This window comes from Ostrinia furnacalis, unplaced genomic scaffold (genome assembly GCF_004193835.3).
Source record: "Ostrinia furnacalis isolate ACB-3 unplaced genomic scaffold, ASM419383v2 OfSCF7603, whole genome shotgun sequence".
Classification (NCBI taxonomy): domain Eukaryota; kingdom Metazoa; phylum Arthropoda; class Insecta; order Lepidoptera; family Crambidae; genus Ostrinia; species Ostrinia furnacalis.
The window spans coordinates 191,993-264,081 of NW_021137842.1; the positions used below are offsets into that span (position 1 = coordinate 191,993).

Below are 72,089 nucleotides of genomic sequence, written 5' to 3' on the forward strand. Positions count from 1 at the left end.
CATCATGTTGCAAGAGGGCACAGCTAGACCATCTGACAGCCCTTGGTCAGCTCCACTACATTTGGCTCCCAAAAAAGACGGCTGGCGTCCCTGCGGTGATTACCGTCGATTGAACGCGCGTACGATCCCTGATGGATATCCGGTAAGGCACATTCACGACTTTACACACAATCTTTCAGGTTGCAAAATCTTTTCAACCATAGATCTCGTCAAAGCCTACAACCAGATACCAATCAATAAGGACGACATTCCCAAAACGGCGATCACAACACCTTTCGGCCTCTACGAATTCCCTTATATGACCTTCGGCTTGCGCAACGCAGGTCAAACTTTTCAGCGTTCCGTAGATGAGCTGACACGCGGCATGGACTTCGTCTACCCATATTTGGACGATTTTTTAATTTCATCCCCTGACCCCTTGTCCCACCAAAACCACCTCAGACAACTTTTTAAAAAAATGTCCGAATACGGTATTTTAATAAATACGTCAAAGTGCGTTTTTGGCGCCTCAGAGGTGACGTTTTTAGGGTACAGAATATCGGCAGACGGCATTAAACCACTCGACACGAAGGTTCAGCCCATTAAAGATTTCCCCAAGCCAGTTACTGTTAAACAGCTTAGGAGGTTCCTCGGCATGATTAATTTTTACAGGAGGTTTATTCTCCGTGCAGCAGAAATCCAGGCACCTCTTAATGCTCTTTTAACTGGCTCAGTAAAAGGCAACCATCCTATCGAGCTGACAGGAGACGCGCTAAAAGCTTTTCACGATTGCAAAGACAGTCTCAGCAACGCAACACTTTTAGCTTACCCCACCTGTCATGCTAAGTTAGCCGTTACCGCAGATGCGTCAGATGTGGCAGTAGGCGCTGTTCTTCAGCAGCGAATTGAAGGCGTCTGGCAGCCATTAGCATTTTATTCATGCAAGTTGAGTCCCGCGCAACGTAAATACTCCCCATACGACCGCGAACTCCTTGCCATTTACCAGGCAATTAAACATTTTCGCCATATGCTGGAAGCGAGAGAATTTACGATCTACACTGATCACAAGCCACTCAGCTTTGCCTTTCATACAAGAAAGTCAAGCTGCTCACCGCGACAATATCGTCACTTAGATTTTATCTCGCAATTTTCTACGGATATCCAGCACATTTCCGGCAAAGACAACGTTGTCGCGGACACACTTTCGCGTATTGAGGAGATTGAAAGTCCTGTAGATCATGATTCTCTCGCCAAGGCTCAAGACGCGGACAACGAGCTCAAAACTATAATTACGGACGGCACATCACTCCGTTTGGAGAAAATGAAAATACCAGGAAGTCGATACGAACTGTTCTGTGACGTCAGTACATCGACTCCCAGGCCATTCATACCAAAAATTATGCGTCGTCAAGTGTTCGATTGTCTACACTCGTTTAGCCACCCCGGTTGTAACGCCACCGCCAAGCTCGTAGCTCAAAGATACGTTTGGCCCGGTATACGTAAAGACTGTAGGGAGTGGGCACGAGCTTGTCTGAACTGCCAACGTGCTAAAGTGAACCGACATGTTTCCACACCTGTAGGTACATTTGAACTGCCACGTGGTAGGTTCAAACATGTGCACATAGATTTGATCGGTCCATTTTCTATATCTAACGGTTACCGATATTGCCTCACAGCAGTCGATCGTTTTTCGCGATGGCCTGAGGCGATACCAATAACCGACATTTCGGCTGAAACAGTCGCGAAAGCGTTCATTGAAGTCTGGATCGCACGCTTCGGTTGCCCTACCATCATTGTGACAGATCGTGGCAGACAATTTGAATCCGCACTATTTACTTATCTGTCCCAAAAAGTTGGATTTCAGCACCGCAGAACTACGGCGTATCATCCAGCCTGCAACGGTCTTGTTGAACGTTTTCATCGCCAGTTGAAAGCATCCATAGTTTGTCATGCTCAAAGTAACTGGACAGAGTCGTTACCGTTAGTACTTTTAGGTATACGTAGCACACTTAAGGAAGATCTTCAAAGTTCACCAGCTGAACTATTATATGGTGAGCCCCTAAGACTTCCCGGAGACAAAGACTGTAGGGAGTGGGCACGAGCTTGTCTGAACTGCCAACGTGCTAAAGTGAACCGACATGTTTCCACACCTGTAGGTACATTTGAACTGCCACGTGGTAGGTTCAAACATGTGCACATAGATTTGATCGGTCCATTTTCTATATCTAACGGTTACCGATATTGCCTCACAGCAGTCGATCGTTTTTCGCGATGGCCTGAGGCGATACCAATAACCGACATTTCGGCTGAAACAGTCGCGAAAGCGTTCATTGAAGTCTGGATCGCACGCTTCGGTTGCCCTACCATCATTGTGACAGATCGTGGCAGACAATTTGAATCCGCACTATTTACTTATCTGTCCCAAAAAGTTGGATTTCAGCACCGCAGAACTACGGCGTATCATCCAGCCTGCAACGGTCTTGTTGAACGTTTTCATCGCCAGTTGAAAGCATCCATAGTTTGTCATGCTCAAAGTAACTGGACAGAGTCGTTACCGTTAGTACTTTTAGGTATACGTAGCACACTTAAGGAAGATCTTCAAAGTTCACCAGCTGAACTATTATATGGTGAGCCCCTAAGACTTCCCGGAGACTTTTTTAATACCTACACAGATGGAACGACTGATATGACCGACTTTATCGCAAGACTCAAATCGTTTGCTCAGAAACTCAAACCTTGTCCAGCCTCACGTCACAGTCCTGATAAAATATTCGTATTTAAGGATTTAATCACCTGTAGCCATGTATTTTTGCGCGACGATACTGTTAGAGGAACTTTACAGCCCGCATACACAGGACCATATAAAGTTTTGGACAGAGGTCATAAAACATTTAAATTAGATGTCAAAGGTAAAACGGTGACAGTAACCATAGAAAGACTCAAACCAGCCTATATACCGTCACCCGAAAATAATTTAAATGAGCCGACATCTCTTGCTCAAGATATCATTGCCCATAACACCAATACTAACAATCCGCCAGTAACTAGAACCACACGTTCTGGCCGAAAAGTTAGGTTCCCTGATTATTATCGCCCATAGTGACGGTCTCTGGGGGGGTATGATGTAGGCTACTCATTATATTTATGTAAATGTCAACAACAATAAATAATTAACTTAAACTAAAACCTTAAATAATAAAATTAAATATAAGTAATTACTATTTACATACAAAACATATTTACACTTATTTACACATTAACACATTTACATTTATTATTTACATTTAAATACACATACATAAATAACATTTCATATCCTACAAATATTTACACACGCGTAGTAGCCAACAAGTCGAATTATAGCTTCGCGCATCTATCGCGCGAAGTAGCTATCGCGGCGCGGCACAGTGTACTCGCCGCCTGCGAGTGCCGCTCTAACAATCCGCCAGTAACTAGAACCACACGTTCTGGCCGAAAAGTTAGGTTCCCTGATTATTATCGCCCATAGTGACGGTCTCTGGGGGGGTATGATGTAGGCTACTCATTATATTTATGTAAATGTCAACAACAATAAATAATTAACTTAAACTAAAACCTTAAATAATAAAATTAAATATAAGTAATTACTATTTACATACAAAACATATTTACACTTATTTACACATTAACACATTTACATTTATTATTTACATTTAAATACACATACATAAATAACATTTCATATCCTACAAATATTTACACACGCGTAGTAGCCAACAAGTCGAATTATAGCTTCGCGCATCTATCGCGCGAAGTAGCTATCGCGGCGCGGCACAGTGTACTCGCCGCCTGCGAGTGCCGCTCACTACGTCACCGCGCCCGCCTGTTGTTCGAGCCGAGCGTTCGGCGATCGTGGCCGAGCGTGCGCCGCCGCACCTCAAACTAGTCCGAACCTATGCACGACGCGGAGCGCACGCCGCTCGCTCGCTCACTATACCTACCGGCTGACGCGACTATCACTCGTAACTTTGCGTTATTATTTCTTCTTCGCACTCCTTCTATACAAATAAATTAGCGGTACACTCGGCCGCTAAAGGATCACTTAAAAAATAGGGATTTATGATGAAAACGGGCATAAGACCGAGTTGCACCATCTAACTTTAACGGTAACTATGACAGATGTTGTGTTTGACAGATATTTGACTTTAGTCAAAGTTAAAGTAAGATGGTGCAACCCAGCCTAAGCAGAGTCCAGTATTTATTTTAACGGTTAACATTAGCAATGCTCGTAGCACCTTAGGCCGCTACATCATTTGGTTTGTTGTAGTACGTAGCACATTAAGCCGCTACATCATCTGTTTTGTCGTAGCACGAATGCTACAGAATCACATTTCGTAGCATTAGCGCCCTGCTACGAAATTATAATTCGTAGCAAGTTGCGCGGTTTAAATAATTTACGTTCTACGACCGCAGTCGCATGAAACATTGCACCTTTTTTAAAGTCATAGATATTTATAACTAATTCATATTTTATTATTTATTTGCATACTAAACCTGGGTTGCACCATCTTACTTTAACTTTAACAAACGTCAAAAATCAGTTAAATTTTATACAAAATGCGCCGGTTATCGTTATAGTTACGGTTAAAGTCAGGTGGTGCAACTCAGCCTAAGTGTACATAAAGGTTCTATCACTAATACATGTATGTAGTATAACTTGTGATATCCGCTCGTAATAAGACCGCTACCCAAAGAAGGCTGGTCTTCGTCAAGGGCACTTGTTCGACACAAGCGCCAGAATGAGCTATCGGGGATGACGCCATCAACGGCGACACGACGGAAATAAGAAGTAGATAACTTCACAGATTGAGCCAAGAGTCGATTTGTACTCTGTGGCTACGTTTAAATAGAATATCGTCACTTTATAAGGAACCATAGTGCTCTAAATATCGTTTTATCAGATGTAACTATTTTAAAGATAACATGAGCTTCGCTTATGGCAATTTAAGAAACTTGGCGTTTAATTTTTATTATGTACGACCGTATTTCATGAAAAACTCTTGTGAATGATTCCTTAATTAAGGATTTGATTAAAGAAACTGCTGCACTAACTGCTACTTACACTGTCTGACTACTACTTACACACTGTTACAGTCTACATCACATCAGATTTTTTGTTGCAAAATAGCATCTACTACAACGACATAAAACACCTGCTTAGTTTGGCGTGCCGTCGTCTGTACTTCACCTATAAGTGGTGTAGCGTTCTGTCCCCGACTGTATCGCAAGTATTATTGGCAGTCAAGTCGGTTTTATTGGCTCTCAACGTTTCCCACATCTGCGGCTATGAAGCCTTCCCGGAATACAGTGCTGGTCCAATCAATCACAGGAACAATCTTTTGCACCTGCGCCATCGTATTGGCCGCAAGAGATGGATGGACGTAACTTGGTTACGATTGCTGAAAGTATTGTCAATCATCCCACTTTTTTTGTAATATGTCTAAGGTTATATTCCTTCTGTAGGCACAAGTATAATGGACTGGTTAAACATGGTTAAACTGAAATAATCACTGGGTCTGCGGGTATCTATGGGCGACGGTAATCACTTACCATCAGGTGATCCGTCTGCTCGTTTGCCTCCTGTCACATAAATAAAAACACCAAAATTTTAGCTCTATATTGTGTTGCACCAGTGAAAATTATCCCAAAGCTAATTAATGTGTATGTTCCATACCTTTACTGTAAAAGATTGTTTTCTCAATTACATTTTAATATTGTTTAAACAATATCAAAGAGCAACCACATCAAAAATTATGGATATTTGATCGAAAACAGTTTGACAGTTGAAATCCGGATTTGGACACGGATTGAATATGGGAAAGGGGCGTAAAACATCGAAATGAACTTAACTTTTCCCAGCGAGGGTAGGTACGCCTATTTGCATGCCACTTTGACCTCTTTGCTTAATGAAGCGTTTTGAAGGCTTTGACGTGAGAGGTGTCGTTAGAAACAGCTTTGCTTTCAAATTGTTTTAAAAGTATTCGTCGTTAGGATTTTGTTTCTTTTTTATTTTGCTTAATTCTTTTTGTTGGTTTGATTTCAGCCAGAATCCTGCTTAAAAAAGAAAGAATTAAAAAAGAGATAATATCTTTTCTTAAAAAAATGGGCCAAAATAAACATTATCGACCATTTTTTCGATGATTACACGATTTACGCTGGAGCTTGCGTGTCGTATCAACAGAGGAATATGCACGCCTTTGAAGCAGTGAAGTGAAAGAGATCTATCGATGGACAGGATGTCGATAAAATGATTTAATTACAATTGAAATATCACTCATAACGGTTGACACCAACTCATACAGTTTGGTATCTCTGTCATTCTTGATACAGTCTTTACAGCTTTCACGGAAACTTCTTGGTAAAGTTTATCGTGTGGGTTATTCTCGTCATCTAAGCTGTCCAGGTAATACAGCTATGCCAACTTTGGAACAAGGTAGTAAACTTTCTTGTCCCATTTATTCTCTAAAGCTTATTTTATAACTCTCTCGAAAGTTGTCAGGAAATGAACTTCGAAGAGCAAAGTCAATGATCTTGTTGAGCTATTTCAGATAGTCTTAATCTAAAAGTATGTTACCCGCAAGAGTTGTGGGTTATACTTTAAAAGATTGAGTAATAACATTTTATCGACCTTCGCTTTAAATTTTCTCGATAGTCGTACATCAAGTTCAGAAGCATCACTATGAAAGCACCCACTTTGCATTTATATTTTCACCTCGCCCGGCTTCGGCTGCCAAACGCCTCTTTTATAGCCACTAAATCACTATCATTTTAGTGCTAACGTTTCCTCTCAGCATATAGCAGGGACAAATTGGCAGGGAATTTCGTTTTAACCCATACATAGATTTGGCAGACGATAAGACTGCAGTTAAGATTGATGGATGTGATTCCAGGATGTGTGGAACTGTGGAGTTACTCGAGTTTATGGGTTGTAAGGTCGTCACGTTTGCTTTATCGCTGCATGAATTTGCATGCTTTTGTTCCTTGCCAAAACCGGTTTTCTGAGGTTTGCTTTTATGGTGGAAATTTTTGATGGGCGAAGGAGTTTATTTTCACGCTATCTTTTGCTTCAAAATACTCTTAAGTATGTGATGATGTTTATTGTTACTAATTTAGATTTATTAGAGTATTTTTTTAAGTTATATTGTAATTGTGGTTGAAAAAGAAAAACATTTCTTTAGATAAGTACAATTTTAGACTCGTAGACTTTTTTAGCCAACGCATAAATCTAAACCCTATTAAAACCCTTCCGATCATTTAGGTCGCTTTACTGACAAGGGTCTCGTAACATTTTATTTAATGTATTTCAAGTTATCTTACCTTTGTCACGGACGAACGTGAGTCAACTGAACAATTATTTTAGGACGGACGGAATTAAACTAAATCTGACCCGGTGGTTGAAAGGCTTAGGCTTATAAAAGGTCTACAAATACTTATAATAATGCGGATGATGATATTCTGGAAGTCGTTAAAGAGAATCGTGTGGGTTTAAATTATATTGTGACACGAATAAGCCAAGACCCGCAATTGTTTTAGGCAGACCTCGCTTGAGGCATTGTGGTCATTGTAATTTAAGACCTACATTGTGTTTCAGTATCTGTAGACTGTTGTTGAAGTTTTTTCATTGTAATATTGTAACCGCCTCTGTGGTCTAGTGGTAAGACCACCTGCTTCAGACGCAGAGGTCCCGGGTTCGATTCCCAGTGGGGGCAGATTTTTCTGTTCGGTTTGGTTGGTGGTAGGGCTTGTTCTAAGTCCGCCTGGCTAGCTACCACCATCTTACCTAAGTCTGTCGCCATAACAACAATGTTAACAGCATTGTTGTGTTCCGGCAGTTAGAGGTAAGATAGCCAGTTCCTCCGTGGTTGAGGATTCCGGGTGAAGCTCGCTTCCACCTTCGGCCTGATCATCACTTACCATCAGGTGAGATACAGGTCAAGAGCTTCCTCGTTGTGGATAAAAAAAAAAATATTGTAAGTATTTTGCTGTGTTAAACCCTCAATAGTAGAGTCATAATCTCCATGGCACATAGCACTGGCAAATGTGAAGGTACAGACACACTTGCTCATTATATCACATTGAGTGATTGCTACTTAGAAGCATGTGTGTCGAAACATTGCTAATAATAAGTATTCTCATTTCGAGTAAGTACGCTTGATTTAGCATGATAATAGGTAAGCAAGACATGTATTTTATGAGCCTGTGTAACTTAAGCGAAGAAACAAAACACCTATTGTAACTTTAATTTATATTTGAATAACGCGTCTTTTCATATCGCTTCCAATATTTTGGTAGTTTTTAGGAGAGACAAGACACAAACAGATAATCCGGCTGATGTAAAGTGGCTTATACACCTGAGGGTAGATGCGCCGAACTTTGGGCGGCGCCCAACTTTCGAAGAATGTTGTAGACGGAAAATAAGTTTATTCCACGTGGATGGAATCTCATTTTATTTTACAAGAGCAGACAATGTAAGCTTATACTTACAGTAAAATTTTATTGTTGCAGTCTTGGATAAGGTTGGTTTATTATTTTTATTAACGAACTCATTAGTGACATAACCTTGCTTTAGTTTTCCTGTAGATATTACAAAAGTTACGTTCGGCGGTCGGTAAAACATTGTATACTTAAACCACGGTCTTAAACCGTTGTCTTGTCACTTCGGCGTTAAGACAACGGTTGATAGAGCTAGAATCATAGAGACGCACGGGGTAAAGTGGTGAATGAAGCAATGTTCGTCTTGCGAGACAATCTTAAAGGTAGAACAATGCTCCTTCAATTTCATCCAATCCGCTATTTTATACCTCTATCTCTACTAAGTACTCTAGAAATTTACAGCTGGCACTGTCCACTCCTAACCCAGCTAAAGTTCCACTCGTGCTTTACCACCAGTAAATAACTTCCGAGCTATTAATCTTCTAAACACAAATATACGGGCGTACGACTTATGTCCCAAACCATACGGGTATAAAGCTGGAAATTTTGCAGTCTCTTGGCCAAGTGCCAAGTGTCATGTTGGTACACTATAGGTGCATAAGAACGACACTTAATTTTGCATTTCCCTAAATAAGGAGTAACAGAAGTGGAAGCGTTGGCAAGAAAATGCAACGAAGACTGCACAAACTAAAGTGGTGTTAAAGTACTTTTTACGAGTGTTATTTGTAATGTAACTGTACTGTTTTCATCGTAGTAAGTATATTTCTTTCTTTTCATTTTTCGACTTCGTTCGTTATTTCTCCGCTACGTGAAGCGAATATCTTTTGCCAATATTCTGTGTTATTTTAAAAGTAACTTAGTTTTACCTATTTCAGTACCTAAGATTTACATTTTAGGCAGAAATCTGGCAGCCTGATTGATTTCCAAGAATTAATCAATCATACTCAGGAGGAGAGCTAGTCAGATTTTAGCGTTCCTGGAATAAGTATCGAAATACAATTTTAGCAAGTTTCGTAGTCATACTTTTCTAGATATATCTTCTAAATTATGATTGGAGACTGAACAAAAATAATGTACTCGTAGGTACCTACTTGAACTTTTAATTTCTCTGGTTAAACCAGCGATTTAAAAAAAATAAATTGCTGGTCAAGAGTAGACTTTTGGTTAAGATATCCCTATGTACCGTTAATTCGCATGAAAAATGTGCTATTACTCTCCCTATGACCGACTTTGGAATTTCTGATATTCTAACTCCGCAGAACCAACAAAATATATTTCCCATTTCCACATTTGTTTAAATGAAATGAAAGCTCGAAGGCAAAACAAGCGCGCGTGTCCGGTCCCGCCGAAGCTCGAAACCAATCTGCACCGCACCGAATTAGTTGCTGTCCGAACGAAAAACAGCCAAGACCAGGCTGGAAGAGATTAAATTTGAGTTCTGTTTGCATGTAGTATTTGCTCAGGCTAGGATGAGCCTAGCTTTGGATTTATGATGTTTGCAGAGGCTAGGACGGTAACTTGTGGCGTGCGATTGATGTAGGTATACAAAGTTCAGCAGCCCGAACAAGGAAGACATGTTTCATTGTTAGTAATACAGTACTTAACTGGAAAAAGGTATAAATAACGACCTAACTTTCAGAGTAAGGTCCTAATATTACAACGTGTATCAATAAGTAAACTTTACCCGTTACAGGTCTTGTACCTACCGTACGTGAGTCGTTTCAATGTTTTAAAATAAACCCGGCTAATCTCTATTTAAAGAATGTGTAATACATGATAAGCACACAATTGGAAATCAAGCATACTCGTAGCTACAAGCCCTTCTATTTAGGGAGGACTAGAATCAAGTTTTATTTACGTTAATCCTTTTACTCAATCAGTTGTAAGAAGGTCAAGTGGTCCTTTAGAGACAGGAATATTAAATAAGCCGAACTAATATTGCCTCTGAAAAGGTTTCAACAGCGATCTGACAATGGCCCCTAAATATTATACAAACCTCTCTCTGAGAGAGTTTTCTAAACTCTCGCAATTAGTTCTCGTTGATCGAGTTCGTTGTTATCTACCCCCGTTCTGATTCACAACAATAACATGGTAATTCAGAACAGATTTACGGATCTGGATTGGGAATCAGATTATTTTTTTTATAGATTATAATTTTTACGAACAATACTCGCGATTTGCATTTAGAACGTAGGTGTATTGAATGAGAAAATAAGGCCTTACTTTTTGTCGGATATGATGAGACACTTTATTTATCGAACGACCGTTTATAAAACTACAATATTTTATGTTCAATGAAGTTTTAGCTGTGGCTCTAGCTAGACGGTGTGATTACACAATCGCTTGAATACATCATTATTATAATAGTTGTATTTTTCTGGCAGTCTGATACTAGGTACAATAAAATTTGTTACCTCACTGAAAATTTGGCATGTCTTTTGCAGTATCCATTCTAACAATAATAGAATATTGTTTGAAATAGTACTTATTGTCAGCTGCACAGCCGCATAATATGTGGCTTTATTACGAAGCAATTTTTGAGCGAACAAATGGAGTGGTTGCGACTGTTGTGAGTACAGGCCACATTCAGTTTTATTATAATTGGTTTGCTGAATGATACTGAGTATTATGGCCGCGAAATATTAATAATATTGTGTCGTATAATTCATTCATACATATCGTATAGTCGCGACATAGTCAATAGCAGCCTTGAGAGACGCTTAGGCTTAGTCACTTAACTTTGGTAGAATTACAGCGAATTTAAATCAAAATGTCTTGAAAAATATTCCATTCGCAAAGGTCTGATTCAAAGGAAAATTGTAAGACCGTACTTCGCAGTGAAAGAAGTTTAAATAAAAATCGAAAGCAACGTCCAAACTCACTAATAACGTGTAAGTGCCATCTCAAATATTAATAAGCCATTTATTTATTCATAAGGGTAAGCTATTTATTAGATAGTCAATTTCTACGAAGTAAGAACTTGGACCGCTGTCCATGTTTTTTTATTACGTTTCCTGTTATTCGCGATTTACTGGTCCAATATAAAGTACAACTAAGAATCAAGAGTATCCTTATTTCACAGAAATAAATGCGATTTTTGCAGTTCAACTGTTACATTGCTGTCTATAATGCTCTACTACAACTACACTCGCGAAAGTACGGAATCACCCTATTTTGTTCTGAGCAATCGTAAGAATTAAATCGTAAGTTGTTGTCGGTACATTCGTAAGTTGATGACAGCGAATTTACTGTGCCCATTTACACTGTGGTAGAGACTGTTTTTCTCAGCTTTGTCGCATATTTTCCACGTTTCCTGGTGTATTGTGGAAGAAACGGTAATCCCAAAAGGATTGTGTACATTTCTTTGACCGGTGACCAATATTTGCGTACAATAGTTACTGAAATAAACTAGAAAAAATATTTACACCATGTATGCATATCGTCACACATTCTGCCCGCAGAATATAATAGTAAATTCAGTTTTGAAAGTTCTTAACAATATATCGCAGTATTGAAGTTAGTACGTCTGCGAAACTGACTCCAGTTTGTAAACTGACAGCGAGACGTCAACTCGTACTTTCTTTTGTGCTGCAAGAGATATAATTTAACTTTGTTTGGGTGCACAAGCTCCATATCAATGACTTCTGTAACCGTATATTTTGCTGATATTATACGTTTTTGAAGACACAATCATCTCATGCAATGCTTAAAGAAAGGAAATGATATAAAATTCCATCAATATCAACGAAACAATAAATATCAAACAAATCCGTATACGAATAAAGCATTATTTATGCCTCACCTCATTGCAGGTTCACCTCAACCTCATAAAGTATTTATGGGTTCCGGCAGACCCGTCTCGCTTTGCAATTGCACCTGATTACTCTCTAATATGGGTAATAAAATAAAGATCAGATTAGCGTGGCGAGCCAGTAATGAGCGGCGGGATTAGCATAGTGCCCCGTAATGAGGTTAGTGCCGTGTCTGCCAGTAATGGCACAAGCGTACGGGGAGCGGGGATAGGCTCGACAGGACTAATTATTGAGATGGAACATTACGCTCTCTGTACCGTTACAATCTTCACCATTAGGGTCTATGACAATAAATAGTAGTACGAGTGTAATTTTAATATTGTGGTTTCAAGATCAAATTGGCATTGACAGTAATATGCAACGGCGTACGGGGAATGAGGATAGGCTTCACAGGGATTTTTACTTGTCGCTCACTTTTTTCTATTACATTGGAACCTCAAATTCAAGGCCTGTTAATACTTTAAGCCCACAAATTGACGTTACCATGTCTGCCAGCTGACATTAAAGTAGATCATGTGTTACTGATTATTTTATCTCAGTCAGCCAGATGAAATAAAGAACAAATTAGCGTGCCTCTGACAGTTATGAGGCGGGATTAGCATAGTGCTCCGTAATGGCGTTAGTGCCGTGTCTGCCAGTAATGGCACGAGCGGACTACGGGTAAGTGATAGGCTCGGACGTCTGTGGCAGGCTATTGACCTGTTGAGATGAAAATCTCAGACATTCAGGAATTATAATTTATAATAGTAGACATATAATCATCATCAAAAGGTCTACCTTTTATTTTGTTTTGTATTTTTTAAATAAATTGATTGATTTTTTATTGTAACTGCAGCGCCCTCTGTTGCGCGCCTTTTTGCCAGGGGGTCTAGACAAAGTGCAAATTATAATCGCAAACCAGTCGAAAAGTGGTCGAAAAGCCCCTTTTTTGTATGGAGTTTTGACGGATTCGATTTTCGATTCGATCAAAAAGTGCGTTTTGTCTAGGGGGGCAGGAAGTGTTACGAATCGACACGAATTTTATCGATGAACCGTCACTTTTGACCGTCACTTTCAAAAGGGCGCATAACTGGCGTAGAATAGTAAACCCCATGTTGGTACCCGCTGAAAACCAGCTTCGTGACTTGACGACTTGTGTCATATCACGATTTTCGCTGAGCGGGCGCCTTTTCAGCATGGCTCAGTAATTTAACCTCTGTACATGTATGCATATAAATGTTAATGCTGAATAAAGGTATTCTATTCTATTCTATTCAATCGATAGTTTTAAATAAACAACTTGAAAAACCTTTCGTTTGCCTGGTGAATGCTCTTCTAACTTAGCTACTGGATGAGCCCGTCGAAATTTTCAAGTGTAATACGCTGTATGGCCGCGTTTTATTTCATCAATCCCACTTAGGAAGTTAAATCTTTAAAATTACATTAGAATCTTTAAGTAGTTGCGCTTCTTTTTCCATGAAATACAGAATCCAAGGGTAATGGCAAGTTTAAATGAATTACAAGTTGATTACTTACTAAAGAAAATGTCAGATACAGATGACCTTCCCTTCCACGAGTGCTGACTGTTGCTACAAACTGGACATTGCAACTAAGACCGTAACGACTCTTGGGACTCCAAATGATCTCGAAACCCGCAACGAATTTAATCAAACTGAGCTCAAAATAAAACAAGCTTAAAAGCTTTAAATTGTTAGAATACACATTATAATTGGGTGTTGTGAGAGGCCTTAAGCCTGCAAAGAATGCCTGCAATCTTTTCGATTATTATTCTACAAAATAACTTTATAACAGAGCTAAGTTAGATGGAAGGGTACCTTGAAATTTTAATTAAAGTAATAATTAATTTGTAGGAGGGAATTTGCCATTTTCTAATTAAGTAAATAGTTTCACTAGCGTGGTAGGTACCTACGTAAAATTCAATTTGAATTCTTATAAGGTTCGGTCCTACCTTACTTATTGTATTTTAACACATTGGAGACTTGAATCAATTTAATTGTCTGAAAAAAAAAATCCATAGCATTCGGAGTGCACGTTTGAAACCGTCAGTCTTATGAGTTAAAGTTCAAAACTCAGACAAGGCAGATGCTTATGGTGGCTCAATACACAAGTCTGACACAAGATTTGTAAGAATCAAATTGTATATTTCTGAAAAGTCAAGTAAGTCCTCATGAAAATTAAAATACCTCATATTTCTTTAAATTGTTTTTATCTCTGTGATTGTTTAAATTAGGGCATTAACTACTGTTAAAGTAAATCTGTAACTAGAGACAAGACCATCAAGTTCATACTTTTTGTTTAGTTGCGGTTAGCACTAACTACGCAGTTGAAACTTTGGTCTAGACCAACTTTGTCGTAGGATTAAGTGTTTCGCAAACCAGTTAATTGAGTTGCTTGTTTAAGTGATTAGCTAGTTTAAAGCTAAAATAGATTGCTTTCATATATTGTCATCTAATTGTACTTTAGTGTAATTAGAATGGAAATAAATGTTTACTGTAGGTATACAACGATACACAACGCTAACTAGTGTTTTTTTATAATCTCGTCATATGGATATGCTTGCCATGCCATTGCCTGTGAAACATTATAGTATAAGTACCTGATTGTTTATACATCAGAATAACATATTATAATTATAACGATTATAACGATATTGAGTTACCTATTAGACAAAATTGTAAAGTTACGTGCAGTAAGTAGTAAGTAATTTATAAAAAATCAGGAAAAACCGCGGGCAAAAGCTAGTTTCTAAAATGAAATGAAAAAAATATGGTCAAATCATTATTTCAACAATTTCTGCCGCCTAGCTCCACGTAATGAATGGTTCGAATCCTTCCGCTTGCGACTCCATACCCGACGCGATACAATAAACCGTTCCGTATTTTCCGGGCAAGTTCGTACTGTAAATATGCCAACTGCCGTGTCCTGGTGTATGTGACAGGACTGATGGCTGTTACGTCCAATGTCGTACGCTTCATTTATTTTAATTGTTGTACTCGTATAGGGAATGGTGAATTATTTTATGTATTAATTCGAACGACAGCTATTATGCGCTTAGTCTATTAAGTTTTACAAGATTTTATGTATTTGTCACAGCTTTGCCTGCAACCTGCAACATATAAGTGGATTGATTTGTATCATCATTGCAGTTAGATTGACAATGTGTCATTGAGCCATAAATTCAAAGCGTTTAAAATGAGCCTCTGGATTTCTTGAAAATAGAGGCTTCAAAATCTAGTTACATAAATCAATGTTTCAAATTTAACCTGATTTAATTATAACCTCGTCTGTAATTAAAATGTTTCCAAAGGAATATAACGAGTTTGGATATTTCATACAGCCAATTTGGGAACGTGATTACATTAATGACATCGATGCTCTCACAGGACGAGGGTCGCGTAATTTTACGCAATACATCATGCAATATCCGGGCCATTTTATTTACACCGTAATATTATTAATTATGGTATTAAACGGTTTATTTTATCCATGTAATTTCCGTAGTACCTACTTAATTAACTGCAAGTCGAGCACAAGAATAATTGATCACAGAATTTTCTTTTATCCATGTTATGCAGAAGATATTTATTTTATTTTATTGAAGAGTATACTTTGAACAATAAAAGTTACTGCATCATTAAATTCAAAGTAGATTTAGTTACCAGCAAGCAAGCAAGCAAGCAAGGCAGCAAGGTTCTGGAGTGGAGGCAGCGTACCGGAAAACACAAACACAAGGTGGACCGACGACATCATAAAGATAGCAGGAAAGCGCTGGACGCAAGCCGCTACCAACCGGGCAACATGGAAAGCATAGGGGGAGGCCTATGTTCAGTAGTGGACGTCCTATGGCTGAGATGATGATGATGATGATGAGATTTAGTTACCTAGTTCGGAAAAACATACTTCACCGAACTTTTTCTTGCTAGACCAAACATAATTTGATTACACCCTTGATTGCAATCATCCTTTGATGTCCACATTGTTCCGAGTATCCACCAAACGGTAATTGGTTGTAATAGCGACAACTGCACGGCATTTGTGTTGAGTGGCAGCTGCCAATATAGCTGCATAATTGGTTGATAATTAAACGGATTCTGATTGACGTTTACAGTGCGTTAATTAAGCCATGCCGACCCGTGGCGCTTCATAGGGCAGGGTAGGGTTTCCAGGGACCAAATTGATGTCGCAGGGATTATGTAGGTACTTTAGCAGTAAAAGTAAGCCTATATACGTCCTGCTGTTGAGCATGGCGTTACGTGAGGGATAATAAAGACACGATAGCCACGATAGCCGAACGGTGAAGGGGTCGGAGTGGCCGACTCGAGATCCGGGGAACGCGGGTTCGATCCCACCGCGCCGCTCGACTATTGTGGTGAGCCCACTCGAGGGGCTAATAATGGGACTATTAGTGATTTGGGCAATACAAATTGCTAATAATCTTTTTTTTTTAAAATGAAAAAAATTACACATTTTCTGCATCTGTTATTGAAAAGGCTTATGACCAGTAGTGGAAAGTTTCTAAAACCTTGGATTGTTTCTAAATTGGCTTTCACACCTCCCGATTTAATATCAACCCTGTTTGGAATTTAAGGGTTACAAAAAGATGGCTAGATAGAGCCAAATAATTCAAATCTGCTTCTGAATTGCAGCTCGATGCAGTGTTTGTCCGGGAAAATACTGTTCCGGGACAAACACTGCATCGCCAAACAGAAAAACACCAACGTATTGACTACAAAACACTTTGTTTCCAAAGAAAACAAAACACTTCGCAGTCAATGCAGACGAACGTTTGGTTTCTTAGAAATGTAAATGTAGAGGAAAGCTTTTAACAATGTAGAGAAAAGCTTTTAAGAGTACGATTTCGATACTGGATGAAGGTAGCAGCAACACTGTTTGCCTGTTGTCTTATTGTCGTGAATATTCTATCGTCTTTAATTATTTCCATGAGCTCAACTTTCTTTCAAAATTTTGATTTATTTAGTCAAATGAATTTTATAATAATGGAGTTTTATATGACGCTGAAATCATCTGAATTAAATTAAAACTCAAGTGGGTATTTATTCAAGTAGGTGTTTTATTGCAAAGTAAGTAAACAAACTAAGTAAGTCCATTTATACGAGTATTGTACGTCCCACTGCAGGGAACAGTACCTCTAGTACGAAAAACTTTCGAGTTCGTTTCGTTTGCGTATTCAAAGTGTCATCGAAAAATTTTGTATGAAAAATTAAACAGCGCCCCCTAGGGCGGCTATAATATAGGGGGCGCTGTTTAATTTTTCATACAAAATTTTTCGATGACACTTTGAATACGCAACGAAACGAACTCGAAAGTTTTTCCTACTAGAGGTACAGGCTTCACTCCAAATTAATCCCCCAAAATTCATCTAGAGGCTGTAATTACTGTTGTTTCAGAAATACTTACAACACGACTATTTCGGTGTTAAACATGCCTCCATTTATCATAAACATACGATGCTTTTCACATAAACTTATTGTAGTGCCAACATGGAATACATTAGCGCACATTAGTGCCAATTCGCTCCCCAGCGGTGTCGCTTTCACAAATTAAAACGTCTCTATGTGACGTCAAGTGATACGGCAATTAACTTAATTGGCGATATGATAATTGGGCGTGACCTTGCGTGCGCACAAAAGTACAGTCAGACTCTGTTATATCTATGTATATCCCAACTAATATTATAAATGCGAAAGTAACTCTGTCTGTCTGTCTGTCTGTCTGTCTGTCTGTCTGTCTGTCTGTCTGTCTGTCTGTCTGTCTGTTACGCTTTCCCGCTTAAACCTCGCAACCGATTTTGATGAAATTTGGCGTAGAGATAGTTTGAGTCCCGGGAAAGAACATAGGATAGTTTTTATCCCGGTTTTTGAAACAGGGACGCGCGCGATAAAGTTTTTCTGTGACAGACAAAATTCCACGCGGGCGAAGCCGCGGGCGGAAAGCTAGTTGTAGATAAGTAAGACGAGTGCGGAACAAAATAAAGTTGGCAAAAAAAGTGCATTGGTCTGCTGTTTTTGTGCTGATTCGTGGTAAATTCGATATGTCACACTTTTGAAAGTTAAAAGCTGGTATCCTGGCTGAATGAAGGGTGTGAAGGATCATTTAGTGAACTGTTCACCCTATCCACTAAATCCATTTACCGTGTACCAAATACGCTGATGAGTCATTGTTGTATAGGATCTGAGACAATAAGTTGGGTGAGATAGTACACATATTTATCGCTCCCAGTCAGATGGGGCTGTGAAGTCTCAGTTAATGAAATCTCAGTCTTTGAAATGAAAGCGGAACCGCGATAATCTAACTCTTTGCCGGCATTATATTAGACTAGCTTTCCGCCCGCGGCTTCGCCCGCGTGGAATTTTGTCTGTCACAGAAAAACTTTATCGCGCGCGTCCCCGTTTCAAAAACCGGGATAAAAACTATCCTATGTTCTTTCCCGGGACTCAAACTATCTCTATGCCAAATTTCATCAAAATCGGTTGCGAGGTTTAAGCGGGAAAGCGTAACAGACAGACAGACAGACAGACAGACAGAGTTACTTTCGCATTTATAATATTAGTTGGGATTAAGCGATATACTTTACGTTTTCCGACTGTACGAGATGGTTGCTGGTGACATGATGTAATATCTTTATTCTAAAGTAATTAGTGTGTGCGCAGCCACTTTAGCGTCGCTATTCAAAGTAATACTGAAACAATAACAGTATAATGTCACCATTAAAATTTAACATCAGGCAAATGTTCTAACTGAAAACTAACTAGCTTCATTGAACTAATATTACACATTATAGCCCAATGACTAGCTTCGTCTTAATATGAATTAGAACTTCACTGATGAGTAGAACTATTTCAATCTCGATAGAAAATAAAATATGAAAATATATTTTTGTGCAAAATAAAATGACTAACTTATCGGCATTTTTAATTTACACAAGCCTAACCATGTTCAGTGAACACTGAAAAAAGTCTAAAGATCATGCTATTCGGCTATTGGCCACTGGAAACACAAAGCAACGCGGATTGACAAAAAGAGAAAGTCGATAGGAAGTGTACCTATTAAAAACACTAGGGTTGTTCAAACCAACCTTCCATTCTGTCGCAAAATTTTACTTATTTATCAATGAATTGGTGTATATTCCATGAACATGGTGAATGACTCCTTCATGAGCGTATTCCAAAAATAAATGTAATAAACTAATAACAATAGTGACAATCGAATTCAAAAATATATTGTAATTTTTGTCATATTATTTATTTCCTATGTGGATGTAATAAATAATGTCTTATTTATTAGTATAGAAATGTCTTATTTGATCTCAGTGTACCTACCATGAGTTTACGTTAGGTGTGCTTGCTAGCGAGTACGTTAATAATCTCTATGAAGATTTTGTTTCTTGAAAGTAGCCACTAGGGGCGCTGCACAATATGTCATACAATTAATGTCATTTTTTTACGCAGTCGCTAGCGAGCACACCTAACGTAAACTCATGGTAAGCGCACAGAACAAATAATAATAACTTTTAGAACGTGCGTCAGATATTGTTCATACATTACATATCTTTCATGAGTGCTGAAAAAAATAGGTTAATTTTAGCGACCAGCAGCTCACTAGGCACCCCTCTAAGCACCTAACGATTAATAGAACAGATTTACAGGACAATGCATAACTAAAATGCCTACATATTGTTCAAAGTTAACTATAAGCCCTAAAATGGATTACCGGGCAGCCCTAGTCCCCACAATCGAATAACCAAAAATGTAGAGACGGTCAAAAAGGCTCAATGAAAATAGAGCCCGTTGTTTCGATGCGGGAATGACAGATAACGAAGTTCGGAATATGCGCAGCCTTTCGCTGGAAGAAAAAGTTTAGCAATAAACAAAGTGGCAAAAGGAGTCCTGGAAATATACTCGTATTTACGTCTATTTCGGAAAATTTACAGGAAAATGTCTCCGACAGACAAACAAAGTGAAGCCACCAGATTATTACTTAATGGTTCCTACTTAAGAGTGGCATTACATCACGAGTTCAAAGTAAATATCATTTTCATTGAAAGGAATGGTCGTGAAACACTGCAGAATAATAGAGAATAACGACTACCTATAACGTTCAACGATTAATATGATATCTCCGAAATTATTACAATCATTTCAATTCTGCCTAAAGTAGGGCCCTACCTACTTTACCTGCGGTCGGCATGGTATGTTTTTGTCTAGTGTTTTGAGTAAACAAAGAGAGATCAGAAATAAACAGCAAAGTCCTAGAAAGTTCGATATCGGGATCCGTAACTATTTTAATAGCGTTGTTACTGTCGGTCATAATTTAAAGTCCTCGCTATAGATCAAGGGGCGATTGATGGCTCAAGTTTGCTAATTTCGACTATAAATCGCCATGAAGAAATTTAGGGTCATTCCAACGATATTACAGGGCTTAGAAAATGTAGGTTATTGATTTCATTGATGCGACGATTGGCTTGGTTTTCTTACTGGATGCAATAACATTTGCGGGTTCGAACTTCAGTAGGGCAAATACTTATTATTTAGCATTTATTGTATGTACGTACATCCATCTATGTATTTAATTATGTATGTCGTCATAGTAAAGGTTTAATTAGTTAAGTGATAAGTATATTTGGCTCGACTTACTTTGTCCTGCAGTGGACATAATTTGGCTGATCATACAGGCTGAGAAGACTTCATTTGTTTATGTGGTACTAGCTTGCCCGCGGCATCACCCGCGTTAAATTTAGTTTGTCACAGATCGTCATAAATTACAGCCAATATGTTATTCTTGGTTATAAACAATAATACTGTAAAGTTTCATCAGAATCCTTTCAGTAGATTTTGTGTGAAAGAGTAACAAACATGCTAACATCCAGACATCCATACAAACTTTTGCATTTATAATTGTATTAGTAAGAAGTAAGATAAGATAAATACTTAAGACGTTCATATGAATTCATTTATTTCTCACAAGAAAATAGACCAACACCATGCCAACGAAAATGAATGCCGTCCAAACATTGCAAACATAATAACTGGTCTATGAAATTTAATACTATCCTCTTTGTCCGAGATCAGGAAAACATGGAGGTCGTAGATAAAAAACGCATTATCGCAGTTATGACTTTCATAACGCATTTCGCCGTAAAGGAGCCTCTGGACGTTTATACGACATAATAAAAGCGTGGGACATGTCGCGAATTGGAAAATAATCTATAACTTTATTCAGAAGTTATTAGGAGTCGATTGTCGATTCAATTTTGCGGTCGTGGTGGAGAGAAAAGGGTGCTTATTACCTGTAAAAGGTTCATACTTTTATTGTAAGAATATTCTAACCGCGTCTGTGCCCAAGTAACACGCAAGCTGTATATTCACTGAAGTTAAGATTGATTTACGTTTTAAAGTCAGACTATCACTTTAAATCAGTTTTGACTTAGTTTAAATGCTTTTGAGTAGAATGCGGTAAAATTTACAATGCATGAAGCTATTATATGGTCTAAAAAATTAAGTTAATTGGCTTATAATCATACTAAAACATTAATTACTTTTAATATACAGCATCTTTAACAGCATTTACACTAACACAAAGGTTAAAACCGTATATTAGTAAATAAGAAAACCTAATGCATTAAATAAACGTTGTCGAAATATTCTATAGTGCATTCAGATATATTAACACATTTTACAGATTGAACGCATTTTTATGATCTTTTCTTATGCTTATTTACTGCTCAGCATTAGCCAAACATTTACTAAAGTTTTAGCTCTGTTATCTTCTTATTTTATTGTTACTTTAAAGCTTTTAGCACTATTTAGATAAATAAAAAAAATAAATAATTAACTTAAACTAAAACCTTAAATAATAAAATTAAATATAAGTAATTAATATTTACATACAAAACATATTTACACTTATTTACACATTAACACATTTACATTTATTATTTACATTTAAATACACATACATAAATAACATTTCATATCCTACAAATATTTACACACGCGTAGTAGCCAACAAGTCGAATTATAGCTTCGCGCATCTATCGCGCGAAGTAGCTATCGCGGCGCGGCACAGTGTACTCGCCGCCTGCGAGTGCCGCTTACTACGTCACCGCGCCCGCCTGTTGTTCGAGCCGAGCGTTCGGCGATCGTGGCCGAGCGTGCGCCGCCGCACCTCAAACTAGTCCGAACCTATGCACGACGCGGAGCGCACGCCGCTCGCTCGCTCACTATACCTACCGGCTGACGCGACTATCACTCGTAACTTTGCGTTGTTATTTCTTCCTCGCACTCCTTCTATACAAATAAATTAGCGGTACACTCGGCCGCTAAAAAGGTAGCAGAATGGCGCTGGACGCAGGCCGATACCAACCGGTCAACATGGAAATCATTGGGGGACGCCATATTCAGCAGTGGACGTCCCATAGCTGTAATGATGAAGATGATGAGTACTCACAGCCGGGAGTATTGACGCACAACTGGTGGCAGTAGCCCCACTCCTTGCACTCGTCGCGGTCGGCGCACGTGCGGTTGTCGGCGGCCAACGCCAGTCCAGCGCCGCACGCGCACGCGCCGCCCGCCGGCGAAGCCACGCACTTGTACTCGCATTCCAGCGCTGGGCATGATGCAGTCGCTGGGAAGAAAAAACACGTATGTAGTATACACGGATTATGTAGTCTAGTGTAAGACCACCTGCTTCAGATGCAGAGGTTCCGGGTTCGATTCCCAGTGGCGGCAGTTAGAGGTAAGATAGGCAGAACATCTGTGGTTGAGGATTCCGGGTGAAGCTCGCTTCCGCCTTCGGCCTGATCATCGCTTACCATCAGACGAGTAAGATACAGGCCAAGAGCTTCCTCGTTGGGGATAAGAAATAAGTATACGTACATACTTACAATGCAATGAAGCTTTCGTGAAAATCATCTCGAGTGTTGAAAATTTAGGTCCTGTGATTCAGAATATGACTAAGAGTTCCCGTCAATTTGTTGTCATATCAGTTCTATGAGACTACGTGTCATCTTTCTAAGCGCTCAATGAGATAATATGACTGTCTTTACAGAACAGGAAGGCGGGAATCAAAACATTTTCCTTATGTAAGTGATTCAGTGTATGCTTACAAAGTTTAAACCAGCTATAGTCTGGTCCGTGAGCACGTAGAATTTTGACCAATGACCCCAAGCTACCCATCCTTATCGCTCGCGCGTAATTATGTTGTTATCGCGCTCACACACTCACTGCGGGTGCCAGTCGCACAGTCGCGACAGCAATAGGCCAAATAGGGTCATTGGCCAAATTTCTACGTGCTCACGGACCGGGCTTTATATTTTATAGCTTCATGTACCTACGCTAGCACAAATTAGCATCAGTAAACACCATTCTATTACAGTTTAAGAATGCAACTTACAACAAGCAGTCTCCTCATCAGCATTATCTTCGCAGTCCTTCTTGCCGTCGCACAGCTGGCTCCTGGCAATACACTTGTGGGTCCCTCCGGGGCCGCCTTTGGGACAGAGGTACTTGTTGTCGGGGCAGGCGATGGCGGTGCAGTTGGCCTCGTCGGAGCCGTCGGCGCAGTCCTTGTATCCGTCGCAGTGGTACGTCGCCGGGATGCAGAGCGCGTTGCTGCAGCGGAACTGACCGATGTGGCAGGCTGGGAAACCTGGAAAGAAGAATACAGGTATTTTGTGATGTTTTCAGGTGTAAATTTTACTTTCCGATGTCATCTACTTTGACGATGTGGATAATGGCAAAAGGAGCAAATGCTGATAAGGCCAAATCCATTTGTAGAGCTGTGCAGAGATACTTTGTAGGAGACGGGTGATGACAGAACTACGCTGCACGGATCGAATGCCGTACAGCTTAGTCGGGTTTTCTTGTCACCTACTTGTTAAGATATTTATGTGACACTAGCAGCCGCCTGCGACTTCTTACGTGTGGATCCCATTTTACACTCTTAGGGGTTGAATTTTGCAAAATCCCGTCTTAGTGAGCACCTACGTCCTAAAAGGAACCCCCATGCAAAATTTGAGACTCCTAGCACTTGTAGTGTCTGAGATTTCGTGATGAGTGAGTGAGTCAGTCAGTGACCATTCGATTTTATAGATATTAGATAGATTCAACAGCTCTGGACAAGAAACAAAAAAACAAAAAAAGTTAGAAGCATATTGTTCCAAAAAGAGCTGCCTTTTATCAGACAAAAAATTTGGAACATCCATAACATATATTTATTCTGGTGACGTAAACCGTTTGATGAAATAATGGCTGCAACCAAATATCCGCCTACTTACTACAATGCGCCTCGTCGGAGTTGTCCCCGCAGTCGTCTTTGTGGTCGCACTTGGCGGTGGCGTCCACGCACTTGGTGCCTGAAGCGCAGCGGAACTGGTCCAGCCGGCACGCCAGGCTCTGCCCCGGGCAGTCCTGCTCGTCCTTGCCTGTTCTGCAGTCTAAGTAGCTGGAAGGAGATAGCAGGACATGGTAAGAAATAGAACCATCCAAGAAGTATCAACAAGATACATTATCCTAAGGTCTATTTGTTTAGTCTCTTCTTTTGAGGTCTGCTGGGCTACAAAATGTACCGAAAATTTTGTGTCAAACTTCAGAATCAGAAAAGTAGCATATCGAAATTATGGAGAGCAAGTTATGCATAGGTTTTTCAATAGATAAAATGAAACGCGAAAGATACTTTACTAATTCACAAAGCAAGGCAGACTTTCCGCTTACAAAAAAGCTCGTATTCGTATACAAAGGATTAGAAGGGTATTTCTTTCACGGGCACAATGACTTATGCATTTGCTCCTTAGCTACACAAATCCTATCCTACCTATTTTAAAAGTAAAATTACTTCTTGTACCTACATTTAAATTCACAAAGAAGACGAGACAAAAGGGTTGCTTGCATTTTTATTCTATTTGGGGTTAAATCCGACATGATAAGGTCTATGTGAGATGTGTGAGTTAGGAACATCACTTGTGATTGGCATAAGGCATTACGACCAAATAAGTAACTAAACTATGATACAGGAGCACAATCCAATGACCCCAAGCAACCCATCCTTATCGCTCGCGCGTAATTATATTGCTGTCGCGACTGTGCGACGGGCGCCAGCAACATAATTACGCGCGAGCGATAAGGATGGGTAGCTTGGGGTCATTGGACAAAATTCTACGTGCTCACGGACCAGGCTTTACACCGTCAGCATTAAATGTAAAGTGACTTACCCATCACATTTCTTTTCCTTAGGTATACAAGGCCCCTGTGAAGACACTTTGCCGTGCCCCGCGCCCTCCACGCCACACTGGAAATCATCAGTCTGGCACTTGCGGTACACTGAAACAATACATAGATAGCTTGAGTGATTGCTCAATTTATTACATTTTAGTATACAGGGTGTTAGGTAAATGGGTATATGAGCCGACACTAGCCCATGTTAACATGGGCATATAAATGGTATGGTGAAGTCAGAAAATTGATATCTTCATTTTAATTATTTTAATTTTCATACAAATCGGATTTAATAAAATTAATTTTGTGTGAAAATTGAAAAAAAAAATGATAATCCTGACTTCAACATACCATTTATATGCCCACGTTAACATGGGCTAGTGTCGGCTCATATACCCATTTACAGAACACCCTGTAGATGTTATTATTAATTTATTTTCTGTGGATTAACAGTTTTACCTATGTAAAAAAGTAGTCCTATAGTTGCGTAGTGTAGTAGTTCCTGTAACGATGGAGTGTAACTCGAAAGTGGCTGAAAAGTTGTCACAAAACTTCACGAACTATGTATTTGACGCTGACTAATAGTAAAGATTACTCGCATAGTACACATCCCTGTAGCCAGCCAGCTTAACAAAACAATTACCTAAACATCGTTCGGTATTTGCCCACAAGGCACAAGATCTCTCGATCTATCGGATTTCTTGCGATAGAACAATAGGTTTCATTTCTCGATCGCCAGCCGAGTGTGAGCCTTTTTCCGGACCAGCGGGCCACAGCCGGACACCATATACCTATGTGGTATTATAATTACAAGCAAGTTTAATACAGGCAATGCCCGCGGCGTTGCACGTGTCAATTGCGTGCCTCTCAGAAAAAATATGTAGCTACGGTGATATTTGGAAAGTTTGTAGGCGGTTGTACGTCATCACACGAAACCATTACCTGATTCTGAAAATTCTTTACTAGTTTATGGTAAACTGCCTACTCATTGGGGAATTGATTGTGCCTTTGACTACTCGGAATCTTCACAAATATACCAACGACACGTTTGAAATTTGGTCATTCTGAAAATTCTCGTAACTTTTTATTGATGTTGTTTCGTAAGCGAATATAAAACTTGTTTTCAGAGTAAAAACATTAAATTAAATTATATCCAAACAAAGAATCTATCTAAAACTACATTTCAGGCATAACTTCATTTATTTTGCTTCCTAAATGAGTCTGGAAAAACTAACGTATTACCAAACAAAGTAGAGCGGGGTTTGTAAAAAGAAAGTGACCGCCCTCTATGCACCGTGTTATTCCCTACTTCTAAGAAAAACTGTTTAAAACTGCACAAAGGGTAGAGCGCGGCACTCGACTCAAAGCACCCTGTGCCGGGGATTTTTGCATAACTTTATATGAAAATCGCATTATATCGCGGTTGTCTAAGCCGGCCTTTTCATTTCCAGCACAATGCCTCGCAAATGGAGTGCGCCTGATCACTGTTTTGTATTAATAGGAGTTCCGAGTGAGGACATAAAGATGCTGTGGTAGGAAATTAGAACTTCAGAGGAAAATAGATCGAGAAAGAAAATACACTTCGGTTTTATTAATATAACAGTTTTGACCCAGGACCATTAAAATAAATAGTTACTTAGGCGTTGGGACAGCGATTCACTGTGTGCCAGATACACCTAGTGTGTGGGTGTGAGACTATTCCAAAATCCAACCACATTTAGTAAAATATTAGTTGCCTATCTCCGTATCATCTCAAAATATATCTAGTCCGAGGTTATATTAATACAGACCTAAGAAAACCTAGCCTAAAAAGTTCTAGGAAAGATAATTTATTCCACATAAAGGCAAAAAAGGAGCAAAAACGCCCAGCAGACTTGGCATTGAAAGTTTTCAATATCCCAAGAACAAACTAACACTCAGACCTTTCCTAAACTAGCAGAGCCTGGGATTGATCCAGCCTCAATATCGCCTCTTTTGAGCCTCTGTCGGGGAACACGGGAGGAGAAAACAGTAGGTTTGGGCTTTTACAAAAACTTTGTTAGAAGTTAACTAAACATTTTTGTTGTTGTTGTTATGTTTGTTGTTGTCTTCTGAAAATGAATGATGTCTGTATTTACTCGATTACAGCATTATTACATAACTCTGGAAAAATGTTTCTGTACTTGGTTAGTTTGATTAAAGTCAGAAAGATGAAAAAAATTGTGGTAGAGTTAAATATAGTCTGCAGATTTATTTTTGCTTCTACATTTTAGGCGACTCTTGTTGAGATAAATTCAATGTAGGATAGCAATTATGAAATAGGAGTAAGTATCATGGATGCCGAATGCGTGAGAAGTCTTGTTTGCTATGATGACTGGCAAAAAACTGAAACAGATTTATCGTTGCGACTTCAAAAAGAAGCTACCTACCATGAGTTTACGTTAGGTGTACTCGCTAGCGAAAACGTCAAAAATCTCTATGGAGATTTTGTTTCTTGAAAGTAGCCGCTAGGGGCGCTGCACAATATGTCATACAATTAATGTCATTTTTTTACGCAGTCGCTAGCGAGCACACGTAACGTAAACTCATGGTAAGCACACTGTACAAGGTTACTGGCTATCTTTCTGCTATATACGGGAGAAATAGGAGCGTAAGCTTACGTAGATGAACAACGTCTATAGATTGAAGAAAAGAAGAGCCATATTGAAATGCTGCAATTCCAAATTGAAAAAGGATTTGCTACTTTAAAGGAATACCAAGTAGGGATACATGCTGTTTATTTGTTAATGTATGCGGCAAAGTATGACTTACTACATTGATAGCTTAAACACTCCTGTCTCATATTCCCTCCTAACTAATTATCAAGTTGACAGGTGTTGTTTATTCAGCAATACAATAGAAAAACATTATTATTTTTTTCCACATGTTCCAACTTTCTGGGCATATTTCCCGAACATTTTTCCAATCTATTCGGAACATAACTTTTTTATGAAATGGGAAATTCAGCAGTCTTTTCCTACTACGAAAAATGAAAGATAAATACGGATATTTAATAACTTTAAGAGAGATTCTGGAAGCAATCCCTTGGATTTTTCCATGTTCCACACAATATCCTTATGGTTAAATTCCATTTCCCCGTTCCAAGGTCGAGGCTATAGTGTCGGAGGATTACGGAGGGCCGTGAACCGCGTTCCAGTAATACCCTCCTCGCAGATGTCGCGTTTTTACAACTACCATTTTATTTAGATCTGCCGAATAAAAATTTATTTCCACCGATACGAGCGGATTGTTGGCTGTGTGTGTTATGTACACTCCGGTGTTTGTTTCAGGAGATCGTTTAATGGGGCTGAAACGTATAGGGAACGAAACGTATTCGTAATAAAAAAATCTGACTGCGTACATTTTTATTACTTTGATATAGCAGAAGATAGTAAAGGTTTATGTGAATGTTATTAAAGGGAGAAACGAAAGCCTTAGGAACGAAACAACTTATTCCTCGACGAAAAAAGTACAAAATTAGAGAGGCAGTGGTACTGGCAGGTGACGTGTTAAGAAAAAAATACAGCCACCCGCACAAAGCGTTTCGCTTGCTCTTTTCTGTTGCAATAGCAGGGGCCTGGACTGCCTGTCGATGTATTTTCAAACACTAGACCGGGCGTCTAAAATACATGGAGAAACCTCCCAAGCTTAAAACCAGATGTGAATTTGATCAAATACCTACCTACATAAAGGCGAATATAGATCTAAACAAAAATATAAATGTTAAGGTAAAAATAAACACATACCTAGTAGGAAATTCTGAATTCTACATTCGAAGGATTACACTCTTACAAACAAGTCACTATTCAGAAGAGTTGAAGCAGAAAACCAGCCAGCAGTAGAAATAACTATAACGATCAACAAAGGAATGGGTTTGGGGCACAAAGTGTGGATCCGGGCTCAAATTGATCGTCTGGGGCGCAATCGGCCCGGGGCCCGTGCAATCTCACGGATGTGCAAGATACAATAAAAGGCAAAGAAAATCGCAGCACACGAGAACAAGAAAATACTTATAGCCATGGACGATTACATCCGACCAACGCAAAATAAAGTTTCCGAGATATACCGCTTGACTCCAGCTCCCAGAACACTGTTCGAGGCGTGTGGGGAAACGCGGAGTAAAAAGCGAATGCAATAATTGCGGACTATTACGACTCCGTCGTTGCGAAGTTTCAATGTTTTTCTTGTAAAATGCAGATGGGGACAGGGCTACCAACGGAGGGTTTGTACGAACTTCTTGGCCTTGCGGATCAGAATTGACGGTTGTCGCTGTGTAGTTACAATACTCAGTGTGCATAAAGCACTTAATTAATTAGGTGCCTATAGTTAATTATCAAATTAAACAATGATTGGCGAAATATTTAACCATCCCCATTTACACCCCTGCCAAGAAGGAGGGGTGTAAGATTTAATATTGGGAGTGATGTAAGATTCTGTTCAATTGATCTGGCCAAATTGACTGACCTATATCAATCAGAATAATCTGACTACTATAAATCTGATAGTATGTAAAATGGACAACTGGTTGGGCCATGAAATACACCTGTGGTTTCTCGTAATCTCCATAACAGTTGTTATAATCTCAGTTTAATCGGAACATTCAGAAGATTATCTACACACATTTGCGAGCTCGCAATGGTAACCCTAGATGTAAGGAGCTTTTTATTGGGCAAACTTCGTCGCCGCAGGTGAAATAAATCCGGAAGTAGCGGGATGAATGTTTTATGAGCTTTTCACTTGTACTACGTGTTGCTGCTTTTCCCCTTTTGAGGAGCGATGCCGCTTCAAATGAACGAGATTTTATTTTAAAACGGCATTTGCAAAATTGACAATCTTTTTGAAGGAAATTGAGGGTGTCAAGATGTTTACAAAGTAAAATAAAATAAGAGTCTGGTGGACTTTGGAATCAGACTTTGGTATTCTTCAATATCGATATCGTAAATGGGATCGGTAACTTTACGGCAGTTTTACCCGAAAGTTGCCAGAATATTCCCGTCCCAAAGATCCTGTAACGTTTATTAAAAATCGAGGCAATTTCCTCAACCCAGGACTTCAGGGAAGTTCAGGGACAGTGGATTTACATGAAAACAGCACATCAGCGATACGAGTGGCAAACAAAAACGCAATTTCCACACCATTAAAAGTTCCCCACTTGTCAGAAGTTCACCCATTTGTGACCAGCGTAACTTGCCCTGTACACCAAACCTAAAGACCCCTATGGAACCTTATTTGGTAAGAACAGGGACAGTTGAGGAAGACCAGTGTACGCTGGTCGTGGTATTTCGTTTAGTAGAGTTCCCTTTACAAGAAATAGGGCGGCATATTTTGGTCGCTTACTCAAGTATTGCAGTAATGAGTGGAAGGTTTATCTAAAATCAGGTGAGAACTGTTTGTTGTCATGGACCTAGTGAACACTGTCCGAAAAGTATCCGACCAGCAACGTCGGTAAACTTCAACGACGATACATTGGCTCATTTAGGTTTGGCTAGTCACACAAAATATTATTTGTACAAATATCTATCATATAAGTCAAGTAATAAGTACACGTGTAAGTTATATGAGGAAACCATAGAGATTTGGAACATCATACGTCACAACTCACACCCTTATCAAACTTGTGGCATGCTTTACGGTTAATTGGGCTACCTGGCATCAAAGTAATTTGAACTCAACAAACAATTAGGTATGTTAATTAAATGAATATTGCTCTGAAATATTTTAAAATATTTAAAAGGAGAAACACCAGTTGTTACATAAAAGAACCTCCTTCATTTTTTTAAATCAAAATATACATAATGTCGGATACTTTTCGGACAGACCGTGGTTTAGTTTTCGTGGAAGTGTGTCAGTGTTAACCCTCTAGCCAAGATTCCCATCTGCTCCTAACAAGGTAGCCTTGATGAGTGCGGCGTGCTACATTTTAGAATCTAGACATACATTGTGGGGGTTGAGATGTTTAACTAAAAAATAAGTACCTAACACTGATATGGAAAATCTAGCATAACTAAATTTAATGGAACATAATAATATGTTATTGATTTCATCAATTCATAGATGAAAATGAAAAGTTTTTTAATAGAAGTTTAATTTTGTCAATAGTAGAGATTTATCAAGAGTAGGTATTTATTTTTCAGAACAAACAGCACTATTGGACCGGAAGTCCTTACTACTGTATTCTTTGTTAAGGTATTATTAACCAAATAACAATCAATCAATGCGTGCAGTGTAAGTTTCCATAATTCTGATAACGTTGTCGTAAGATCAAGCATCACTTCCCGTCACATATCAAATACAACAATCAAAAACTTGCCGATATTCAAATGGGCCCGAATCAACCCGTTCCGTTCCGGTACGTATTAAAAGTTAGTCCCGTCCCGCATAACGACGTCCCGTGGGCCCCGCATTATGTGGCCGGAAATAGTGAGGCTCTCTCGATATCGATGTAATGTTGAGAAACTTTGAGGACATGCACAGAACATAATAAAACTTTCACTATTTAAAGATCAGTATATACACATTTTTAGCAGGAAAAAACAATGCTACAGGTTTGTTACATCCAAGTAAGATATTTATATGTAGAGTTGGGTTTAAATCTAGTCTTGTGTCATGTTGCTGAGCGAGTAAGTTAAAAAGATTTGGTCTCATTGTGAATAATGCTCTTCTACTATTAGGAAGGAATCTAGGAAGGCCTTTGTCCAGTAGTGGGTGTCATTTGGCTAAAACGAATGAACGAACAAACTATGTATTAGGAATCTATTAGGAACATGGACTATTGGACTTACACAATTCTGGTTATTTTGACATTTAAACCCAAAATATTGTAGACTTTAGTGTTTGTGATTTGATATTATAGATGAACTACACTGAAATGTCCCACCGACGACATTGACAGAAGGGCGCCACCATCTTCGTGCAACTATATGGTTGGTTAATAACTCTATGGGTTTCCACCGTGGCAAAAGTCGGAACTAGCGATCCGCTATTGACGGTGGCCCCCCTGGCAGTGTCAAATAAAGGACAGTTCAGTGTAGTTCATCTATATCATAGTATCGACAGCTATTCCCAAACTATCAGTTCGCGCACCACTAGCGGAGACGCTACGGTATTTGCATATTTGATGAAGGGAATTTTGCGTATTGACTGAAATGTATTATGGATGTGTGTAATTGATATGGGTGTTCCCCAACAGTCGCAAGACAACAACGGGGTTTCATTGTCTTCGAGGAGTTGCAAATTCAAAGGGATTGGTGATTTGGGGTGACAGTTTTGCTATAGGGATACATTTTACTAGTGAGAGGATCATCTGAGAAAGAAACCTGGGAAATTTCATGAGTAAGTTGTAATACATATTTATTTTTCTTACAATAAATAATTGTAAATGTAGAGTAGATTTTGAAGAAAAAAATGGGAACGCTGTCTGTAGCATAGAAAATACGCACGCACGAAAACAGTATTGTGGCATTATCCTAGTGATGCTCGAACCTTCTACATAATAGCTGTAAGCGCGTATTGTAGGAAACCTATGTCCAGCAGTGCTGCACTGCTACGGGACTATTCCCACCTCCCGTTCCCACCGCTGCAAGTTTGACCGCCAATAAAAACCCAACCAGTGAAGGTCAAGTTTGTTCCGGGAGTAAGTTAAACTGTTATTTAATCAGAAATCAACGAATTTAATCAGAAGAACGTAGGAGGAGTGCTGCACTGCTAAACCTTTTTTTGTCATCTGTCATCCGCTTTGCAACGGAGGGAAGTCGAACCTTAACTTCGAACTCCTCCTATGTTCTTCTGAGTAATTTCGTTGCGGGTCCAATGACAGTTTAACTTTCCCCCGGGACAAACATGACCTTCACAGTTTGGGTTTTTATTGGCGGTCAAGCTGTAGATCCTGGCTACAGAGGAGTTGCAGTGGTGGGAAAGAGATGTGGGAGTAGTCCCGTGCTAAACCTCGCCGCAGTCCCCTTCGACCCGTCCCTTTTTCTCGCGGTATCGGCACGTGCCCGGCAGCTTCTCTCCCCAAACCTATGTTAGGCTACCGTCCCCCAGCAACGCCCTAGGCCGAGGTCCGAGCACCACTCGGGGGCGCCCTTGGGCTCGTTGTTTAAATTTTGCGTTCACCTATTGTCCGGTGAAGCTGAGAAAGCCGCTTAAGGTTCGGCCAAACCAACGCGATCACACGCGATCAGCCGGCGTGCACCGGCAGCAGCAGACTTAAATGCATTAATCGCCATCGCTGCACGCCGGCTGATCGCTTGTGATCGCGTTGGTTTGGCCGAACCTTTACGGCAATCAGCACAGTCATTCCGAAAAAAAATACACTGCTAAGGCCTGATGCTGTGTCCATCAGTGAACTGCTAAGGGCTGATAATAAAGAGGTTGGTACTCACTGCAGTCAGCCTCGTCGGTGCCGTCCACGCAGTCGACGTGCATGTCGCAGCGCTGGTGCGGCGGGATGCAGTACGTCTTGTTGAACACGTACTGGCCGCAGGTCAGCTGGCCCGCCTCGCACTCGGGCGGCGCTGGGGACAAAAACAATTACNGTAATGAGGTCAGTTGGGTCATCTTCTATGAGTAGGTCTATTGTGGGCTATAAAGGCCCTGCCTAGCAAATCCTCCATTTGCCATTGGTAATTTAGTAAGAATCGTGCTTTTCCTGACATGAAGACGATGATAGAAAGGCTCTAACTCTAGAGATTAGCTGGATCATCTTCTACGGGTAGACTCCTACCCGACTTATCAACTTGGAAAGGGATCAACGCCGTATCGCCTCACGAGGCGAGGCGTTTGCGTTACAGTGCGGATAAGTGTACGTTGCAGTATGGAGTTTCATACAAAGAATATTGACCGCCTCGAGTTGATACGGTTACGATAAGTGTGCTACATCCTTTAACGCCCTGGCGAGATCAAATCTTCCATTTGGCATTAGTGAGAGCCGTGCTCCTATAGTAGCATGAAGACTAATGACAGAAACGTTAGACTTGGTATAGACTCGAATGCCACAAGTACTTTACGTTGGTCACTTTGTTCAAGGCGATATCGCAATTTTGCTTAATGTATCGTCCGAAATATCAAAACATGTTCGATGCAGTATTCAATTAAATTTGATTTATTGTATTGGCAATTTTCCTAGAGCAAAAAAAAAATATTTAAAAAAGTTAAATCACCACTTTTTCAAATCTTTTTTTTGCTGGCAAATGTTAAGAGTCGATCTGAGAAAAAGGTAGCCAGCTCTACATTGAAACTGCAACTCCATTGTACAGATTACCGAGTGAGCGAAAGTACCCGTAGAACGTAACAAGCACGTATCCGGGTTTCCGTAAATCTCTTCAATCTTCTTGCCGGTGATTTGTAGCGCAAACAGCCCTTACCCCTTTCTTCGAATGACGCTGTCAATCGAGATCAATCGTCATTAGCGCCGACGTCAGACGTCGATCAGCCGAGGGTCGAGGGTTGTTTATGGGGAACGTACGTAGCTACTACACACGAGAACTTAGGCTGAGAAGTTTACTTTAGCTTGGTGTTCTAAGTTTACCTTTAGCATCAATGTGTCGATGAATTATTCCGCGAAAGTAAATAACATGGGCGGAAATGAAACAATGTATACCTACTAGTACTTCTTCTTCTTCTTTTCGTGTCGATAACAAACCTACACAGTGTCAGCCCAAAACTCCGCCACAAGAGTGGTGTTGCCAGTAGCACTCATCAAATCCTCCTGAGTGCAGTTGCTTGGGCACTCAGGGCATGACATCAGGTGCTTAATCAAATGACTAGTCACTTATTCAATCATTTTCCAAATAATATTACTAAAAAATCACAATCTTCTCTCAATTGAGAAGAATACGAATTTCATAATGCGTAACTGTCTAGCTCGCATAAATATTTATAACTATGTATTTTTAAAGCCTGTAAACCTTTGAAAAAGAGGCTGACAATAGTACAATAGTACTGCTGAGTTTCTTGCGCTGCTTCTTCTCACCGTTGGCCCATTTATTGTCCTGGAGCAGTGGTAGGGTTAATACTGGGACGTGTAAAAGTGCTTTTTTAAGCCTATTTACAGAAATAAATTAGTTTTATGAGTTTTTTATGAGTTTTATCACATTATGCTAAACTTAGATGTAGGTTGTTGTAATTATTGAAGTTTTGTAAAATTTGTATATTTACCTAACTTGATGTGTTTTTGTGACATCATCATCTTACGGATGATAATGCCCGTTGTTATATTATTGATGAACAACCATTAATATCTAAGCAATCACAATCATAAAGCCCTCAAGACTGGGACTCTAGGGCCTCAAAGCGAGGGCTTCGAGAGGCTGGTTTCTGTTGAGCATGAGCTGCACTCCGGACAGGCAAATTACTTGGCTATATTAATAGGTTTGTAGTTTGCAATGAACTCACCTACTGTCAATAAAATGGACTATGATTGGAATCCGATTCAAAGGGTTAGTCAATAGTGTAAAACACATACTTCGAAGTCGCAAAATCAAGAAAATACTACAAAAAAATTAATTACTACTTAGCACTACACTGATTTTATGCCTTAAACTAATTTTAATATTAATTAATTGTTGATAACTCATCTTAGGATTATGTTAACGAGTATATCTACATATTAAACCACATATCCCACGCCATCATTATAGTTCCCACGCCTAATTAACTCCTTCCAAAATCACGTAATAAACCGTGACATTACATAGTAAACAATAATTAGGCTGCCGCCGCAATATTCCTTTGTAACTCAACAAGGCACGTCATTAGGCGCTCCAATCAGCTAGTAATCAGGAGGGTCCTGCGGGGGCGGCCACAATGCGTCCGTTTGACACGTGAAAACCGGTTTCATCCAGTGAAAACTAGTTCTGTCCGGTTCAGAGCGCTATATGGCCGGGCGCGCGCGAAAAATGCAACTGTCACATCTGATGTCACACAATGGGGCGCAGGACGATTCGCAACGTACGACGGTTTTTGTTATTTTAATCCGCAGATAAAGAGGTTGCTAAGTAGATCCGAATGTAAGATACTTAGATAATTTTATAGGTATACTAATTATTCGGAATTTCTTACCAGTAGCCAGTCCATCTAGCTTTAACTACGTACATATTTTTTTCCTCTTTAGAAAACGTAAATCTTCAGCACATTCATTTCTACCACTCGTGTAAATCTCCCTAAAGCCGGCCACTCGCGCACCGATCGGCGCGAGACGCGCGGCGCTGACGTATTGCATCGCCGCTGCGCCCGTATTTCACCGCGCGGATTTATTATTCCGCTACAATGCCTACAATGGCAGCAACAGAACACTTTTTTGGACACAATAAAGCCTCCACAGAGTAGACGCACATGGCTCGTAGAGCTGATGGCCGCTGCTGGGGCGGAAAAGAAGTAGATTGGGCAGGTCCCCCACTTGGTGGACCGACGATCCGGTAAAGGTCGCGGGAAGTACCTGGATACGGACAGCGCAGGACCGGTCGTTAAGGAAATCCTTGGGGGAGTCCTTTGTCCAGCCGTGGACGTCACTTGGTCGCATGACATACTAGGTGTTGGGTAAATCGATAAACGAATTACCTACCTAAGAAAATAAATAATTTCATAATGTGATGAAAACTTTCCTCCTTTTGAAAGATCATACTACATCTACTAAGATACACCAGTTTTGAAAATTACGGGTGTCGACGATAATATTCAGACTGAAGTTCCAATCAAATCAAATCTTTTTTCTTGCATTACGTGTCACGTCACAGGTCTTAAAAATGTAAGCCTACTTTATCAAGTTGCATTGTGGCACAGACAGCAATAGAACACTTTCCAATGCTGTTTTTTTTGGCAAATAGAAGTATAGAAGAGTTATCAGGGCGTTTCAGGAGGATGGTAACGGATGTGTTGTCCGAGCAGATTAATTGATTTCGTTAGTAACAATTTTATTTATCGAAAGCTATAGTCGACTAAAGCTCTATTACTGTGCTACGTAGCGAAACGAGCTTTTTGCTTTATTCTAACGAACGAATATATGGGATTTACAAGTTCAGAATAACTTTTCTATGACCCAAAATTAGAGTAAGTTCATTTCGTATTAGATCATTTCATACGCGCGTCGTATTATTTTTGGCAACTTATGAGTACGAGCGAGCACAGATAGGTTTGGTTTACTTAATAATATTACATTATAGCAGTTTAAATTTTCATAAACATCGAACATTTCGAAAATACAACAATATTTTAACTCATTTTATTTACACGGTTTCCACACCATAAGTAGGTTTTTAAAAGGTATCATTAAACAAAATCACCTCACATCAATTACCCAATCCGACCGAGTCAGTTTATCTTTATTTCACAGCAATAACCGGACCCGCGCGGACAATAGCGGAGCGCTGCGGTCAAAGGCGGTGCGGATAAAGCGGAGCGGTGCGGATCGAGCGGACGGTATGAATGAAGCGGAGCGGTGCCGTCCGCTGTCACAGAGGCGGTAGGAATCTGGGGATGTATCTTGTTCGAGTATTTTAGTCTTGAAATACATTAATGGACACCATACTAGTCCTTTGAGGATATCATTGGGGGAGGCGGGGAGGCCTATGTTCAACAGTGGACGTTCTATGGCTAAAATGATGATGATGATTGTGGAAAACCTTGGGGTAGGCCTTTGTCCTGCAGTGGACGTCATTTGGCTGAATGACGATGATTCTAGTCAATACTACTTTTTTGTGATCTGTTAAAACGCGACTCTCCTAAAGATTTTGTATGACATCCCCATTGATGTACAACCCGCACTGAAGGAATATTTTATGAAGTTATCTGGTCGCGAACTCCATTTACTAACATTAATCTCTACTAAAAATCGAAGTTTACAGCCAACTGAAAACTAACTCCTTTCAGGTATAGGCCCTAAAATGCATGCCGGCGAATGTAGGAATATACATGCGTAGCAAACTATATGTAAAGTGGACTTTCAAGCGGGGGTTATCCAAAACTGAGCGAGTGACTAGTAGGCAAACTACCTACGTAACGACATTTGTGTAACGTTTCTATTCATGCCTATAATATCGTAAACAGCAAAACATTTTAGTTTTCTTTCACCGCAAGTCGCACGCGATGATATCGACGCGCGAACGGCACCATTCGCGCTATAATTGCGCGGAGTCAATTACCGCCCAGTCAAATAGTATTGATGAATAGCCCAGCGCAAATGCAAATGCATTGTGAAGTGTCATTAGATTGATTTTCAACCGACTTCAAAAAAAGGAGGAGGTTCTCAATTCGACCCGTATGTTTTTTTTTTTTTTTTTTTTTTTTTTATTAAAACATCTCCTCACAACACCATTGCACTGCAATACTCTAAACGAAAAATAATCAAATCGGACAATAAAATGCGATAAGTTTTTTCGAATACTTTCAAACAAACAAAATAAAACGTTCAGCCTTAGAATAAAACGTAACTTTGGCATTGTAATTCTGAAAGCTGTTTCAAAGCTGTACTAACATCTAATAAAATGCTTTTTACATTAGAATATACTGTCTAACAACTTTACTAATGTCTGTCTTCAATAACATTATAAGCGCTGGTTAGCAGCACTAATAATATTTAATAATGCTCAAAGCCGTATTATTTGGGGCCCAAATTGCGCTTACAAGACACTTATAGACTTTTATACGGCTGATATAGTGCTACATATGCTGCTCATATACTGCTCTGCACGTAGGTTCATGCTGTTGTACGCTTCTTATAATTGTGTTTTGTGTTACTTGGGTGGTCTAGTAGTAAGACCACCTGCTTCAGACCCAGCTTAGAAGTCCCGAGCGCGATTACCAGTGGGGGCAGATTTGTTGCTTGTTTTAAGTCCGCTTGGCTAGCTAACACCATCTTGCCTAACAAAACAATATTTTAACAGCATTGTTGTGTTCCACTTCCGGTAGTTGGAGGTAAGATAGTCAATTTCTCGGTGGTTAAGGATCCCTACTTTCAGCCTGATCATCATTTTCATCATCATCGGTGTGATGCAGGCCAAGAGTTTCCTCGTGGAAAAAAATTGAAGTTACTATAATATTTTGTAAAACGTTGAATTCAGTTTATTAATTTTCGGGAGCTTATTAATAGAAATTATATTTCAGGCCCAGAAGAGTTTAATTTCATTTCACCTACCAATCCTGTACATTTGACCTCGTCCTTGGCGAAACCTCAGCCTGTGGCATTATTATCGGCTTAATTACCATAATCAACCCTAATTAGTCGTGTAATTATTACCACCCCCGCATCTAAATAAGAACATCGTTTAGCGATACCTTTATAGCTCTCAAGGGGAACGAACTAATGTTTTGAAGAAAATAGGACTGGAAGAATTGGATTTGTATGTCATGAAAATATTAACTGGATAAATCGAAAATGTATGTTGATGATAGAGTTCAAAAGGTCGCATTTAGGCCTCTTACTACTTATAAAATGTTATGCGAATACTATCTTCTTATTTAATGGATGAAGGGGTCAATGGTTAACACACCGTAAACCGTAACACCTTACAAAATAATTACAATTATTACTAATTATTAGTTTAGATTTAACTAAATTGTCACTATGAAATTTTTTACTATGCTTATTCCATTCTTCATTTACCTACATTCAATAAAATTAACCTTTTCATAATATTTTTTCTTTTTTGGGAAATATGGCTACAGTCAATGTCACATTTTACTTAGTCCCAAAATAAAGGTCTCAAGAAGGTTAAGTTTTTGTCAACATATACACCTACCTGTGCCATTATCTATTAGTTCCACTTGAATGGAACTGAGTAATGGAATAGAACTATTTGGGACACGTTAATAGACGCAAAAAGGGATGGGATCTTAGTGTTTGCGTTGTATATTAATAGCTTCTTACAGTCAGATATACTTCATTTAGGCTATTACAAAACAAACTAATTTAGAACTTTACTTAGTGATTTATCACATTTGCGAGCGAGTTGAAGGCTGAAGCGAGAGCGCGACGGGCTCTACTACTAAAAATCTACGTATGTACGTATTCATCATCATCATCATCATCATCAACAGCCCTTTACAGTCCACTGGTGGACTATGAGGTTTTGCCATAATCCTCACGCTTGGCAGGCGGGTTCAAGATCGCAGTTTCAAAGATTGATGTTTTTCAGAGAGCGCTGCTGCCAGGGGGACTACACACCAAACAGAGAATGTATGTATTACTACACATTTTTTCAAAATTCAAATCAATATCAAACATTTTTTAATTAAATTTTGACCACTAATGGCACTTTTGAACGTCAAAATACAGTAAAAAAAATTGGAGAGAGCATGTGTTTTAGACGACTAATCTGGAAACATTCTATTCTTTGGTTGATTTGCGCATCTTTAAATACACCTAGTGAACACTCAGGAGCAACTCCAATGGAAAACATGATTGTAGACTAAGGCTGGGTTGCACCATCTTACTTTAACTTTGACGAAATCTGTCAAACTCCATACAAAATACACCGGTTATCGTTATAGTTACGATCAAAGTTAGGTGGTGCAACTCAGCCTTAAAATTTCAAAACCTATTTGTATCCTATAGTACTTAGACCTTAATGAGTGTTATGTATTTATTTACCGTGAAACTTATACAAACAGAAAGTTATTCCATCACCATAGATTGTTGTTTTTATTGTTTCATCAGAGGAGTGGGCATAGATCCTGGGCGCGCCGGATAAGGCACGGACTGGGTATCTTCATAATTTACACAGTAAATTAAACTAAAACAGTGTCCAGGGCATGAATGTAAAAATAGTTTTACAATTGTTTGTAGTAACTAATTTAATGTACCTATGTTTTTTTATTTTGTTAATGAAATAGTGTTTTACCTGACTAAAAGATGTAGAATTTGTTTGTTTGATTGAACGCGCTAATCTCAAGAACCACTTGTTCGATTTGAAAAAATTACAGGCTGTTACCGAAGTAACTTAATTATTAGTAATATATTATTATCACGTTACAAACAATAAGAGCAGAGCATCGAAATATTTAAACAATTTTATTTTCACGCGTGCGATGTTGCGGGCACAGCTAGTTTTAAAAAGTCCGAAATTTACCAAAATATTAAATAACTAGCTGTGCCCGCGACTTCGTCCGCGTGGACTAATGACTTTGGGTAGGCACTTTTAATAATTTAGTCTAATTATTTTACAAAGGCCTATGTTCAGCAGTGGACGTCCTATGGCTGAAATGATGATGATGATGATGATGATTTTACAAATAGCTTTTGCCCGCGACTTCGTCCGTGTAGAAGTCGAAAAAGTTCTCATAGGATTTTTAAATGGTTTTTAACGTTATTATCTAAATGTTTGAATACTATTTGATCGTTTAAACACAGTGAATGATTCAATTACATAAAATTTTAATGATACTTTTCACGGCTTCGCTCTCATGAATGTTAACGACCGTCAAAAGCACGTCGATAGATGGCGGTTTTAAGGATATTTCTCACCTCTTAACTATTTATTGAAATTTAGTTTGTCACATATCGTCATAAATTGTAGCCTATATATTAGCCTGGGTTATAAATAATAATACTGTAAAGTTTCAACAAAATCCGTTTATTAGTTTTTGCGTGAAAGAGGAACAAACATCCAGACATCCAGACAAAAAGGTTACAGTGAGCCAACCATAAAAGATAGACATATGCTGTAGCGGACTTTTTTGTAGAACTTTTAAAGGGGAAAATCCTATCATACATAATTTATGCGAAACTTTAACCGTTTACGCAGCGTCAGCTCTCAAAAGGAAAAAAATCACTGATTTGAAACATTCTTCATTGGTGCTCCGCTCCTAGTGGTCTTAGCGTGATGATATATAGCCTAAAGCCTTCAGGGATTAACGGACTATCCAACACAAAAAGAATTTTTCAAATTGGTCCAGTAGTTCCTGAGATTAGCGCGTTCAACCAAATAAACAAACTGTGATTAATAAATTGCGCCACTACAAACCGTACCAACAGATGGCGCTGTTACGATCTTACTATGGCAAACTCCACCGCGCATACAATCCTGCATCGCGGTGACGAAGTTTTTTACCCTGCCCAGTATATATAGACAAACCAAGATTGTGTAAATTAAATGCTCTAACTCCTTATGGTGGTTGAGCGTCATGTTCCACAACTTCAGCTTTATAATATTAGTATAGAAGTATAGATAAGTGTCGTTTAAAATTCCGTGGGTATTGTGTGAGAGTAGGTTAGTGTGGTTTTTGTAATGTAAACTGACAAACCCAGGGGACATTACAACGTGGTGTTAAAATAAATATGCGAAGTTTTATCTCTAGGTATTTTTTAGGTCATTAATTAAAACAGGCATTTTACCTACGTAGTTAGTGTGGATGCAAATATTTAGAATTTGTATTTACAAATTGCTAATATGCTTTAAAAATATTTATATCATTAATGAGAGTAAGAATGAAGAGTAAGGAAGCAATCAGTAAGAAACAAAGTTCATAGAATGTACTCGTATGCCTTGTATAAAATTATTATAATTTTATTTAAACCTTATTCTTGGAAGCTTCATAAGCTTGTTTGGAAGCGGCTTGCATCTATGTTAGCTATTGTGTCAGTCATATCGGTGTTAAACACTAAAGCGTATTCGCCTGAGCATGCTCAAGTGGACACTAGGCTTAAGATGCCATATCGAACACAATTCTGTCAAGTACCTACACTAGAAATAATACGGAAGAACAGTATATTAAGCTACACAATGTAGCATCTTATTGAGTTGTGTTAAATGCTGTTTTGTAACATATACGATTATTGTACCAAAATAGTACCTTCAATAACTAGTTTAAAAAGCAAAGTATGGAAACGAGACTGGCTAGAAGGGTTTAATTAAAAGTTCGTCGTTACCAGTACCGTGAATGTACTGTAGCCTTCGAAAAATTTTGTAGCAACGATACAAGTTCAGTTAGCTTCGATCAGAAATAGATTCAATTAAAACTTGAATCTATTTCTGATCGAATCGAAAGATTGGTATACTGGATACTATCCAAAATATTTTAGGTAGCCTATTTTTATATAGAAGTAAATTAGAGACTGAAATCTTTGTCGGGTCGGTCGCAGTCGGGTAAAAATATCTTAATTTCAAATGCTCTTAAGGAGTCTTTAAATGTCTCATTATTTTTTGCCTTACTAGTGCTTCGAGACAAACATTAATTTGGCAAGTGTTAAGTTAGTTGCAAGTACATATAAGTACTAGCTATGAGTGTCTCAAATCTGTGAAATGAATCCATATTTATTTAGTCCTCCTTCTTTTACGATGAGTTATAAATAAAATACATCTCTATTCACGGAAATAAAAATACCTCTTTTAGAATATGATACGGTTTTCCTATATTTTATTGCTTGTTTTCATACAATTACCGTGGGCGTGGTAATACGGACATTTCCCTCGCTTATAAGGAATTTATTTTCAGTGTACTTTTGCACACGTCCTACGCAGATTTGAACGGAAAAGGATCTAAAAATATAGCTTTTGCCCGCGGCTTCACCCGTGTTAATTTCGGTCTGACATAGAAAGGAAATACTTTATTTAGAGCGTGTCCCCCTTTTGAAAAACCGGGTTAAAAAACTGTACCAACCAAATCAGTTTAGTGGTTTATGTTCTGTACACAAATAGAGTTCTTAATATTATAAATGTTAAATTATTGGCACCGGAGCGGGAATAAATTCATTAGGTATATTTTTTCAGATAACTGTAGAACATTTATTGCTTTGTGTAAAAAACTAAGATTATACCTTCCTTCCTTATAAGATATTATACCTTTCTTGACCTGCAGCCTCAACCTCATTACCGAACAAAAAATAGCCTGAGGTAAGAAAGCACCAGGGGCTTAAAAGTTCTTTGCTATTAAACCTCAGAAGACAACTGAATATTTTTTGTTATCAAACCGTTCGGTGTCTCAGCCGAGAACTATTTTTGTTTGCTGGTCGCATCTGTAACAAAAGCGGACAAAACCGGTTTTATGGCCAGATTAAGCCCGCCTGGTTTCCAGCTTACTGGCATTTGCGAATAGCCTCCTTAAGCTATAACAACATCGTAAATAAACTGAGCTAGCGATACCGGTTTAGTGCCAGAATTTTCGAAACCCCAAATTGCTTCTCATTTTAATAAAATTAACGTCAGCCAAAAGATTTACCCTTAGGTATTTCAGAAATTAAGCATAAAATGTTCCTCGTACATAAACACTATCGTAAACGATATGTTGCATGCACTAGCGACTAGAAAGCACGCGAAAAAATCTCAGGAACTACCAACTGTAAAAAAATATTTTTTTGTGTTGGATAGCCCATTTACCAAGGAAGGCTATGTACCACGCTGCGATTACTCGTAATAGGAGCAGAGTACATACCTATAATGAAAAATGTTGTGAAAAGGGAAAAAATGTTCAAACGGTTTTCCATGAAAAGCCTAGTGTAAATCTAAATACCTTTGTAAAATGTTCAAAAAGTTATAGCAAAGTTGGACGAGAACTAAGTTATACCTAAGGCTGAGTTGCTTTTCGTATGGAGTTTGACAGATTTTTGACGTTTGTCAAAGTTAAAGTAAGATAGTGCAACCCAGCCTTAGTGTTTCCACATCCCCATGACCCAGTTAAAGATTATCTCTCACCTCGATAATCTTGGGATTTGTGGTTAAGTTGAGTAGATACGCGAAGTTGTGAAGCGCAGTAGCATTACTGGTATTTATTTGGTTAGGCCCAGCTTAGCGGTGTTGCTTCCTTAATCTGCGGCAATAACAACGTACTCGTAGACAAACCGTTGGTATTACAGGATATTTATTACGAGTATTACCCGTGAATTACGGATACTTTAAAACACACTTTCGGCAATGCTTAGCGTGGAAATGTGCAATATTGCTAATCTAAGTCCCATTGATCTCATTTTCGTATTAACGTTACACTAAAGTGTAATGGTGCTGGTAATGGTAGTTTGTAAGTATTAACTGCAGATTCTGATTAACTACCTACCTTTACTCACGAGTATTCTTAACAGTACTTGTTAATAAGGTCGATACAATTACGAAAAAAGTAGATCAAAGATTAGGAATGTAATTCTGAATAAAATATTGTAAAATTACTTAGCATTATTTTGTCTACTTCCGCTTATTTAAATATAGTACGTAGAACTTCCATTTGCTTATATCTTGCATCAGCCTCTCACACCTTTATTTATAAACACAAATCTTAAAAATTCACTCAATCGCTAATCGCGAAATCGCTGATGCACTCCAGCTAAACATTGACAAAGGAATGAAATTCGGCAATAATGGAAGAGGGTATTATTGTGGAAGTGTCGAGTCGTAATCACTGAAGAGGTACCTCCGTGATAATTTATTGTGACTATTTATCGCGCTCCAGCCCAGGGGGATACGTCACCATATTTTAGGACTTTAACGGAAATATTACTCGTACATTGAGCTTTAGCGAGAAGCTATTACCAAGGTTTCATGGTGGCGCTATAGCCTATAGGCGCAGACCACCGATTTTTCGTCAGCCGATAGTTTAGTCGGGCAGATAATCAGTATGAGCATGTTGGAAGTACGCACATTACACCGATTTGGTATCAGCCGATTTTTCATACAAATTAGAATCGGGCCTAACTATCGACCAACTAAAAATCGGTGGTCTGCGCCTAGGCATAGCTAGATCCTTCTGCCTTGTTATGAATAAAAAAAAAGATATATTAGAGCCCAAACATCCAGCCAGCTCTACATTTTACACTACGAGAAGCTTATGTTTGCTGATACAAACGAGCTGCGCGCTGACTTATGATGCATTCTATGAAGGCCTGGGTTTAGCAGAGGCTAATGATGATGATGATTAGGTCTAACTCCAATTACTAGCTCGTGACCGATAATAAATAAATAAATATAATAAATAAATAGGAGTAATTGCCAGTAAAACCAAATACATAATGTCCTTATATCTAGCGGATACCGCACTAAGCAGAGCTTGTGTCGCAGTAACCTTTAAGTACATGTACACCGACGACCTCTGGCCCTGGCAACCTATAACGCTCGCACACTGCGTACAGACGTGAAGCTAATGGAACTCGAGGAAGAGTTGAGCAGGTTACGGTGGGATATCGTGGGATTATGTGAAGTCCGAAGAGAGGGGGAGGACACCATAATTCTTAAATCCGGAAACCTGCTCTATTTCCGGGAGGGCGACCAGCAGTCCCAGGGTGGTGTCGGGTTTATCGTCCACAAGTCCCTTGTCAACAACGTGGTCCAGATCGAGAGTGTTTCGGCGAGGGTAGTGTACCTGATACTCAGAATCACCAAACGGTATTCGCTGAAGGTCATACAGGTATACGCACCGACCACGGAACACCCCGACGACGAAGTGGAGACCATGTATGAGGATATTTCCAGAGCCATACATGGCTCCCGGTCCCATTTTACCGTTGTGATGGGGGACTTCAACGCGAAGCTAGGTAAACGAAGCGATAATGAGCCGAAAGTGGGGCAATTTGGGTACGGAGAGAGGAACGCACGTGGCCAACTGCTGGCTGGCTTTATGGAGAGGGAGGGCCTCTTTATGATGAACTCCTTCTTCAGAAAGCCAAAACAGCGAAAGTGGACATGGCTGCATCCCAATGGCGCTACAAAAAATGAGATAGACTTCATCTTGTCGACGAAGAAGCATATATTCAATGATGTCTCTGTGATCAATTCGGTCAAAACAGGAAGCGATCACCGAATGGTAAGAGGCACATTGAATATCAGACCCAAGCTCGAGAGATGTCGACTGATGAAGTCTACGCTCCGCCCAGCGCCCATCCAACTCCAAAACCCCGAAAGCTTTCAGCTCGAGTTGCAAAATCGTTTCGAATGCCTAGGAGACTGCGAAAATGTGGACAAATACAATGACAGGTTCGTGGAAATTGTCCAAACGACTGGGTCTAAGTTCTTTAAAACCCGTCGTTCAAAAGGAACCAAAAAGATCTCTGACCTCACCAATCAACTCATGGAAGAGAGACGGAACTTGGTTCTGCAGTCCTCTGAAGATGCTGCTCAGTATCGGCGCCTTAACAGACAGATCTCCAAGTCTTTGACTCGCGACCTACGCCAATTTAATACAGACCGTATTAAAGAGGCGATTGAGCGAAACAAGGGCTCTAAAGTGTTCGCAAGAGATCTGTCTGTTGGCCAAAGTCAACTGACCAAGCTGAAGACAGAGGATGGCAGAGCCATTTCGTCGGGGCCGGAGATATTGGAAGAGGTCGAGAAGTTCTACGGACAATTATACACGAGTGTACGTGCACCTGTCACAAATCTAGCCGAAGACCCAAGAGCTAGACTGACCCGACACTATACCGAAGATATCCCGGACGTCAGTCTGTACGAGATTAGAATGGCTCTCAAACAGCTGAAGAACAACAAGGCACCGGGTGATGATGGAATCACGGCTGAGCTTTTGAAGGCAGGCGGAACGCCGGTACTGAGGGCTCTTCAGAAGCTGTTCAATTCCGTCATCCTCGAAGGGAAAACGCCTACGACATGGCACAGAAGTGTGGTGGTACTCTTCTTCAAAAAAGGTGACAAAACCTTATTGAAGAATTATAGACCCATCTCACTTCTGAGCCATGTCTACAAGCTGTTTTCAAGAGTCATTACGAATCGTCTCGCTCGCAGGCTCGACGACTTCCAGCCTCCCGAACAAGCCGGTTTCCGAAAAGGCTTTAGTACCATAGACCACATACATACGCTAAGGCAGATTATACAGAAGACCGAGGAGTATAATCAACCACTTTGCCTGGCGTTTGTGGATTATGAGAAAGCCTTCGATTCGGTCGAGACCTGGGCAGTGCTACAGTCTCTCCAAAGGTGCCAAATTGACTATCGATATATCGAAGTGTTGAGGGATTTGTACAAAAACGCCACAATGTCGGTCCGCCTCCAGGATCGGGATTCGAAACCTATCCAGTTGCAGCGAGGGGTAAGACAGGGAGACGTCATATCTCCAAAACTGTTTACCACCGCCCTGGAAGATGTCTTCAAGCTTCTGGACTGGAACGGATTTGGCATAAATATCAACGGCGAGTACATCACCCACCTTCGATTCGCGGACGATATCGTAGTCATGGCTGAGACCTTGGAGGATCTAGGCACAATGCTCGATGGCCTCAGTAGAGCCTCTCAACAAGTGGGCCTCAGAATGAACATGGACAAGACAAAAATCATGTCTAATGTCCGTGTTGCACCCACTCCTCTGAAGGTTGGAGACTCTACACTCGAAGTTGTCGACAATTATGTATACCTGGGACAAACAGTCCAGTTAGGTAGGTCCAACTTCGAGAAAGAGGTCAATCGTCGAATCCAACTCGGATGGGCAGCGTTCGGGAAGCTTCGCCATATACTCATGTCCGAAATACCGCAGTGTCTCAAGACGAAAGTCTTCGAGCAGTGTGTGTTGCCAGTGTTGACATATGGATCCGAAACGTGGTCGCTTACTATGGGCCTCATAAGAAGGCTCAAGGTCACCCAAAGGGCGATGGAGCGGGCTATGCTCGGAGTTTCCCTGCGTGATCGAATCAGAAATGAGGAGATCCGTAGGAGAACCAAAGTAACCGACATAGCTCGCAGAATTGCTAAAATCAAGTGGCAGTGGGCGGGGCACATAGCTCGTAGAGACGATGGCCGTTGGGGCAGGAAAGTTCTCGAGTGGCGACCACGGGCTGGAAAACGTAGCGTGGGCAGGCCTCCTACTAGGTGGACCGACGATCTGGTAAAGGTCGCGGGAAGAGCCTGGATGCGGGCAGCGCAGGACCGTTCATTGTGGAAAACCTTGGGGGAGGCCTTTGTCCAGCAGTGGACGTCATTTGGCTGAAACGAACGAACGAACGAACATGTACAAAAGGATCTTTACTATGTGGTCTGGGAACATTCAGACGTTGAAATAGTTCTATTCAGTTAATAATCTTTATAATTAAATGGAGTTTGTAACTCTGTGAGTTAGTAGGAAGAACTTTTAATCTCTGGAACTAATTTCTTCAGTAGAAAGCTACGTTTCATTTCTACAAAGCTATTACATTCCTCAGTGGCACAGTAAACTTCCTGTGACAGACGAATTCCGGGCGAAGTCGCAGGCTTTAGCTAGTGCAAATAAGCTAAAATAGAGCCGCTCTCTCCCGACTACGAGTTCGGTTTCGGTTTCGGTTTCTCGATTTAATTATAAATGCCCAACCCGTTGTGTGCTGAGAGCATTGCGTAAATGAGTTGGAAGACTCGGGTCTATTGTGACGCAATTTTAATGGCAAATAGAGTATTTCATTGTTTGTGTTACTCTTCATTACGGAAATGTAGCGAGATACACACAAGACTGAGTTTTCTGGTTAGGGTGAGTCGGATTTCGGTTGACAATTACAATGCTCTTTGGTAGATCAAGATCAGCCATTACTGAAATGAAGAATTTGAATTTGATTTACCTATGTGTAATGTACAAAAACAATCTGATGCAATATCAGTCAGTTAACTTATCTTTCTGTCAAGCTTTACGAGAAAATATTGTGTTATAGTAAAGGTGTTGAAATTTTAAAAGATCTTATTTTGTGACTTAGGCTGGGTACTTTAACTTTAACAAACGTCAAGAGTCTGTCAAACTCCATACAAAAACACCGTTTAAGTTAAGTTACCGTCTAAGTTAAGGTGGTGCAACCGTGCAACTGGGGCTTTGTTATCTATTACGACTATGAAAGCTTATAATATGGTTTTATACTTACCTTTAGGAGTAGTGATTTAACGTAATTTTGCCATCAGAAATGTCCATTTCAGCGATTCCTACTTATTACAGTTCCATATAGAGGGTTCTATTATAATGATCCGATTGACAGATACCCGATATTCCCCTTATGAATAACAAATCCAACTGAATTTGCCTTTGTCTTCGAACATACGAGTAATACGTTATTACAAAGCAAATTACTGTTCGGGTCGGAAGACTGAAAAAGCATATTTATCATGTTTGGTAAAATACATATAATTTATTATGTTTGTCTTTACTAATATTATATATTTTTTAAATTACACAGGTTTTATACCTTATTACGTATTAATGGAAGAATAATAAATAACATTCAGGATGGTGTTTGATTTGAGGAAAAATGATTATTCCTGATTGAAGTAACCCTGTTTACCTAGTTTGAGCATAATTTTGGTCAGTCAATTATTAGAGCTACCTTCCCTTAATAGGTAAATAATTAACCGGTTTCTAATCAATTAGGGTTGCGGTCGTTTGATCAAGGCTTTGTGGTAAGATGTGTGATGGGTGATGATTTATAATAATAATAGTTATGGGGAAACTAATAACACAGGTTAAGAATTTTGAATCTGAATATACACTCTTTTAAAGAGTATTATCCAACTGAATTAAAAGTTAAAATACATTTTCTTCAAAGTTTGAATTGAATTTTAGATTTCACCCCCCATTGGTGCTAAAGGTAAGTAAGAAGGTTAATAAACTTAAACTTAATAGATTTTACGTTCAACACCTGAAACTTCATTGGTTGGCGCTGCAGTCGCCGGCAATTGAATCCGGTTCGAACTCGTTTAAAGCGATGGTAACCGGTTCAGACTGGCTAGTACATTACAGGGAAATGTCGACATAAAACTTAGAGTAAAGGGGTTAGAGATGTATTAGAGTAGAATGTCTTGGAAAAAGACTATTTGAACCAAAAAAGAAAACTTTTTGAAATATCCTACTTCTTGTTACTTTCATGCTCATATTGTATCATATTGAGCTAAGTAAGTATCTATGGATATTATGAGAATAGCATCATTTATAAGGCTAGTTATATTACGAATATCAATATCTAGTGGTTTCAAGGAACTTCGTTTGTGCGAAGATATCCAATCCTCCAAAAATGTATTTCTACCCTTCCCTCGGGTAAAATTCTCGTTTGATCCTTTCTTAGCGGATGCCAGAGGCCTTTATGTTACTAGTTTCTGAATTGCAACTATTTAATGAACCGTTTATCTACATAACGGAACCCTCCTTTGCTGCTAAAAATCTTATCGAATGTTTTATAGATTTCAAATAGTCTTTATGATAGCTTGATTAAAAAAAACATTTACCTATTTCTTAAAATCACAATATTTTTAACTAGAATGTGGTTTTCTCTCTCACTTTGCAAGATGACTACAAAATTACTGCTACAGCAAACGATAGTATTAAATATTGTTGCCCACAGCTTATTTATTATTGCGTAAGGAACGGGTTCACCATGACTGAAGCGATTCAGTCAGCGGTTAAGGCAGTCCAACACCAACAAAAGGACTATTGTCGCATAGAAAACAAGAATACAAAACTTGTAATAAAATTGAAATGGCCTTGATGGATTTTTTAGAATTTTTATCATCCTAAGGCTGAGTTGCATCTTACTTTAACTTTGACAAGCGTCAAAGATCTGTCAAACTCCATACAAAGAGCATCGATTATTGTTATTGTTACGGTTAAAATAAGGTGGTGCAACTCAGTCTAACTTATTTCATTATATTCTTGTTTTGACGGCAAGAACTCTTGTGTAGTTTTGTAATTACATTAAAGTTTCCAGTTTTAGTTCTGTCTGAGGCCTTGTCGGGAGGAAGTTCCGGCTTTCAGCAAACATTAGGAGGAAGAACGTACTTCCAGAACAGTCACGCCTCGGCACATCTGTTTTCGAAGTACAATCAGCATCAAATAAATGGGAATACTGGTTTATCTGAAATTTCGGATTTGACAGCTAAGTAACAAAGGACCAGCCATATAAATGTACATTTTAAGGATAATGTAGGTCCGGTATTCAACATTCACAATCGCACGGTGTGTTGTTATTATTGAGATACTTTTACCAGGACATGATGTATGAATATTAATGAAATTTTACTGAGTAATGTTTAAAACTTATAATGCCTTCATTTTTATTTATTTCCTCACCTTTTTCCTTTAAAGTATATTAAAAAGACGAATTGTTGGTATGCTTCCTACACCCGTATTTACAAACGATGCTTACTTAAGTGAAGCAGCAAATCGAGCGCTGTGATTGGTTTGTGTGTGACCCTGTGCGTCCACGCGCACTGTGAGATTTTATAGTAATGTTTGTGAATACGGGCTCTAGAAGCTCTCCTCGTACATACATGTTACACTTTTAAAAATGCAGTTTCCGAGAAAAATCTCGAAAACTACTGCATTTTTTTAGTCTTGTACCGACTTTTGTACAGGTGTGTTATGCCGACTGTACCGCCTATTTCGGCTATTGTAGAACCTCGTACGAATCACCGAGATTGAGTTGCCAGATTGAATGCCTGTTACATACCCGGCTACAACAGAAATGGATGTAGTAAACATCTCCATACTTTTCAGTAGTCTTCATAAGATTTATTTAGCTCCTTAAAATTTTCAGTCACAAAATTACCGAATATTTATTAGTCAGACATTATTCTATAGCTGTCATAGCAATGGTGCAGTGCGGTCTCTAGCCTTTTGCTAAATGATGCGCTACCTACATTGTACGTGGTTGCAAGCAAAAACTTTGAGGATGTCATATTACCAGGGTTACATTAAAAGCAAAATAAGTAAGATGATTTGTCTAACATACTTTCAGGAGTAAGACTCGTAAGGTGTAAAGTTGAAGTGTGTATGATTTATTTTCTATTCCAAAAACTAACAAACAAGGATTATCCAAATCAGAGCATCATTTTCTTTTCTACAACAGCTCTACCCCATGATTTTTCTAAATATTTTAAGCCCCACTTGCACCTACTGATAAGTTCCTAAGTACAAAGTATCACTTACGTCTTTCGCTCCGGCTCCAGCTTTGACAAATGGAAGCGAGTGACGAATGTGTGAGGTGAAACTTTCTTTAAGGGTAGTTTTTTGCGACTACTACGGCTTAGTATGTGTGAATTCGGGTTTTCAAACTTAGTACTTAAGACGATGTTGAACCACCCGGTATAAAGGCTCGTTCCCACGGCAATACAGTTTTGCTATATCCTGCAAAACTGGACTGAAACAACAAATTCGGACGGATCGCCTTTTTGCGGGACATTTCAAACGAAATGTTCGTAATGTTAAAACACGTATACTACTAAACGTAATCCTGCAAAAAACGGGATGTTTCCATGGGAACAAGCTCTAAGGGCATCTTTGGTAGAACAGATGTTCTGTGTAGTTTTTACCAATATGCTAAGCCGTTCGTAAAGAAAGGCTGCAGTGAGGCTTGGCGGACCGGGTGTGACGACCACGACCACTCTGGCAAGAGTGTAGCGACGAAGATTAATTTTATTTTAATTGAATTGTACATTATGTGAATTTTAATGTCGAACTAATTTTCCTAAACAATATTTTTTTTTTTGGAATAAATAAACGAAATGAAATGAAATTAAGCAGAAGAAGAAAAGCCGTTCAATAGTCATGCTAAGCGAAATAATAGAATACGAGTAGTTATTTTCAGCCGTGCTCTACTTTAATTTTAATTAGTTTTCTACCTAGTTGTATAACCGTTACCCACCTCAACACAATATAAACAATAGCACTAAACTTTGCTTTGCTTAACAAGTGCTCAACTAACTCTTTAAGTATTAAGCCTTAGTTTGCCAGTTTGTAGGCAGGTAGCAGGTAGGTAGGTTTTTTGTATAGTTTGACACATTTTTGACGTTTGTTAAAAACAACCCAGGAACCCTTAGTATAATGATACTTAAAATACTAAAAAGCCTTCTATTATAAACACGAGCCTACGATATTACAGAGCTCTGGCAACCAAGTTTGCTGTCGCCATCTCAAAAATCCAATTTAGGCGAACAAATACCGCTTCAACTTATTTACGGTCGGCAACTGCGAAAATATGTTAATTTAATTAAGAAAGTAGGTACATGATTTTATTGCAAAATAGGATCTATTACAACTGCATAAGGCACAACAGGCTTTAGCTTGAGTTATTTACTGGAGTTTTATTTCAGTAGGAAATTGACGGTTTGAAAATACCCACTTAATAACTGAATTATTATAACGAGAATTGTCATCCCTTGTCACTTGCATGAGCAGTTAGGTAAATGAGAAGATTAATGGATTTTCATATTTAGTATGGTAAAAAAAGGTTAATTTGGATAAAATGTTCAAATTATGATTAATTTTAACAAGGTTTTCAATGATGAACTCAAAATTATTCTATGGCGTTCGTCTGCACACACTGAATTTGTAAGGGTCGAAAATTGCAATATAAGTAATTAAAAGTACTCGTTTTTTTTATAAATGTACCTGTACTATAACCACAGAATTAACCCACAATTTATGTATAAACAGGTATTAGAAAAAGGATGAAAAACAAAACGTCCCAGGCACACTACTAGAGATTTGTGATCTCCAAGCAAAACCTCGTCTATTGACGAAAATCCTAATCCCTAATATCTATCCACGCTCCCTAATTCCACAAAAAGGGATGCGAATTGAGGTTATAAAAAATTCACGCAAACCGCGAGTTTTTAAGCCACCATATGTGGTTGGAATAGGGTTGCCACATATTATTATCTCAAAGGACCGTACATAATAAAGCAGGAGTGATACCGGGATTGACCTTGTTTTGGAGTTAACGAGGGGACAGTAGTTTGTTGAAATACATTTGGCTTTATTACCTTACTAAAAGTTAAAGTTTAATAACAGGAGGTACTTTGTACGGTACACGTGTCCTTTTAAACGTTTTTATAAAACAAACACAGGTTTCGATTCCAATATCCCGTGTTTAAGTAAACAGACCGCTGAAAGCTATGAAAACTGTGACTACATAAAGCAGAAAAACGTACGTTACGTAAAGCCGAAAAAAGAAATATAATAAGTACTAATTAATCTACTCTATCGCATTGGGGCAACCTGTAATGTTAGAGATAATATTATTATGATTGTTATTAATTAAATAAATAAATATAATTGGTCCATCTCCATAGCTATATTTCAACAGCATTAACTATTTATGTAAGTAAGTTATTTATTTACTTTAAAATTTGCAGTTAAACTAATTATTTGCTAAAGCAGGTATTTACGATCTTACATGTCTGATAAATTAAGCAAATTTTAGCTATTTTTTGGCGATTGATCTCTTATGACCTATGGAAACCTGGCCTCTACTACAACCAGTAGTTTACTCGTAGTACAACCAATAATAATAGCTTGTATTGTTCTAAGTACGCCAATAATAAAGTTTTTGTTCCTGGCCAACCCCGTTCCCGTAAGCGAGGCACTGATCGACACTAATTTGCGTGGGGAGACAAATTGCGCGTCGACGCCGCCGTCACTGCAAAATGAAAAAACCCTTTTGTTGCATTTGTTTGTGTTTTCCCAGGCTTTTTCTTGCAGTAAATATACCGTATATTATCTATAATGCGTTTTTCACTCTACCATGCTTTTTCAAAGCTTGCGTATGCAGACGAAAGCCAAATGGCAGTCTATAACGCTAAAATAGAGAGAAACTCGTTCGTTCGTTCGTTCGTTTCAGCCGAAAGACGTCCACTGCTGGACAAAGGCCTCCCCCAAGGATTTCCACAAAGACCGGTCCTGCGCCGCTTGCATCCAGGTACCTCCCGCGACCTTCACCAGATCGTCGGTCCACCTAGTGGGAGGCCTGCCCACGCTACGTCTTCCAGCTCGTGGTCGCCACTCAAGAACTTTCCTGCCCCAGCGGCCATCAGCTCGTCGAGCTATGTGCCCCGCCCACTGCCACTTGATTTTAGCGATTCTGCGGGCTATGTCAGTCACTCTGGTTCTCCTACGGATCTCCTCATTTCTGATTCGATCACGAGAGATCAAGAGAGAAACTCAACTCTTTTCTAAACACGATGGGAAATTTTACAGCCGTTTTTTTTGTTGAAAGGAAAGTAAAAAATGCAGTCAATAGAAATCAGAGTAAGATTAAGTGTCAGAAATATTATTTTATTTTTTAGGTACTATTAATTTACTTTATAACACATTCACTTATTATGCTTGAACTGATAAAAAATATATTATAACATCAACTACTAAATCAAAATATGCGAGAGCGGTAAAACCTTGATGTAGTTATGGATAAAATGGACAACGGCATCAATCATATTATATTTTATCATGCGAAAACTTACAAGACAGGCGTTTGATTAATTCAAGAAGTAAATTATAAAGTCAATTTCTAACAAGGCAGTTTTCAAAGCGGGGCCTGTCCTAGAAAATTCATGAACTATGCACGAATGGATTAGGGTCGCCATCTTAGCGGGTTTTTACAGGACTTTAAAAAAAATTACACCAATAATGACATCAGTATGTATAATAGGTGTATGCCGTGCTTGATTCCAGACTTAATTTATTCTAGCCTATTAATTTTGTAAACGTGAAAGTTTGTGATGATTTTAATGGATGGATGCAGTTTTTTATTCTTTCACTTTCTTTTACTTTTTTTTTGATTGGAACATGCGCGGTAAAAATACATTGTGTGATAGACCGAAATTCACAATTACTACTTAAATGTTTTTCTTAAATTGGATCACATGGTCACTCTACAAGCTCGAAGCGACTCCAAATCGACTTTGTTATAAAACTCTTACATTGCCCACCTTGTTTATTTACTTAACTTTGACTGCAAAGAAAAAGTAAGTCAATAATGAATACCTTTGTGGTTTTTGCATTATTTATCTAACAATACGATCGCAAGAAGTAGAGTTGTTAATTCAATTTTTTTGTCTCACAAACAATATTTTTTGCCTCTAAATGTTGAGGCTGGTTATGTATTTAAGTGAAATTTGTATTATACAATTTAAATGGACCCTTTTTCTTTGGATCCTGTTTTCCAGAAAAACAAAACACACTGCTACACGAAATAACAGGAAATCATTATTATTGCATGAAATATTATTTTACCCTTATCAATCCACTCACTTCGAAGAAACTCAAAAGGTAGCAGTCTCGTAGTTTTAGTAAGTGGTTTAAGTGGCATGGCACGAGACAAGAAACAAAGCTTTTTATGTTCCAATAATAATATTTCGTGAACTCCGACACCAGTGACAGGCGCCATTATTTATAGTGAACCATCCATATGGGTAGTGTTTAATAAATCAGAAGAAATCTTTGTAGTGTGACCAGATAATACGACAAAATCCGGACAATTGTTTTTTAATCAAAGCAAAAACAGTTTTTTGTAGAGGCCCCTTTGATTCTCACTGTTAAGATCTAAAGTTGATTTTCCAAAGTCACGGTACGAGTATTTGCACGGTCATATTTTCATCATAACAAAATGGCAGCCGTGAATGGTGGAAACGACCAAAAACAAATTGATGTTTTTGTTAATCTTTTTTAAAGTTGTTGAACCATTAAGTTGAAAAGGGGATAAATCAAGCGATCTTTCAAGAAAATCTTATAATCGTCGTTTTTAAAAAAATATAGTGTAAGCTGTAGAGCACATTAATAATAATTAATATTTAAAAAATGTTCGGAGTAGACACCCCAATCAAGATATCGTACAATATCCTGATAGAATACAAATGGTGGTCACTCTACAGGGTACGATGTGTCCATTTGTCACGTGCTGACGCCTCACTCATGGCTGTCAGCGAAAGCCGATTGCCTCTGGATCTTATCAACTAAATATGTACCGACGACGGCACATTACGGTAAACACCGTGCTATCTTAAGTAGTTGTGATAAGTGCGAATTTGCGACAAAAGTGTACAGGCTGATGTGCTGTTGCTGTTCTTATTTTTTGGCAGGACACACAGACGACAGTGCGTTGGTTGAGTACTAACGCCCGTATTCCCAAACGATGCTTGTTTAAGTGAAGCAGCAAATCGAACGCACAGTGTTGAATAGAGCTCTGTGATTGGTTCATGTGTCACCCTCTGCGTCCACGAGCACTGTGAGACCTCATAGTAAATGTTTGTGAATAAGGCGTAGGTCTCATTTTGTAGCACAGTACTAATCAACAGTACAATTTGTAATACCTAATTTTAGAAAGTTACAGCAGCGTTATATAATGAAACTACCAATTTGACTTGTTTCATGTTTGTGACATGTAGTGTGGGACGTCCACCCACAAGGTGGACCGACGACATCATAAAGCTAGCAGGAAAGCGCAGGACGCAGGCCGCTACCAATTGATCAACATACAATCATTGGGGGAGGCCTATGTTCAGCAGTGGACGTCCTATGGCTGAAATGATGATGATGATGATGTTTGTCACCAAACCACTCTTGTATTATTATTTTTATTTACTGCATTATTAGTTGCGTTATGTAGTGAGGTGCAGAACATTTTGAAGAAAGTTATCTTTTACTTCTACAAAACGATCATGTAATGCCTTTGATATAGAATTGTTAAACCTACAGTTTAATTATAATATATTAATTATAATATTATTTTGTCATTGGAATAATTTAACTTATTCTCTAAATGAAGATAGCGTTGTATAAATAATGATAATCTTTTTTTATTCAACTCTAGCTCTACGTAAATATTTCCAACGTTTCTAAAATACCTAACTCAGACAAGAGCAAGTCAATTGCCTTAAAAACAACCCGAGTTAATTTCTGTACCTTAATTGAGACTTACTGTGAAATTGAGGCTGAAACTCCGAATTCTTGTTCAAGAAATAGTTCGTCAACAACAATATTGTTTGAAGAAATTAATTTATTCTGAAATTTTGTAAATAAGCCTTGAGATCTATTTATGCTTCAAGCTATATTGGGTATTATGTCGGTAAGTATTTACGTGTATAATGTACGAGTATTCCAGGGTATTTTGTTATAAAACCTGATACAATATCATAGTTATAATATTAGCCTCCACAACAACAGCAGTAAGAGGTAAGATAGCCAGTTCCTCCGTGGTTGAGGATTCCGAGTGCAGCTCGCTTCCACCTTCGGCCTGATCATCACTTACCATCAGGTGAGATACAGGCCAAGAGCTTCCTCGTTGTCGATAAAAAAATACCTATCTGGCTAGCGTGGGGAGTGCAGGCCAAATCCTACATTTGTCAGGTAAATTAGAGAGAGTCACGCTCTATAGTAGTGTAGAACTGTAGACTATACTTATGTGACATGATGACGATGATATTTTGTTTTTTTTTTCAGATTTTAGTGTTGCACTTCTTATGCAAATGCAACATTTCTTTATTTTTTTACAAGTTATAGCATTACAGTGGCGGGTGTTCTCCTTTTAAGTAATTATTCTTGTATTAGGAGAAAGATTGAATTAAAGTGATAAAGGATAATTGTGAGTAATAGATTAGATTAATTCTTATCTAAACATTGGTACAATAATGCTATTTATGTAGACTGTGCGATACGTGCGGAGAGTTGTATCTGCCTCGACAACTGATGGGAACAACGCCTCAACGTGACCACGACCGCTCTGCCAAGAGCGAAGAAAAAGAAGAATATGTAGACTGACTCAGTAAATACCCCTAAAATTAATTATCCTCTGAATCCCAAAGTGTTAAAGTGGTTAATTACCCAAGATCTGGGAAGTGGCGACATCACGAACTCGCAAGCCGACGTTCGCGAGACAAAGCCGCGGATTCTGTACAGTATACCGCTCACTGGACTATACTTTTTTTGTTGAATAATAGAACCTATTACAACTGCACAAGATGCTACGATAAGCTGATGTGTTGTCTGTAAGACTTCCTAAAATAGCCACAATCGGACCGTAAATATTTAGTTACATTTCAGGGAAATTGGTGAGGAAAAATGCTTCTCAAGTTATTGGGTTTGTTACATTGTTTATTGGTCAGTATGTGCAGATGGCATTTGAAGCTAGTATATGTATATTGTGGGAATAGTACCTACATTTATTATTCTGTGGTAATAGGGTTACTTCGTTAAACGTAGAGTTCGATGGTGCTGTCGACTTATTTATTTATGACTGTACCGGTATAATAAGAAAATACGTGAAATCAATTATATTGGTACTCAAAGCTATATGTATATTCCAGGACCTTGAATCAATAAAGTTTGACAGAATCATATCAATGTACACTCGTTTATGATGTAGGTTTTGAACGAATGCTCTCGGTGCCACTGCAGTAACTTCTGTATATCCAGGATTTGTATTTTAACCAATAACGAAGTTTGAGTAGTCCCGGGGGATAACTATCTTGGCAATCACAACACAACAAAGATCATATAATAAGAAATTCAATCAGAAGAATTTTGGACGTTTTCGATACACAAGAATCGTTGCTTTAACAACTATAAGCAAACTTTTACCTATTTTGAATAAAATCCGTCGATGATACGGAACTCCAAAGGATTAATATTTGCGAACCAACATCTTGGCAATCGGCCGACCAAATGCACGTGTACAAACTTGGCAACTACTACGAACTTCTGCTCACAGTTATGGAAACTTATATTTCCATGTTAAAAAAGTAGGTTAATCGCTGCAGGGGTTCCGATTTTTACTTCAACCTGAGAAAATCTTTTTTCCTACACTTCTTGGGTAGTTCAGATAATTTATTAATACTTATCGCTAATTGAATAAGTAAATGTCTGCAAAAACTCCAGATTTTATAACTAAATTTTTTAGCGATAGGGCTACTTACACATCCCTATAAGTTAACACTTCGATCATAATATACGAGTTAAATATGTTCTAGTACTTTCTTGAAATTTTCTTAACATTAATTTAAGAACTCTAATATTGCGTCATCAATAAATAATATATTTAAAAATACATCTCGTAAAGGTACGCATTTTTCCACCATTCCCCATCGCGCAACAATCTTATAATCGAGTACACGCTCAAGAATGTGAAAAACATCTTTAGAAATCGAATCCTGATTCATTGCTATACTTATTTTCCTCATGACCCACTTCCGGAATGGTGCGGTTTCATTTTTTGCTTAACGATATTTAATATAACCCAATAAATCTTATAGTTATATACCAAATGCTTATAAGTTATTAGTTTTCGGTAAAATATTTTATATCAAAGAGCAATTCCATAGGTAACCAACCATATGTGTAAAGTACATTTATAAATTGACACTTATAAGTTGGTATAACTGCATTTTATACTGCAAACTGATTATATGCTGATTGTAACATGACTACATGCCGACTGCAAGAGGACTGCAAGTGACAATACATATAGTCGCATTTCTGTGGGCTGCATGTGGACTACAGTCTACAATCGTACAATATAGTAAAATTTTAGTTTTGAAGCTATCAACTAAAGTGAAATTAAAGTGAATGCCAACTGCACAGAGGGTACCTAGGTACAGAAAGGTAATATCATATCATGCATTCGAAAGCTAAACAATTTCCGAATGTCAAAAGATGCTTTTGATCTCATGAACACCTAGTCCTGAGCAGGTTTAATACAAAGGAAACTCTATGAAGAAAATAGCTGTCAGAAAAAAGTTATTGCGATTCTATGAACAACTTTATTCTGTGACACGTGATATTAAATTCTACATTTTCATATCTGAATATTGAATTTGAGTCTTATTTGAGAAAAATAAACGAACTGTTTCATGTGCCTAGTATTAAAAGAAAATTGAGCGTAAACTTTTTCTGATCTGTATTTCATATTTTCAGTAATACCAAATCTCTTAGCAAAAATTCAATCTCATCTCGTATAACTTGACAGTGTTAAGATTGAGGTGTTGTGGATGAGAGAAATAAATCATACCATGCCTAAACTATTTCCAGAAATAACGATTTAGAGGCAAAATATAAATTATTTCGCTCGCCAGTGCAGTAATTTTTTTTCGCAATGTTGAAAATAATATCTCGTTTGAATGGCCAAACAATAGCTTTTTATTACGATAGTACGGAATAAAGTTAGGTACATAATTTAGGTGTTTTCAATATGGCTACAGCGGCGAATGTAGCAGTAGGTATTTCCTATTAAGGAGCCTCACCTAATGGCTGTATTTGCAGAATAACTTTGGACTTCTCTGCATTGATTTTAGTCCCTTGCCATACTTATTATTATTCTGTGCCGTTACACCCAAAAAATATTTTGACCATTTATTTAGCAATGAGAGAACCACGTTTTTTCAGCTCATAATAACGACAGTCATACCTACTTGTTTTCATGCTACGTGTTTTGAGATTGAAAAGATTTAGAAGAAATCGGCTAAAATTGTATTCGTGTGGACGTCCATGGGCAATCGTCTCTCCTTAAATGAACAGACAAAATAGTCCTAAATCGTTAAAAATAAACAAAAAAAGAAAGTATTCAGAAGGTGCCTACTGGCCTTCACTTCAGCTGTATCTGGATGGTATTGGATTTTAATAGCACAGCTTCAAGGGTTGGTAAAGTGAGAACCAATAAAGAGCCCTCGCGAAATCTTGAAACTCTACTCTCCGCAACGTTATACGACCATCTAACAACATGTTCGAGTGTTTGTTACTTTTGTGCGAGATTTTCTTATTGCGGTGGTTAATATACTTTTCTGTGTTACTATTTTTACCTTGCTGGCTTTTTTTAGAAAACTACAGTGGCTTAATGAATGTTATGGGCATAGGCCCATTTTAATTTTAAGATTAAAGACACATACATATAGGTATGTGTCTTTAATCGTCCATTGCTATGGACTATTAAAGAAACATACAATATACATGTCTTGCTAGACGACGGCACGTTTTAAACTGTGTCTTGTTGTGTAGTTGTAATAGATACGAGTTTCAACCAAAAATGTACAGCACATAAAAATAAGTATTATGTAAATGCTGTGTAGACGTAAGCTCTGCTACTCGATGTAATTATATTGGTGTGATTTGAATTAATAACGAAACTCATTTTGGTTTGTTGCGTAAAATACAATAACGGTTACATGGCTATTTCTCATCGCCACGGTTCTCATCGTCACCTTCGTGGCGAATTTTATTTCTAACTTATTTCAACTTTTTGTAAACAAAAATTGTAGCGCTTGATGTGAAGATTGTATTCTCAGTAAATCAGTCAAATAGTGAGTCTCGTTTGGAAGCTTTAACGTTTTGAATTTTTTGATGCCACGAAAGTGATTCTGTACTTCACAGCAATAATTTTTTCAAACTTTACTACTGTAAATGACTCTTAAGTGTTTATAAAACATATATTTTGTCTTATTTTCATAGATAAATAGTAATAACATAATATAAATAGGTACCTACTTAAATACAAGATAAAATTTTACCGATTACGTCACCTACTAAGTTACAAGATTCTACGCAATTGGTTTTAAGGGTGACACTGGTGGCATTCTGAAATGCTAAAGAAGCAAAAAACGGATTATCAGTACCTCAATAAAAAAGAACTCTAACTGATTATCAGTCCCTCAACAAAAATATATTTTTTATTTAGGCCAGAGGGCCTCGTATTTTTGTTATACAACTTTTAAGTCAAACTTCAGATTAAATTTATCTTACAAACAGATACACACACAGTCACATATACAGACATGCATACAGTCACACAGACAAACAGACAACAAAAATACGAGGCCCTTATTTATTTATTGATGTACTGATCTCTACTTACCACGTATAATTTATTAGTTATTAAAATATTGTAAAAACATAAACACCAGTCACTATATTTTAAAATAAACCAAAGCAAGAAATCACTTTCGTGGCCTAAAATCACCTTCGTGTATAAAACACCACGAAGGTGATGCCACGAAGGTGACGAAAATTTTAGTTTTTTATGAATTATCCTTAAATTTGAATTTAACGGTTCAAGTTGAATACTACACAAATAAGTCTAACATGTTAAGTTTTCAATGGCAAAGTTTCAATTAAATTGTTTAAATTTTAGAGGTAGAAAATATTGTTCAAGCAAGCGACGGTATGTCTATGGATAATCACAAAAAGTTACGTATTTTTTTCGCGGAGCGACGATCGACCTATCTCACCTCCCCAATGGTCGAAGCGCGACTGACGTTAACCGAATAGAACGCTGTGATTGGTTGCTGGTGTTCGGTTTAACGGCAATCTTGTATTATAACTCAAAATTTTAGGTACCTAAAATCGTGTGACCAACGTATTTCGCTTTCTCAATTCAAAATAATTATAAGAAGATATTTTTTTGACTATTGTGTGGAAAGCATATTTAATTACGATGATTTTAGTATATGCTGCACACAAATTGAATGAAAATTGTGAATGCAGTAACCAAATGTTTCATTGCAACCGAAGGTGTGACACGATGAGAACGCGAAAAATGACCCCGTTTTTTATCGTTTCATGTGATTTTTTCGTATTATTTTTGCTTCTATTACGATAAAATTTATTTTGTATGTAGCTAAATAGATATTTTATCATCTGATTTCAAAGTTATTGTTCTAACTTATACCGTTTATGAACTATTATTGTGTGACCATCAAATTTGAGTGTAAATGAGAAGTACCCACATGATTAACTAAACGGAATTAATAAATTAATGGTTATACAATCTACTGGCGCATAAAGAAAACAATTTCATTGTTAGGTAATTTGTCCCCCTTTATTTTATGGAAACCCTATCCTCCTTCGGCAGTCATGTAATTTAAAAACCACTTTAGATAAAAAAACGTAACGTTTTCTTGGAATTAATCAAAGCGGAAGCAAAAGTCACTCTCAACAATTTGAATTCAGGCCTCAAAAATAATTTGGTAACTACCACAAAGTCGAAATGTTATTACGAGATTGGTAACTTCAGTTTCAGAGTTGTTGTCTAATATAATTATGAGCAGTAGATTCTGAATCAGTATGGGATTGATTTGACTATGTTGTATTATTGTACCCGAGACTTTACTACATTATGAATTTCTTAGGTCTTTGTGAAAATCCTTAGGAGAGGCCTTTGTCCAGGAGTGGACGTCTTTCGGCTGAAACGAACGAACATTCTGAATGAATTACTCTGTATTCTTACTTTGGAAGGAATTAATTAATCAAGAAGTTGGTGGTGGATAACATTTCGTACAGAGAAGAGTTACATTCAATTTTGCAACAAAGCGTGGTGTAAGTCCTTCTGGGTCAAAACTGTCAAACAGTGTTCTGGTTACGGCACTGAAATAGGTAGTTTCATAATGACCAAAAGGGTTCGTAGAAAAATAATTTTGATCCCTCCTGAGCAATAAGCCCTAAGATGTCCGGTGCAGAATAAAGCTAATATAATCTGGCTGGAGTGAACCTGCTGTATGTCCCTCTAACACGATTCAACTGTATTCCTAATGTCGTGTTTTCAAATGCCCCTTTGAGGTTGATAATGCTAAATGAAAAGCTTTTGCGGCTCGTGAACGGGCTTTGATCAGAAACATGCCCAAAGCTTGGATACGACTGCGGAATATTTATCGGTAATGCTGGTATTGGATACGATCAAACAATGTCTCTCTGCCGTTCAAGAACTGCCACCGTTTTATCTTTATGATTTAACTGTGATTAACAGAAGGAAAATTACATTGTTGAAGTTAAAATTTTCATAAGTTTTGTAAATGAAGCACATACCTAGTTGGATTTTGATTTTGTCTATGATTTTCTTCCCTCTCTTCTTCGTCGTTACACTCTTGGCAGAGTAATCGTGGTCGTCACACCTAGTTTGGCTATGATACGTAAACCAAAAACAATGCTTCTGAATCGACTGTGTATTTACTTATTGATCCTTTCTTTTTTTTTAAATTACTATATTTTATTTAATAGTTTTGAAAACATTACAGTTTTCTGTTGCTACTCGTAGTTGTTTAGTGTTGCTATGTAGAAAATACTTTAATACCGATTTCTAGGGAACCATTATAACATCTAAAACAGATGAAGGGAGCTGGAACGTAAAATCAACAGACTGTGTTTTGATAGCCAAATCTGTGCTAGAAAGGGTTTTCTGTTTCGAAATCTTTCCAAACACTTGCCTGGGTATACCGCAAATTTGCTTTGGCTTTTACCTGGGTTCGCTTAAGTATAATTTATGTATAACAGTGTAGAGACCCGATTACGAAGCTGAAAACCACGTATATGTAATGTGTCTACCAGACCAGTCATTTGTCACTGTCATCCTCTTTGCACTAAGAAAGTCGATGTTCAAACATTTGTAACGAAGCTTGTTGGGACGTTTTAGAGCGCTGTTCAAAAGAGCTTAACATTAACACACAAATTATTTATGGAGATTTTTATTTTGATGAAAAATCATCATTGTTGCCTCGTGGCATAAATATAACTCGCGGTATAACTCACAATCACAATACACATTGTATATACTTTTAGTAGTCTTTCGGTGGTAATAGAATTTGGTTCTCTTATTTGAGGATAACAATTACTGAAGGAAAAATGTTTTTATACCGAAAAATATATTTACCATTAAAGTAATTGTAATCATCTTATTATAGCGAAAGTATTTTATTGAAGCAAAGTAGGATAAGAAATCTCAATAATACAATTAAATATAATCTTAGTAAGAAGAGAAAACCATCACAAAAATGGGGAAGGAAATGTTTGGATTAGTTGCTATCTAAGAAGCCATATTTGGTTAATTAATTCAAATGTACATTTATTTTACAAAATAACTCTAAACTACAACTTCGACTAATTAAAAACAGTAAAATGGGGAGGTATAGGAATTTCATTTTCTCTTCTTTTAAAAGACCTGTACCTAATTTCACTCAGTGGCTTTCCATTTAGACCCCGATTGCCGAGTTTCTTTTGTTCGGTAAAGTTTTTGAATAGCTTCGGAATGACCGATGTTAATTATTCGGTAAAACTCCTGGCATTTCAATCGTATAATGGGTTGTTTGTAATGGGCCAAAACCGACGTCTGTTCTATTTAAAGGTTATATTTAGAAACTAAAAGCCCTCAGCCTGATGAGAAGAAGCGCGTGCACGTCTTGCTCTTCCTATAAATTTTCCAATATAATTCTTAATACAAAGTAGAAATTCGAAATTTACTGAACTCTGCCTATTTTTTCTAATTGAAGTTGAGTGCGCATTGTTGTTAAACCACAGGAGAACCAATGTGACCAACATAGCTCACAGATTGCTAAAACCAAGTGGCAGTGGGCGGGGCACATAGCTCGTAGAGGCGACGGCCGTTGGGGCAGAAAAGTTCTCGAGTGGTGACCACGGGCCGGAAGACATAGAGTGGTCAGGTCCCCCATTAGGTGGACCGACAGAAGAAGAACCTAGATGCGGCCAGCGCAGGACCTGGAAATCCTTGGGGGAGACCTTTGTCCAGCAGTGGTTGTCAGTTGGCAGAAAAGAACGAATGAACGAACGAGTAAATAGCTTCCGCTCTCGCGTCTTCTTGTCAACGTGAACACATCTACTACCGTTGAGATTTTGCAGCTGCACCATTCACGGCATTTTGTACGGGATTTAACTGAAAGGGCTTTGTACGCGCAGTTTTACTTTACGGCGGCTGTGCGTTCAAAGGATATAAAAAAAGGTTGTACTATGACGCGTTGTGGGTACGCTTTGCTGAGTGACATATCAAATTCTTGGCATATAGAAACCACGGCTCCGATTGCGCTAAAAATTTTCAGCTGCAACGCAACTGGATGACGAACGAAAATCAGCTGTTTGCTCAAATCCGTATCGCGGTGTCGTTTTGACAGCTAGTTCAATCGAAGTTGAAACGTAATCGTAAAAGCTACTTTTTCTCAAAGGCAAGTCAAACGCTTCACGAACATTAACCTAATACCATCTGATTCTGGAAGTTCCGTTAACAATATCAAAATTGGTTTCTCAAGTTATTGCCCTAATCCGAGGCTTGTTCGATTAATTAAATTTGCTTCATGGAGTGTGGCACAAACAATTTCAGTTTAATTTTTTAATAGGTAAGTTGATTCTAGCTATACTCCATAGAGAATGGCTAGATCGCCCCGGGGAACAAAATAATAGGGAAAACATTATAAATAAGGGTATAAATAACTAGCCCCCGCTGTTCTAGTTAAATAGAGGTTGCTGAACTGAATTTCGTTTAGCAAAATACGCGAAATGAAAAGATTTTCTGGATATTATGTACGGATAATGATATGTAACCTACCTAATATCATAAATAAATAGGGTAAGTAGATTGGGTGTATTATTGTTTGATTTTCCATAATTGTGCTTAATCAAATTTTATTTTATTTTCTTGAGGCGATAAATAGACCAACGGTGTCAGTGTAGGACTACCAATTCGAGGGTCTTTTGTTCGAACCCTGGGTCGGTTGGACTTTCGCGGTAAACCCAATCCAAACACAAGCATTATTTAACTTAGCTGGCGAGTTTACGGTTACGGGATTTTACAAAAATATTAACACTGCCATCAAAGGAGTTTATAAGGACCGGAATGACATTAAACCAAAACAACACAGACTGAATCTGTCTGTTCTTACTCGGCTGCATCATAGCTAAGTATTGAAACGGAGCCGGTCCAATGATCGTTATTCCAGCGTAGCCGCTGAAACTTTACGCTTCACTTCATATTTCAAAATAGCTTTCAAGCTTACATTTGAGTTTATTTGTTATGTTATTGCTTATGCTCGCTGCACCTTAAAATTTGTACTCCTAAAACGTTTCCTGAAAAATTCAGAGTACCACCAAGCACCATCGATGTTATGTATATCATGTTTTGCTTTCAAAATGAATACGAAGGAGCAATAGGAACTTTGTTTTTTCGTGTGTCACAAACCTAATCGAGCTTTAATGGTTCATAATAGATGTTTATTATTTTCAATTCCTTTATAACGGTGGCAGAAAGATAATGGATAAACATACTTAAATACGCATTAAAATAATATTTTGATACATACAAACGTCGAAGACTGCCGCTAATGCTCATGCTCATCACTCTACCATTAGACCCCTTCGAGACGCCAACCCATTGCTGAGTTCGTTCAACCCAACTTTTCACTACTGTAAATAAATTCTATTCTATTCGTATATTCGGTTCTGTTCGAAATATTTGAAAGGACGTGATTTGGGTAGGATATTCGCATTTCGCTGTGCTGGCCATCGAATTTGGTGATTGGTTTCTGCATTCGCTTGCGGACCAACGTGCTTTGGTCGAGAGGGAAAATTCGTTCTAGTCTACTGAAATATTACATTGCCATTTAATTTTGAACCTTAAACTCGTGTAACAAAGTTCGACGTCTGCTAAAAGTGTGCTCCGGTCCAGTGTTACGCGTACTGCAAACACGTTCCGCAAAACATTCGAAATTCATCTAACGAGAATTCTGTAAACAACGACTTTTGCCTCTAAAATATGTGACATTCGTTGTAGTTGTGTGTTCGATTTCGTGATCGTTTCGTTGCGTCTTATAGTTAGACCCTATTTCATACATCACATATTTTTTGAATTAATAGAAAGATAAACATTACTCCGGTTTCAGATTTAAGATTTTTATTTTGAGCAGATTTTTATTAATTACATGCTTTCCTGTTCATATTTTAACAGTTTGAGTTATGTTTTAGGTAGTGGAAAGTTCTGACGATTATTAATTTATCTCTTCATATTTTTTGTGAAAGTTACGGGTCTAACCGAGTTCGTTAACCCCGTTTCGAGACGTCTCTCACTGTCATTGGCTAGATAATGAGCATCTGATACTGACTTTGAGGCATGACGCCTACGTATGATTATGTCAAATATTACGTAAAACATATTTTCCAGCTCATCGACAGGGTATTAATTACGTAAAGGCATCTTGTTTTCATCGCATCATGCTTCCTAAAAAGACTTTGACGTCAGCAGCTGGTGATTATAATGTAACTTTATACTGCGGTGCGCGGCTTGCAAACATGCCCGGAGTTTGTTGTCTAACCTGTTGATTTGAACCTTGGCCGGCAGCGGGGGCGATTTCAATATAATTATACATATTTAGTATAAAAGCATACCTCTTAGTCGTGCCGTAAAAAATGTACCTGGAGATCATGGCTTTAATATAAGCCTGCTATGCTGGAGAACTGGTACAATGGCTGAAATCCGGCTGAAATCCGGCTCAAAGGACCAATAACTTTTTTTTGGCTTTGTGTAAATTATTCCTCGCCAGTTCCTTACCAGTAATAAACTAAAATAATCTGTTTTGTTCCTGTTTACTATATTTGAGCTGCTGATTGAGACGCAGACGTACAGTACATCGCAATATTAACTTGTACAGTCACGGAATGAAAAGGTTCGTCAGTTTTCAAATTGATTCCTTCAACGAATCGCGAGCACATATTACCTTTTGAAACTATGTTACAGAATAATCTCGAGTTAGAGAAAATAATCTTTAACTGTTCGTCAGTAGAGTTCAAAATTATTCAGATCAAAGTTGTTTGACGATTTATCTTGTCAAGATTATTATGATTGATAAACTAAAACCTTCTTGTTGGTTCAACCTGCCATTATTATTTCTGTTAAATAAAAAAAAACTACATTTTGTAACATTGCATGGGATAGAAAATTAAACAAGCAAAACCTTATTCGTTAGCAAACGTCATATTTATTTAAATGTTAGCAGCACTGTTTCTTGCACTGTTATGTTGGCAGGTTTGACTCTTACAGTACCTAGTGCAAGCGAAAACTGACACTAAGGTGACGAACCTTTTCATTCCGCGACTGTACATCAATAAACTTGAAGACCACAATATCAGTCCGTAACTTCTGTTGAGTATAATAATGCTGCATTCATCCATCAGTATGATATCTCTATTATGATAATTAATTAATTAATCCGCCATTTCTCTACACAGTAGTCTCCCCCCAACGTGAAGGAGCGGCGGCCATATTTGAGTCGCTAATTGAGGCGCGCAGTCAGCAAACATCCGAGTGTACGGCCCTCGATACTAATGGCCTATTAACTGCACATTTTATGCGGGACTCGACAACGGATGTATGGATTTGTCGCTAAGGGAAGTACACTTCATGGTATCGGGCTGGGCACTGAATGTTAGAATTAAGTGGTTCTGGGAAATTGAATAAGGATTTTGGGATTGAATGTACCCTGTTGAAGAACGCAATATTTAGGCTGGGTTGCACCATCTTACTTTAACTTTGACAAACGTCAAAAATCTGTCAAACTCCATACAAAAAGCACCGGTTATCGTTATAGTTACGGTCAAAGTTAGGTGGTGCAAGTGTTGCAACTCAGCCTTAGTCAACAATTTCTTAATTTAATTATGACTACTTGTGTATACCTTGTGCAGACATACTTGTGATTATTGGATTTTTTTTTCAATTTCAATCAAAGCAACATTTTGCCGCTACTTATACAAAAAAAATTTGGTAGCTACTTTTTACGAGATTTCACTAAACTAGACGTATACATTTTAGAAGTATAAAGCAAAAATATTTTTTCCTAATTTAGTTACTAATTTTAAGGGGAAAAATATTAAAACCTACACAATTGATTTTCAGGGCAAAAATGAAGTTCTATAGAACAACGAATGAACGCCTCATAAGAACGTAGATTATATTTAAGATACAACAAATATAATTGAATACAACTATTTATAGTAAATCTCTACATTACTTTTTTTTTTTTTATGTGATAGGAGGCAAACGAGCAAACGGATCACCTGATTCTTATTTAATACAAAGCATCTCTCGCTAATCGGTTAGCTACGTAAAGCATAACTGCGTTTGAAGATAAGCCGTCCTGAATCGCGATAGTATAATCTGCTATTCACGCTATTATCCCGCTATTGGAGT

General features: G+C 38.4%; 1 protein-coding gene across 1 annotated transcript; it reads right to left on the reverse strand.

Annotated features, from left to right (window-relative positions):
- Positions 1-21,499: 21,499 nt before the first annotated feature.
- LOC114365552 (low-density lipoprotein receptor-related protein 3-like) lies at positions 21,500-44,317 on the reverse strand. Its single transcript, XM_028322155.1, has 7 exons — positions 44,290-44,317; positions 33,898-34,029; positions 25,492-25,600; positions 24,559-24,725; positions 23,676-23,930; positions 22,731-22,907; positions 21,500-21,570 (listed from the first exon to the last, which is right to left on the reverse strand). The coding sequence occupies exons 1-7, from the start codon at positions 44,315-44,317 to the stop codon at positions 21,500-21,502; spliced, it is 939 nt and encodes a 312-aa protein (XP_028177956.1).
- Between the last annotated feature and the right edge of the window lie 27,772 nt (positions 44,318-72,089).

Coding starts and splice junctions, on each gene's coding strand:
- LOC114365552 (XM_028322155.1), bottom strand. CDS start 44,317: ATGAGGTTGAGGCTGCAGGTCAAGAAAG. Junction 24,726..25,491: donor AAGGAAAAGAAATGTGATGG/GTAAGTCACTTT, acceptor ATCTCCTTCCAG/CTACTTAGACTGCAGAACAG. Junction 23,931..24,558: donor CTCCGACGAGGCGCATTGTA/GTAAGTAGGCGG, acceptor TCTTCTTTCCAG/GTTTCCCAGCCTGCCACATC.